The following is a 58,984-nucleotide window of genomic DNA, read 5'->3' as shown; positions in this document are numbered from 1 at the left end:
ATATAAGTCATATATGACTCGATAAAATGTGCCATTCCAACAGCCGGAAAAGCACTCGACAATATATTCTCAGAACGCCGAAGTTGCGATCAATTTCTGAATGCCGCAAAATTTGCGAAGGTAAGACCCCAGATCCGTTCTGCTGGGCGTGGCATCGCCAAAGACTGCGCTCTGCTACTTTTATCCGTATCAACAGATACGAAGAAAAATCCTAACGGACGCGTTAGGTACCCGATAAATTTGACGGGACTCGACGGAATGGTAAGACCTTAAGCGGCACCTGTCGACGTTTACACCAGTATCCCGAGATCATGTCCGGGGACGTGATTTTGAAGTAGGTTTTTGCGGATTGCCACTAGAGCAGTTAACTAGTACCTGATCCGTCAGATGAACTAGCCCCAATTACCAGTATCCCTGTACAATATAGAATTTTATGTGAAGAAATATAAAAGGTTAAAGCTTTCGAGTAAAAATAAACAATGGAGATTTTCCCTGACTCTACGATTCAAGCAAAATCTCGGGGGCTACTGACATAGGCATCCCAAATGGGCCTGCCGAAAATGGTACCCGGGGTTTACTGGAAGCCCAATACCCGAAGAATAAGAAGATTCGGGAGCCCAAGATTTACTAAGGAAAGATAGAGTTGTAATAGGAAGTATTGTTTGTGATCTGGCGGGATGAGTTAGAAACCGTCCCGGACTATGTAAACTTGTATAGCACGGATCCCTCGGCTCCACCTCATATATAAGGGGGAGTCGAGGGACAAAGAATCAATCGAATCATTGTCTGCAAACCCTAGTTTTCATAATCGTCGAGTACTTTTCGGCTGAAACCTTCGAGATCTACTTGCCCTCTACTTCTAACTAAACCCTAGCCTACAATCCATAGGCATTGACAAGTTAATCCCTTGTCAGACGGCGCCCTTCATCTTCACCGTCAAGGTTCAGATAAGAAGAGATATCATCTTCTTCTTGTCCGGTCGGCACATATAGAATATCGCCGTTTATGATGCCGAACATATGGTCTTCAGCGTCCGGATCATAGTTGTCCATAATCGGGTCAGCTCTATCGTCCGCCATATGTCAGTCCTGAAAACATGTAGTAAAAACAAATTAATTGTGTATATGCCAGCATTATCATTTTCTTATCTTTCCGTTTCCTCGGTTTGCTACTCATGTCCTTCACATAGAAAACCTGAGCGACATCTTTCGCTAGGACGAATGGTTCGTCAAGGTAACCAAGATTGTTGAAATCCACCATTGTCATTCCGTATTGCTGGTCCACCTTTACCCCACCTCCTGTTAGCTTGAACCATTTGCACCAAAACAAAGGGACCTTAAAGAAGGGTCCATAGTCAAGTTCCCATATCTCCTCTATGTAACCATAATATGTGACCTTTTGCCCATTCTCGGTTGCTGCATCAAAGCGGACACCACTGTTTTGGTTGGTGCTCTTTTTATCTTGGGCGATCGTGTAAAATGTATTCCCATTTATCTCATACCCTTGGAAAGTCGTTATAGTCGAAGATGGTGTCTTGGCCAACATGTACAGCTGATCTACAACATGATCGTCATTCATTAAATGTTTTCTCAACCAACTGCCGAAAGTCTCCATGTGGGCCTTCCTAATCCAGGATTCAGGCTTCCCAGGGTTGTCCGAGCGTAAAATATTCTTGTGTTTCTCAAAGTACGGAGCCACCAAGCTGGAATTGGTCAGAACTGTGTGGTGTGCTTCAGTCAGAGAATGGCCGTCCATACATATCGTTGATTTCCTTCCGATCGTGCCTTTTCCACTTAGTCTCCCCTCGTGCCGCGATCGAGGAAGACCAATCGGCTTAAGGGCAGGAACAAAGTCAACACAAAACTCAATTACCTCCTCATTTCCATAGCCCTTGGCGATGCTTCCTTCTGGCCTAGCACGGTTACGAACATATTTCTTTAATATTCCCATGAACCTCTTGAAGGGGAACATATTGTGTAGAAATACAGGACCGAGAATGGAAATCTCTTCGACTAGGTGAACCAGGAGGTGCGTCATAATATTGAAGAAGGATGGTGGGAACACCAACTCGAAACTGACAAGACATTGGATCACATCGTTCTGTAACCGTGGTAGAACTTACGGATTGATTACCTTACGAGAGATTGCATTGAGGAATGCACATAGCTTCACAATGGCTACTCGAACATTTTCCGGCAGGAGCCCCCTCAAAGCAATCGGAAGCAATTGCGTCATAATCACGTGGCAGTCGTGAGACTTCAGGTTTTGGAACTTTTTCTCCGCCATGTTTATTATTCCCTTTATATTGGACGAGAATCCAGACGGGACCTTCATACTGCTCATGCATTCAAAAAAGATGACCTTCTCTTCTTTGGTCAGAGCGTAGCTGGCACGACCTTGAAACCATTCCGGATGCCGGTCATCAGGGTCTTTCAAACGTTGCTGGTCCTGCCGTGCTTCCTTTGTATCATTTGTCTTCCCATACACGCCCAAGAAGCTTAGGAGGTTCACGCAAATATTCTTCGTAACGTGCATCACGTCGATTGCAGAGCGGACTTCTAGGACTTTCCAATATTCTAGCTCCCAGAATATAGATTTCTTCTTCCACATGGCTGCGTGCCCGTCAGCTCCCTTCGGAACTGATTGTTCGCCAGGACCCTTTCCAAAGATGACTTTCAAATCCTTGACCATATCAAATACCTCAGCACCAGTGTGTTCCGCAGGCTTCGGCCGGTGATCTGCCTTGCCGTTGTAATGTTTGCCTTTCTTTCTTACTGGATGAATTTTCGGAAGAAATCGACGATGCCCAAGGTACACGTTCTTCTTACAATTTGGCAAATGTACACTTTCAGTCTCATGTAAGCAGTGCGTGCATGCATTGTATCCCTTATTTGACAGTCCCGAAAGGTTACTAAGAGCAGGCCAATCGTTGATGGTTACGAAAAGCAACGCTCATAGGTCAAATTCCTCTTCTTTGTGCTCATCCCACACACGGACACCAGGTCTGCCCCACAGCTGTAAAAGTTCATCAACTAATGGCCTTAGGTACACATCGATGTCGTTGCCGGGTTGCTTCGGACCTTGGATGAGCACTTGCATCATAATGAACTTCCGCTTCATGCACAACCAAGGAGGAAGGTTGTAGATGCATAGAGTCACGGGCCAGGTGCTATGGCTGGAGCTCTGCTCGCCAAAAGGATTCATGCCATCTGTACTTAGACCAAATCTTATGTTCCTTGCGTCAGCTGCAAAATCTTTGAACTCTCTGTCGATTCTCCATTGCGTTCCATCTGCGGGGTGTCTCAACTCCCCGTCCGACTTACGGTCCTCTTTGTGCCATCTGTCGTGGTATCGTCACGGCATATGCCATAGGGTGGCTAATCGATGTGGTTCCTGAGGGATCTCACGGCGGTATCCGGATGCGGGTATGGGCACGAGCGACACGGCGACGTACCCAGGTTCGAGGCCCTCCGATGGAGGTAAAACCTCTACTCCTGCTATGAGTGTATATGATGATCACACAATACAATGGTGCTCCTAGAGCTGTGTCTGGCTGCTCCTGAGAGGCTAAGGAAGACTATGGTCTCTCTCACAGGGCAGCTCCGTAGGTGGGTCAAAGCAATCAATGATCGATCCCCTGCACGAGAGGGGGTAGTGCGGCTTATATAGGCACCGGCACTTTACATATAAGACCCTATAGTTTACTGGCCGGCTGGGCCGGCTTCGGCTTCCGCTCCTTCCCGAGGCGGTGACGTCAGGAGTGGTTGAGGCATCGTGGCCTGTCCCATCCGGCTGCCACGGTCAGCGGTATGGAGGAGGTGTCCCTGTCGCCGTCAGCCACTGTAGCCAGTACGGATCGTCGTAAGCCCTGACGGCCTGTCCATCGCGCGGCACTATTGCTCCACAGTGCCCCGCGCTTTACGGAAGATGGAGTCAGCGTGGACTTTAGGAACCCGGATCACCAACCCGGTTCCTTCCAGTGCAAGACTCGCCAGCCTCGAGTCGGTCTGAGGTACAAACCCCAGTCGGATATGGCTTGTAGAAGCCGGCCCAGCTACAGCATTGGTGGCCGTAGCCAGGCCGACTAGGACCTAGAGCCAGCCGGCTTCCGGACCAGCCGGCCACGGCACCAGCCGGCTGCTCCTCAGCCGGCCTTTGCCGCGAGCCGGCCAGCGGCCAGCCGGCTGCTCCGCGTCCATTGCCCTATCCGGGGTCTTCCCCCCGACATTAGCCCCCGAAGCTGGCAAGGTCCTGCGCCCAGAAGGACCTAGGCAGGTTTTCCTGGCTTCTCGAGTATATTTGACGGCACTTGGAGGGGCCGACTAAGAATTTCCATTCAGCCGGCTGCGCCCTCATCCGGCTCGTTCCTGCCGGCTGCTTCTAGCCGGCCGCTTTTTACACTTGTGCAGTTTTTTGCTTTCTCGCAAGATCTGATGGCGCCTCCGCCTTGCTGACGAATTTTGGCTCGGGTGGAACTTTTGGTCCGGCTCCGGCTTGCGGCGCGCCGGAGTCTCCGCCGCCTCGGGCCCTGCGCCCGACTTGACCGGTCTGACGCACGGCACGGCGGTCGGTTCGTCTGGTCACATCAATGTCCCTCCGGATCCGGTGCGGTAGTGGGCGACGTGGTGTGGCCGTTTCCGATAACCGTTGTGGACGTGGGAGGAGTTACGGCGCAGTAAATCCGGGGAGTTACGGCCCACGACCGCCACTTGGAGGCCAACCGCCCGCGGCAGGAGGCTATAAATGCCGCGGGGGAGGCATCGAGGCGGCCACTCGCCATTCTCTTCCTCCTCGCGCTCCTGCTTCCATCGCTCTCTGCGCCCGAGCCCGCTACTGCTCCGGCGAACTCCTTCCGCTGGCGAACTCCGGCGGGCGAATCTCCACCGATCCGCCGCCGCCACTCCGTCAATCCGGCGCCACGGGGCCGCGCATCTCGACGGAGCGTCCTCAGCCGCCGTTGTCGCCGCCGCGGTCGCAAGGTTCTTCCTCGCCGTTCAGCCTCTCCTGGTCATCTTCTTCCTCGTCCTCGTCGATGGCGTCCCCCAGCGGATCGTGGAGGGGCTCCTACATGCGGGAGGACGACGTCGAGCGACTGGTGCGCCTCCGGCGGATCCCGCAGTCGGTGATCACGCGGGTGCCCGGCGAGGAGGTGGAGCCCGAGCCGCGGCCCGGCGAGCGCGTCGTCTTCGGCGCGCATCTGGATCGCGGGCTAGGCCTGCCGGCTTCAATGTTCTTCCGGCAATTCCTCGACCACTTCGGTCTTCAGCCGCATCACTTGCCGGCCAACGCGTGCGTCCTCCTGAGCTGCTTCGTGGCGTTCATGGAGGCTTACGCCGGCTTGTGGCCCGACATCGACTTCTGGAGCCGGCTCTTCTTCTTGAAGGCGCAGACCAACGACGGCCGCCTGCGGGCCTGCGGCGCCGCCTCGATCTACACCCGGCCTGGTACGCCTTTCCCTAAGATCCCCACCGTCGACTCGGTGAAGAACTGGCAAATGTCATTCTTCTACGTGCGCAACGAGGGGGAGCTCGTCGACCGGATCAACCTGCCGGAGTTCAACCCGGCTCCTCCAGTCGGCCGGATCAACTGGAGCCACAATGCCCGCTCGACGGATCAGAACGCCGAGGTGAATCTGCTTTGGGACTTCCTGGCGACCGCCACCGATGGCGGGCTGACTGCCGAAGATCTCCTCTGCACCATCGCCGAGCGCCGGGTGCTGCCGCTCCAGATGCGCACCCACAAGATCGGGCACATGTCCGGCCGGTTCGATCCGAACCGGACGTCCATTGCGCGGCTCTCCAAGGCCCAGGTGGCCAGCCGGGTGAACCACATCACCAAGGTGAACCTGTCGGAGGACTGGAGTTACGGGCTGGTGCCCTGCGACAGGGACCATCCACCGGCGCGGGTAAGCCTCGTGTCTTTGCCATTTTCCGGCTTGCGGCTGCGAGGCCGGCTTCGTTTTTCTTCTGCCGACTTCCGGCTTGTCATATGCTTATGTTTTCTCTGTCTTGCTAGCTTTTTGAGCGCCAGAACGCCGAAGACGGCGACCTGGCGACGAGGAGGTGGACGCCGGATCACGTCGATCCGGCTGACCAAGCCGGCGACCATGCCGGCGACGACGACCTGCCGCAGGCGCCTGATCTAGGCGGCCAGGGGGAGCACAATCCGCCCCCCTCACCAGAGCAGCAGGAGGAGGAGGAGCCGGCGACGTCCGGCACGGGGCCAATCCCCGCCGTGCCTCTGCGTACGAGGCCGCCAAGCACCACGGCGACTTCGGCGCCCAAGGGCACGAAGCGAGCCGGCTCCACCGCCGCCTGGGAGGCGAAGGCGAAGAAGCAGCGCCGGCAGCAGCCGAAGAAGGTCCCGGAGCAGGCCGGGTGAGTTCTCTCTCTCTTTTTCTTGTTTGATTCCTTTTCTTTCCTTACTTTTATGCTTATTATCTTTCTGTTTATCCGGCTAGGGCCCCTATCAAGTTTGCCCAGGGCGGCGGCTCCCGGCAAGCTCCGCGCGTTGTGTCGCCGCTTCCGCGCCAGAGGAGGGAGCAGACGCCGCAGCCTTCTTCGCGCGCACCTACGCCGCCGCCGCCTGCGACAGGGGCTTCTTCCCTTGCCGTGCCGCTGGCCTCCGCGCCAGATCGCGGCACGCGGGTCGAGCCAACGCGGCAGCCGACACTGGACGACATGTTCCCGCGCCGGACACCTCTTACGGACCCAGCCCGGCGGGGCCGGGCGGGGCATGCCGCCTTCCACCGGAGCCGGAGCCGGCGGGGCTGCTCCGCCTTCGACCGGAGTCGGCGGGCCCGCGCCCAACGTCGTGGTGCCGGAGAGGTCTCCGGAAGGAGCGCCTCAAGCGCCGGAGGCAACTGTGCCGGCTGGGCCATCCGCTGCGCCCGGAGCGACGCCGCCGCCGCAGCCGACGACAGAGGAGCCGGCCAGGGAGGAGCCGGCGAGGGACGAGCCGGCGCGCATGGAGGGCGCCGACTCGCGCGCGCTGGTGAGGACAAAGGGCCCAGCGGGCCCGTCTGAAGGCCTTCACGTGGCCAAGGGTGCCCGGTTGGTGGCTGTGCCGTCTGCCTCCGACTCCAGCCGGCTCGGCGGGAACTATGGAGAAGGCATGGCACCAGGCGAACTCCTGCGAGGTACTCAGCCGGGAGGGGCAGCCTGGCACGGCGCCCATGAAGATGCTTTTCTCCGGCTATCGCGCCAGCCTCAAGACCAAGGCCGCCGAGACCCTTGCCCAGCTGGCGACGCTGGAGGATGCCGAGAAGGTGTGTTTTCTTTTCTTTTGCAATTTTCTTGTCCTGGTAGCCCTCCGAGACGTGGGCCGGCTGCCTGAAGCCAGTCCAGGTTTCGTCTAAGCAACTGATTCTTTCAGACGGTTGAGGAGCGGCGCACCTTCTTGTACAACCAGGTGGTGACCAGCTACCACAAGGCTAAGATCGAGCGAGCCGGCTTGGCTCGCGAGCTGGAGGCTGTCAAGGGTAAGCTCTATGCTTCTTTCGACTTGATGTCTTGTTTCTTTTTTAATCTTGGTTGGCTGACATTTCTTTCCGGCCGCCTCGCAGTTGAGGCCGCCAAGGTCCCGCAGCTGGAGTCGGATCTCCGAGCCGCTCGCGCGCAGTGCGCCGAGAGCGAGGAGGCGGGCCGATCTGCCGCAGGCAAGCTCAAGCTGGCTGAGCAGGAGCTGACGCGGCTGCGCCTGCTGGAGCAGAACCATCTCACCGAGCTCAACTCCCTCAGGACGGCGGAGAAGGCGAAGGTGGACGATCTGAGCCGGCGGCTGACGGAGGTGGAGAAGCAGCGGCTTGCGCTGCAGGAGGAGGTCACCGCCAAGTCCACAGAGCTGACGGCTACCGCCAAACGTTGGACCGACGATTTTAGCGCGCTTGATCGCGGCTTGGCGGGTGAGTACATCTTTATGTTCCTTTCCCTTTGCCGGCTTTCGGCTGTCGACTGCCGGCTTTTGTTGGCAGCCGGCAGCAGAAACTTCTGATTTCTTCGTTATCCTCATCTTTGGGCTGGGGACAGTCGGTTCTTGCCGGCTGCCGCCAGGCTTTTCCTTTTGGCTTAGGACTTCGAAAATTTGCATTTTTCAGCTTATTTCGGCTTTGATGGTTTCTGACTTGCTTCTTCTTTTTGCAGCGGCCTTCCCGGAGACGCAGGAGGCGGCTTTGGCAGCCGTTGGCGTCGCGCGCGACTCCAGGAGGCGGGAGACCGGCGAGGGCAGCTCGGAGTACTTCTCCATGGAGGACCACCTGGCGTCCATGGCTGCCCGCATCGAGCCCGTCACCAAGCTCGGCTGGGAGCTCCGGAAGGCGGCTGAAGAGCTGGTGCCCCTGCCGTGGCTCGAAGAGGCGGCGCCGCAAGATATCTCCGGCCTCATCTCCGCGATGGAGCGGGCGCCGGACCGCTTCTTCGACTGGAAGGAGTCGGCCACGCGCGCCGGTGCCGACATGGCGCTGTCCTTCGTCCTCTCCTGGTACAACGAGGTGGACCTGGGGCAGCTTGAGTTCCGGCGAGCCGGCGTGGAGGACAAGCTCCCGGCTGAGCTCAAGGCCGCCCGCCTTGCTCGAGCCAGCACCATCGCCGGCTTCGTCGACAAGGCCCTCTTCGTCGCGGACCCGAACCCTCCTCCATCCGATGAAGAATACATGGATGATGAGGAGGCGGAAGACGTGCCTGAGGACGACCCGGCAGCCGGCTCCCGGCGATGCCCCTCCGGCTTAGATTTCCTGCTTTTCGGTTGTTCTTTTGCCAAGACAGTTTATTAAATCCCCGGGATGCCGGGTGCAGATGTAAGACAATATTATCGCCTTTTAATTATGTCACACTTTAATGTGTTTGTTAATCAATTGTGTACCGAGTTGCTTTCTTTCGACTCGTTCGCTTTTTCCCATCCACCCCACTCTTTGGCTGTGCCCTTGCCGGTCATACGTCCGACTTGCGATCCGTCGCCGGATCAAGAGCGGGCCGCTGGGTGAGGCCGACAGTATTTCAGTCGAACGAGCTGAATTCGGCAATCCGGCACTTTTATGAAAAGTTGCAAGTCAACTCGCTTTTACTCTTTCCTTTAGTCGTTTTTCGCGTGCCGGCTCCCTAGGCCTTACTCCCGCCAGCCGGACAGCCGGGTTGCGGTCTGTAGCTGGATCGGAAGCCGGCTGTCGGAAACCGGATCACGTTACTGAGCCGGCCGCGCGAGAGGGTTCAAGCCAATTGGCGAAACAAGGTAAAGTACGCGAAAAACTTGTCGGAAACAACGCTCTTGGCGCAAGCTTTTTCATAACTCCCAAAGGGGATACAAGGTATACTTACATTCCTGCTCTCATGTGTAAAATGGGCGGAGTAACTTTGACATTCCAGGGACGTTTAGTCTCCTCGTCAGCCTTGTCCGGCTTGTTTTTCTTAGCCTCTTGGGCATCTATGAGATAGTATGAATCATTGCCTACTGCCTTGCTCACGATGAAGGGACCCTCCCATGGGGATGATAGTTTATGCTGTCCGGCTGTCCTCTGGATCAGCCGGAGCACTAGGTCTCCCTCTCGGAATGCTAAGGGCTGGACCTTCCGGCTGTGATAGCGTCGGAGGCTTTGCTGGTAGATAGTAGATCTAGACTCAGCCAGCAGCCGGGCCTCTTCGACCAGGTCAACTCCATCTTCGCGAGCTTCTTTGGCTTCGGCACGTGTAGAGCTTGATCCTTGGCGCGTCATGCTCGATATCAGTCGGCAAGACGGCTTCGGCCCCGTATACGAGGAAAAATGGTGTGAAGCCGGCGAGCGGTTTGTCGTTGTGCGCAGAGCTCCACGGCACATTGGGCAGTTCTTCAATCCAGCAGCCGGCTGCTCGCTCGAGCGGCTCCACCAGCCGGGGCCGGATGCCGGCTAGGACTAAGCCGTTAGCCTTTTCCACTTGTCCGTTGGACTGCGGGTGTGCCACGAAGATAGGGCCATCCGGATCCCCATTTCCCCGCAATAGCGGGAGAAGATGCCTTGGGAGAAGTTGGTGCCGTTGTCGGTGATGATGGTGTGGGGGTAGCCGAATCTCACAATGATTTCCTTGAGGAATGTGACGGCTGTGGACCCGTCCAGTTTCTTGATTGGCTTGGCTTCGATCCACTTGGTGAATTTGTCAATCATCACCAAGAGGTGTGTCATGCCGCCTCGCGCTGTTCTGAATGGGCCTACCATATCCAAGCCCCATACGGCAAATGGCCATGTGATGGGGATGGTTTTCAAGGCGGAAGCCGGCTGGTGTCTTTGCTTTGCGAAGCGCTGACAGCCGTTGCACTTCTTCACCAAATCTTCTGCGTCTCTGAGCGCAGTCGCCAGTAAAAACCGTGCCGGAAGGCTTTGGCCACTATGGCTCTGGATGAGGCGTGATGTCCGCACTCTCCTTGATGGATTTCCCGTAGGAGTTCAATCCCTTCAGCCGGCTCGACGCACCGCTGGAACACCCCACTTACGCTGCGTTTGTACAGCTGGTGGTTGATGATGGTATAGGCCTTGGCCCTTCTCTCAATCTGCCTGGCCTGGACTCTATCATCAGGCAGCACACCGTCGGTGAGGTAGGAGAGGAATTCTTGTGCCCATGAAGGTACGCATCTTATCTCGAATACGCTGACCAACAGGGCCTCCTGCGTGGGAGCTTCCGGATTCGACTGCATGGTCGCCGGGTTCGGCTTGCTAGCCGGCGGGTTCGGCTTGCTAGCCCCCGAGTTTGGCGATGAAGCCCCCGCGTTGGACCGAGAAGTCCCGGGTTCGGCATGCTAGCCGGCGGGTTTGGCTTGTTAGCCCCCGACTTGGGCGATGAAGCCCCCGGGTTGGACTGAGAAGTCCCCGGGTTCGGCATGCTAGCCGGCGGGTTTGGCTTGTTAGCCCCCGGGTCAGCCGGCACGAATATTGAATCCGAGTCCGGTGACGGTATGATGGACGGCTTCTTGAGAACCGCCAAGGCGACACCCGGCGGAATGGCTTGCCGGGTTGAGCCAATCTTGGATAAGGCATCGGCCGCTTCGTTGTTTGCTCGTGGCACATGGTGGAATTCGCAGCCGTCGAAGAAGCCGGATAGCTGCTGGACATGGAAGCGGTATGAGGCCATGTTGGCGTCCTTCGCGTCCCAGTCGCCAGATGCTTGCTGTATGACCAAGTCGGAGTCGCCGAAGCAGAGTATGCGACGCACGCCAATCTCCTTGGCCAGCTTCAGCCCATGAATGAGCGCTTCATATTCCGCCACATTGTTGGATGCGGCGAAGTGGATCTGCAGGACGTAGTCCAGCCGGTCCCCCTTGGGAGAGGTGATGACGATGCCGGCTCCTAAGCCATTGCGCATCTTCGAGCCGTCGAAGTGCATCTTCCAATGCGTGGAATCCGGCACAGGCGGCAAGTACTGCATCTCAGCCCAGTCGACGAAGAAGTCCGCGAGGATCTGCGACTTGATGGCTGTGCGTGGCTCGTAGAGGATGGTGTGGGCGGCTAGCTCCAGGGCCCACTTGGCAACCCGGCCGTTGGCATCCTTGCTGCCTATGATTTCCGCCAAGGGTGCTGTGGCAACCACCCTGATGGGGTGCTCTTGGAAGTAGTGCTTCAGCTTCTTGGCCGCCATGTAGACGCCGTAGGTGACCTTACAGTAGTGGGGGTAATTTTGCTTCGACTGGGAGAGCACTTCGCTAAGGTAATAGACTGGGCGCTGAACCAGCTGCTCCCTGTTGCCGGCTTCTCTGCGCTCCACCACCAGGACAACGCTAACCACCCGGTTGGTGGCTGCGATGTACAACAGCATCGGCTCCATTGAAGCCGGCGTTGCAAGGATTGGCGCGGTTGATAGCACGCGCTTCAAGTCACGGAAGGCCTCATCCGCCTGCGGTGACCAGACGAACTTGTCCGCCTTCTTCATTAGTTGATACAGGGGCAGTGCCTTCTCCCCCAGCCGGCTGACGAAGCGGCTCAAGGAGGCCAGGCAGCCAGCAAACTTCTGGACGTCCTTGAGGCACTGCGGCAGTTCCATCTTCTCCAGGGCACCGATCTTGTCCGGGTTGGCTTCGATCCCTCGGCGAGAGACGAGGTAGCCAAGGAGCTGGCCAGACGGCACGCCGAATGTGCACTTGGCCGGGTTGAGCTTCATCCGGAATCTTCTCAAATTGGTGAAGGTTTCTCTCAGGTCATCAAGGAGGGTAGTCGTCTCCTTGGTCTTGACAACGACATCATCCACGTACGCGTGAACGTTTCTGCCGATTTGATCCTGCAAGCATTTCTGCATGCACCTTTGGTAGGTGGCGCCTGCATTTTTCAAGCCGAACGGCATAGTCGTGTAATAAGCCCCGTACGGGGTAATGAACGAAGTCTTTATTTGATCGGCCGGATTCAAAGGAATCTGGTGGTAGCCTGAATAGGCGTCTAAGAAAGACAACAGTTCACAACCGGCAGTCGAGTCTATGACTTGATCTATGCGCGGCAGGGGGAAGGGGTCCTTCGGGCACGCCTTGTTCAGGCTGGTGTAGTCGATACACATGCGCCAGGAGCCGTTCTTCTTCAAAACCAGGACCGGGTTCGCCAACCAGTCCGGGTGCAGCACTTCCATGATGAAGCCGGCAGCTAGGAGCCGGGCGATTTCTTCACCGATGGCCTTCCTTCGTTCTTTGGCGAAGCGCCTGAGAGGCTGCTTCACCGGCTTGGCTTCAGGCCGGACGTGGAGGTGGTGCTCAGCCAACTCCCTCGGGACACCCGGCATGTCTCTTGGAGTCCATGCGAAGATGTCCCGATTCTCACGGAGGAAGCTGGTGAGCTCGCTTTCCTATTTCTTGTTCAAGCCGGCACCGATGGTGACGAACTGTCCCGGCTGCGCCGGGTCCAGCAGGATCTTCTTGGTGTTGTCGGCCGGCTGGAAGTGAGTCGTCCCAGCCGGGTTGCCCGCAGCCGGCATGTCTGTCTGCGCGGCTTTGGCGAGGGCGACGGCGTCGTGGATGAGCTGTTTCTCGGTGGCGATGACCAGCGTCTGGGCCATCTTGGAGCTCTGCGTGGCGCAGTCCATGGAGCGACGATAATCGCCGGCTACGGTAATGACCCCCTTGGGGCCAGGCAGCTTCATCTTCAGGTACCCATAGTGGGGCACCGCCATGAACTTGGTCAGGGCCGGCCTGCCCAGGAGCGCGTGGTAGGGACTCACGAGGTCCACCACCTCGAACTCGACTCTCTCGGTGCGGAAGTGGTCCGGCTTCCCGAACATCACCTCCAGCGTGATCCGGCCGATCGGCTGGCAGCAATGGCCTGGCACGATGCCATGGAAGACGGTGGGGGTGGGGCGCAACTCGGCCTCTTGGATGCCCAGCTTGCGGGCGGTGTCGCGGTAGAGGATGTTGATGCTGCTGCCGCCGTCGATGAGGACGCGCGAGAAACGCACGCTGCGCCGGGTTGTGCCAATGGTGGGGTCGAGGACCATGGCGTAGCTGCCCGGCTTCGGCAGGACAGCCGGTGTGTCGCGGCGATCAAAAGTGATGGCCTGCTCTGACCAGTTTAGGTACTGGGGGACCGGCGGTATGACCGCGTTGACCTCGAGGGAACGGCGCTCTTGGCTCGTCCTGTCCTCGGGCTCGGAGGTGAAGATGATGTAGGTGGCATCTTCGGCCAAATATCGGCCGGCATGGTGCACTTGGTTAGCCTCGTGGTGCTCGAGGTTGGCGTTCTCTGCGCCGGGTTGGCCACCCGGCCCGCCGGCTGGTGGAGGCGGGGGGGGAGGCGGGAGGGGTTCACCGCTTGTCAGCCGCTTCATGAAGTGGCAGACGCGGGTGGTGTGGTTGGAGGGGTTCTTGCCGCTGTGGTATTTGCACGGCGAGTCGAGCATCTGCTCGAAGGTGTACTTCGGCTTCCACTGCCGGTCTTGCTTCTGGCGGCGGCTGCCGCCTGCCGCGTTATCTGCCACGGCGGCCACGTGGGCGGAGCCGTACCGGCGGTCCGGCTGGTCGCTGTGACGCTTGCCGCGGTAGTTGTCCCGCCGGCTGCCGTGCGAGGCGCCCTCGGTCGGCTTGTTGTTGTCCCTTCTGGTGGGGGCCGGCGAAACGTCAGCCGACGCCTTGCCGGCTTCCTCGGCCAGCGCGTACTTGTCGGCGATGGCCATCAAGGCGGCCATCGACTTGGGGTCACTGCGGCGCAGCTTGTGCCACAGCATGGTGTTGGGCCGACAGCCTCCCATGAAGAAGCCGATGGCCTGGATCTCGTGCACGCCCTCACAGGAGTTGCGCATCTCGCACCAACGCGTCAGGTACGCGCGATCCGTCTCGTTGGGGCCCTGCTTGCACATCTCGAGCTGCTGGGGGCGACCCGGCCGGCGATAGGTGCCGGTGAAGTTGCTGATGAAGGCCGCTTCGAAGTCAAGCCAGCCGTTTATGCTGCCAGCTGGCAGGTTGTTGAGCCATGTGCGGGCGGAGCCGACCAGCATCAGGGGGGAGTAGCGCACGGCCCAGCGCTTGTTGCCTTTGGCGATGCCGACTGCGGTGGAGTAGTCCTGCAGCCAGTCCTCCGGCTTGGCGGTGCCGTCGTACTTGGGGGTGTCACGGGGGAGCGTGAAGCCTTCGAGTGTGGGCTCGTTGGCGATGCGGGGCCCGAAGCACTTTGGGCCGGCTGGAGCTTCTTCTTCCGCAATGCGGGATTCGACCAGCCGGTCGAGGCGATCTCGGGCGTCGGCGGGCTCGATGCGCGGGCCCAGCCGGGAGTGTGCCGGCTGGCGCGCGCCGCTTGCTTCTGGAGCCGCTCGGTGATGACGGCGGGGCTCGGAGTCTTGCTCCTGGTTCCGGCTTGGAGGGGGCCGGCTGCGGCTGCTGCCGCTCGGCTGCTGGCTTGGCCGGCCCGAGCTGTGCGTTGCCCGGGAATCATGGCGCCGGCTTGGTGCTGGGGAGGAGGACTCGGCCGTGTCCCTGGCGCCTTCCCTGTCGTTGCCTGCAGCTCCACGAGCGTGAGAAGCTGCGGGGGCATTGACATACCCGGGGTCGGCGATCTGCTGTTGGCTGCGTTGAGCAGCTCGGTCACCCGCCCGGTGCGGCGGCGTAACTCTTCGCCTTCAAGGCGGCTCAGCTCTTCTGCGGCGGCTTCTGCCGCGCGCATGTTCTTGTCGGGGGTGTTGTAGACGGGTAGCTCCGCGGACGGAGCCGGCGAAGGAGCGCCGTCGCGGGCGATCTCAGCGCCAAGGTCGCGGCCCTGCGGCGGATGTGGCCAGCTCGGCTTGGCCTGCCGCCGCACGGGTGAGGCCGTGGGCGCGGTTGTACTCGCGCTGGGTGATCTCCATCCGGCGCCAGCAGCAGCCAGTTCTTCGGTTTGCTTGAGGAGGAGCTGGCGGTGCGCCTCCAAGTCCGCCTCGATGGCGGTGGGGTCTGCACCAGGCGTGAGCGGGGTGCTCAGTTTTGCCCGGACTGTATCCAGCCGGGACGGTGGTGGTGGCGCTGTCGGGCCTGAGCCGGAGGCGTTGGGGTCGATGTTGCGCTCCAAGTGGGGGCCGCGCATGCGCGGGTTCTTGGTGGGGAGCTCATCGCCAGCCATCATGACTTGCACGACGGCGGGGCCGGCGGGAGCGCTGCTGCCGGCTCGCGGAGGAGGGCTAGCGCAGCGCAGCACCTGCCGCGGGTAGCGCGGCGGTGCGACGGTGGCGACGTAGACGTCGAAGCCACCGAAGGAGATGACGCTGCCGCCGGCTGGGAAAGGCCGGTCAGCGAAGCAGCCAGCGTTGTCGCCGGCGCAGCTTGAGGGAGCCGAATCTCCGGATCAAGCACGAAGCGACTCGCTCGCCGGTGGTGATGGTGAGGCCCGTCCGGATGAAGACACCGGCCGAGGATGCTGAAGGCCCCACGGTGGGCGCCAAATGTCGTGGTATCGTCACGGCATATGCCATAGGGTGGCTAATCGATGTGGTTCCTGAGGGATCTCACGGCGGTATCCGGATGCGGGTATGGGCACGAGCGACACGGCGACGTACCCAGGTTCGAGGCCCTCCGATGGAGGTAAAACCTCTACTCCTGCTATGAGTGTATATGATGATCACACAATACAATGGTGCTCCTAGAGCTGTGTCTGGCTGCTCCTGAGAGGCTAAGGAAGACTATGGTCTCTCTCACAGGGCAGCTCCGTAGGTGGGTCAAAGCAATCAATGATCGATCCCCTGCACGAGAGGGGGTAGTGCGGCTTATATAGGCACCGGCACTTTACATATAAGACCCTATAGTTTACTGGCCGGCTGGGCCGGCTTCGGCTTCCGCTCCTTCCCGAGGCGGTGACGTCAGGAGTGGTTGAGGCATCGTGGCCTGTCCCATCCGGCTGCCACGGTCAGCGGTATGGAGGAGGTGTCCCTGTCGCCGTCAGCCACTGTAGCCGCACGGATCGTCGTAAGCCACGACGGCCTGTCCATCGCGCTTTGACACTATTGCTCCACGGTGCCCCGCGCTTTACGGAAGATGGAGTCAGCGTGGACTTTAGGAACCCGGATCACCAACCCGGTTCCTTCCAGTGCAAGACTCGCCAGCCTCGAGTCGGTCTGAGGTACAAACCCCAGTCGGATATGGCTTGTAGAAGCCGGCCCAGCTACAGCATTGGTGGCCGTAGCCAGGCCGACTAGGACCTAGAGCCAGCCGGCTTCCGGACCAGCCGGCCACGGCACCAGCCGGCTGCTCCTCAGCCGGCCTTTGCCGCGAGCCGGCCAGCGGCCAGCCGGCTGCTCCGCGTCCATTGCCCTATCCGGGGTCTTCCCCCCGACACCATCGCAACAACTTGGCATGCTCTTTGTTCCTGAACAGACGTTTCAACCGTGGTATTATAGGAGCATACCACATCACCTTGGCGGGAACCCTCTTCCTGGGTTTCTGGCCCTCAACATCGTCACCAGGATCATCGCCTCTGATCTTATAACGCAATGCAGTGCATACCGGGCATTCATTCAAATTCTCGTATTCACCACGGTAGAGGATGCAGTCGTTGATGCATGCATGTATCTTCAGAACCTCTAAACCTAGAGGGCAGACAACCTTCTTTGCTTAAATGCGTCTGGCGGGCAACTCGTTATTCTTTGGAAACATATTCTTCAACATTTTCAGCAAGTTTTCAAATGCCGAGTCAGCTACACCTGCCTGTGCCTTCCATTTCAGCAAATCCAGTGTGCAGCCCAGCTTTTTCAGACCATCATCGCATCCGGGGTACAGCGCCTTTCTGTGATCCTCTAACATGCGATCCAAATTCTCCCTCTCCTTTTCAGTTTCGCAGCGTCTCCGTGCATCAGCAATGGTCCGACCAAGATCATCAACGGGATCATCACGTGCCTCTTCTTCACCTTCCCCTTCACCTCCCCCTTCACCTTCAGCATCCTCCATGAAAGTATCACCGAAATGAGCAAGATAGCTTTCATCGATGAAATCATCCCCTTCTTCATCTTCTTCCATTATAACCCCTCTTTCTCCATGCTTGGTCCAACAATTATAGCTTGGCATGAAACCGTGCCGAAGCAGGTGCATGTGAACATCTCTTGAGGAAGAGTAACCCTTCTGATTCTTACAGTTAACACATGGACAGATAACAAAACCCCCCTGCTTGTTCGCATTAGCCACTACGAGGAAATCTTTCAAACCCGTAGTGAACTCGTCGGAGAGTCGGTTACCGTACATCCATTGCCGATTCATCTACATTATTATAACATAAAATATATAATTAACCATCATGCATTTGTTAAACTAACTAGCTACAAACAATATAAATTAAACAATGAACTACACACATGCATATTTTATCAATGACACATGAAAGGTTCAAGTTGCTAACCGCGATCGAGGAGGAAAAAATAAATAAGGAAGCTCAAGTGTGGCTCCAACACTTCATATCATGTTTGTTTCATGCTCTTGGGGCATTTTATCAAACACCTTGTGTGCATAAGAGGAACCAAAAGCAAACCTACACCCCCTTGTGAAGCTTGTGAAGAGAAGTGGCACCAAATGGCTAAGTGCTGTGAGCTGAGGCCCTTTTATAGGGATGGGTCTTTAGTAGTGGTTGGCCAGGCCAACCGCGACTAAAGGCCTTCGGGCCAGGCCTGAGGACCTTTAGTCGCGGTTGGCCTGGCCAACCGCGACTAAAGCCCCTCCCGTCCACCAGCTGGCCAGCGAGCGCGCTAGGCCCAGCTCTTTAGTCGCGGTTAAAGACCATTAGTCGCGGTTCCTATATTTTGGCGACTAATGGGGCTGGACGGAAGGCCATTTTTCTACCAGTGTGTATGGTTGGTACTAAGAACAACTTGCTATACAACCCAGAAAAATATAGAGAAATTCGGACACTATGTCGTGAACATGATGTTGTTCTGCTGACGTGTTTTGCCCCTGTATCACGTTGGAACCTACCATAGCATATCATTAGTCTCATTTCACCTCTTGTATTATTTTAAATGTAAGGAATGATTGGACGAAATAATTTCTGTGAGGGTTGATAAACACCGACGTGTTTATTAGGACGAACCGTTATCTAGTGAAAAGGGGAAGAAGAGACCATGAACATGGAGCGCATGGTGTTGTCCCCAGGGGATACGTTAGCTAATGAAGGGTGTTGTCCCCGAGGCTCAAACGCTGACTTCAACGGCATGAGAAGAGGAGTTGCGGTGTGCTGCGCGTGGTTGACGTATGTCTTTTCCGTTCAACACGCGTCCGTTGGGAACCCCAAGAGGAAGGTGTGATGCGTACAGCAGTAAGTTTTCCCTCAGTAAGAAACCAAGGTTTATCGAACCAGTAGGAGCCAAGAAGCACGTTGAAGGTTGATGGCGGCGAGATGTAGTGCGGCGCAACACCAGGGATTCCGGCGCCAACGTGGAACCTGCACAACACAACCAAAGTACTTTGCCCCAACGAAACAGCGAGGTTGTCAATCTCACCGGCTTGCTGTAACAAAGGATTAGATGTATAGTGTGGATGATGATTGTTTGTAGAAAACAGTAGAACAAGTATTGCAGTAGATTGTATTCGATTAAAAGAATGGACCGGGGTCCACAGTTCACTAGAGGTGTCTCTCCCATAAGATAAATAGCATGTTGGGTGAACAAATTACAGTTGGGCAATTGACAAATAGAGAGGGCATGACAATGCACATACATGATATGATGAGTATTGTGAGATTTAATTGGGTATTACGATAAAGTACATAGACCGCTATCCAGCATGCATCTATGCCTAAAAAGTCCACCTTCAGGTTATCATCCGAACCCCTTCCAGTATTAAGTTGAAAAATAACAGACAATTGCATTAAGTATGGTGCGTAATGTAATCAATAACTACATCCTCGGACATAGCATCGATGTTTTATCCCTAGTGGCAACAGCACATCCACAACCTTAGAACTTTCTGTCACTGTCCCAGATTTAATGGAGGCATGAACCCACTATCGAGCATACATACTCCCTCTTGGAGTTAAGAGTAAAAACTTGGCCAGAGCCTCTACTAATAACGAAGAGCATGCAAGATCATAAACAACACATAGGTAATAGATTGATAATCAACATAACATAGTATTCTCTATCCATCGGATCCCAACAAACACAACATATAGCATTACAGATAGATGATCTTGATCATGTTAGGCAGCTCACAAGACCCGACAATGAAGCACATAAGGAGAAGACAACCATCTAGCTACTGCTATGGACCCATAGTCCAGGAGTGAACTACTCACTCATCACTCCGGAGGCGACCATGGCAGTGAAGAGTCCTCCGGGAGATGATTCCCCTCTCCGGCAGGGTGCCGGAGGCGATCTCCTGAATCCCCCGAGATGGGATTGGCGGCGGCGGCGTCTCTGGAAGGTTTTCCGTATCGTGGCTCTCGGTACTGGGGGTTTCGCGACGAAGACTATATGTAGGCGGAAGGGCAGGTCAGGGGGCCACACGGGGGCCCCACACGCTAGGGCCGCGCGGGCCCCCCCTGGGCCGCGCTGCCCTAGTGTGGCGGCGCCCCGTGGCCCCACTTCGTCTTCCCTTCGGTCTTCTGGAAGCTACGTGGCAAAATAGGCCCCTGGGCGTTGATTTCGTCCAATTCCGAGAATATTTCCTTACTAGGATTTCTGAAACCAAAAACAGCAGAAAACAGCAACTGGCTCTTCGGCATCTTGTTAATAGGTTAGTGCCGGAAAATGCATAAATATGACATAAAGTATGCATAAAACATGTAGATATCATCAATAATATGGCATGGAACATAAGAAATTATCGATACGTCGGAGACGTATCACGGTGGGACGATGACTGACTTCTATTTTCATAACGGTGCAGGAGTGCCGTACTGCAGGGGTCCATGTTGGTCGATAGCAAACAATCACTACATAGAAGTGGGAGACACTATTCTACTATTCTTCTATTTATGAAGCTAGCTCATGTTGATCTTGGATGAGCGGGACAGCATAATTAGATTAATTATTGTCACTTACTTTTTTTTTTGACAATCAATACCACATATATTCATAGTAACAAATAGTACATGGTAGAGATACATGAACTGACTCCAACGATTACAAAATAAAGTCTAAAAGATAGTAACAAATCTTCGAGGTCTTCAATTTCTTTCTTCTTCCAGAACACAATCTTGTACTCTTGTGAAGGCAGCCAAAGATACATAACGAACCATAGACCTGTAGATACCGACGAAAGTTCTCCCATAATTTTTTGAGCCGCAATGCCAAGACTGCGTGCACGCACGCAACCATTACAGCAGTCATACACCATCGGCAAGAGTACCAACACCAGTATATCAGGGAATAATAACCAACTAGCTTTGTCGTCGTCGATGGAGAGCCGAGAGTACGAATCACCATTGTCGAGGACGTAGCAGCCGGGACAAAAACTGCGAGGATAATCCTCCTCGCGGCAACAACGACAAAAGATCCAAAATCGATCTGGCGAAGCAAGATCCGAAGACCCATACCTAGAAAATTGTGATTGTTCAACACCACCATTGACGCCGGGAAGAAGATCTCGTCGCCGAACGAAAGTCCGAAGATCACTTATTGCACACGATGCCATCTCCATTGAGGGGAAACCAACAAGAAGGCGGCTACCAAAATCCTAACATAATCTAATGAAAACAATATTTTTATTCAAAACTCCACGCATAGATCGGGTTCCCCACTCCTCCTGACGCCGGCGAAGCCGACCGGAGGAGGGGGAACCAATCTATGGAGGAGGATGAACTGGAGGCGGCTAGGGTTAGGGCGGCGGCTGAGAGGAGAGACCACGGGAGGAAAAGAATTCGAGAGGCAGAGCTATTGTCACTTACTTAACCCAATGTGCAGCCACACACGAGTTGGAAAAACAAACGATGGGGTACTGAAAAAAACCATCTACGTTTACACGCAGTCGGACCACACGTGTTAATCTTGTAGAGAGAAACTTAGAAGTACACTTAAGTGGCAGTTTATACGAGATCATGTACTCAACATCCAAGGGAGCCTATTAGATTTTTATTTTATATATTTAAGCCCTTTGGAATTTAACATCCGAGTTTGAGATATGCCTCGCAGGTAGTCACATACAATTTGGTCTAGAGAATGTAGCTCCGGAACAAGAAGAATGAGTTCTCAAACATTTTGTTTGTCTTTCACTCGTTCTCGGTCATTCGTGCCAGTCAGCCCCGGCCCTATGTTTTTCGGTGCCCTTGGGCGAAGTCGATAAAAGGGCCCCTTGAGGCAAATATGTGTACATATATTTACGATAAAAACAGCAATAAAATAGTAGAAAATATAATAAGTATTTCTTACTAATTTAATTAACTCAATAAAAATCAAATTACAATGACTACGTCACCAATTATATTTCAATGCTTCACAAAAAATCTTCTTCGTGCATTTCTAGATGCAAAATCATCAAGAACAATTTCAAGATCAATGGTGTCTAGGATATCCTTCTCAATACAACATGTAGCCAAGCAATTCAATATGTCTTGTAACATAGTTGACCTCAAACAATTTTTCAGTAACCTCAAAAAATATGGTTACTTACTTACATTTGCAAAATATGATGCTAGTTAGTTACTTACTGTTATTCGAGGATTGTTCGTTGAACTCAAGATCTCTGCCTATATTATCCTCATGATCTTGTCCCGAACCAGATATTGGCCTTTGATTATTGTTGTTGACGTCAACACTATTTTTAGCTGGAAAATACCTGTTTAAAGCACCTCTTTTCAATTCAATAAACTGATTATCTAGCTTTCTCTTTTTCTTTTTTGCAGCACCAGACAATTGTTTTGGCATTATAACACCTACAATGATGAAGTAATTTACATCAAATTAGACCCTAACTAAAATAATAAGTCAAGAATTAGATGAAAATTAGACAAGAGATTTAACCATGGACTTACATAGAGGGGAAAAACTCTGACCAGCGAGAAGCGATCGGCTAGACAGATGAGAAAGACACATCCACACATAAACTAGCGATCGCCTATTCCTTTATATACGAATTGATTGAGGCAGCCAGGCAGGTAGTCGGTAGTCGGACCGATCGGAGAAGCAGCGGCGTCATGCATTTGCGCGAACTGGTGGCGATGGGAGCCTGGACCGAAAGATCAGGCATTGAATTTTTTACATTGTTTGCCTTTCTCACTTCCATACGAAACATTTTTCCAGCCCACAGTAGTATAGAAAAGGTCCGGTCCTGGGCCCCTCCTGGCCTGGGCCCTAGGCGGCCGCCCATGCCTGCCATGGGTCAGGGCCGGCCCTGGTGCCAATCAACCACACATATGCTAGCACGCATGAATGCAGACAATCACCTTCATAGATTCACCTACTAGCTAGATATTTCCTGATACCTACCAATCCAACAAATTGTCGACATCCTACAACATCTCGTTCATACATCCGACTCGGTACTCGCCGTCTACCACTTGCTCCATGCATCTATGTCTAGTAGTCATTTTTCTACAACACACGCGTAATAGAGTGAACGTTTGTAAGCTAATAGAGTGGAGGTGCCTTGTATATATTGAAGGATATAGATACAAGGATACATTGTTGGAAATGCTAGTGATCGTGTAAGATATGGTGGGTGATGTTTGATGAATGCTCTGCATGTTACAGTTCTGTAATGAAGCTATAAGTAGTACTATGTGTCTATGTGTGCGGGTATTTGTCCTTGTACAGGTTATTGTGGATATATCATATATCTCACGCACCTCACATGTCCATGGATCCATCAATCAAAACCCATAGAGCTTTGTAGTTTCCCTTTACTAAATTCATTTCTTGCTTTCGTATTGAGGCACTCCACACGTCTAGACATGCCATCTCTTACTAACTATTGTGTTCCTCATCTAAAAAAAAAAAAAAAAAAACTATTGTGTTCCTCAGCAGTGAGATTAAATTTATAGAATCTGCGACAGTAACTTGGACGAGACAGTACATTTTTTTAGCAACCATTGTCCATTGGGAGCTCTATCTTTCAGTTAAGTTGGCAGCCGATCGATCGATTAACAAGGCCTACAACTGATTCGTGTAATAATGCGACACAAACATATACCAGCCCGGATGCTGGACACTAGGCGAGCCGATCGATAGCTCTTCAGCCCAACAAGTGACCAAATTAGCAAGCCTCTGCAACTGAAGAATGACTTTTTGGAGGCGCTCTGCTCCGGCCCCCACACCATTGCCGTGTCGCCCCAGGCGCCGTGGGAGGTCGGTAGCTAGCTGTCTCTAACTCCAAGCATGAGCGGGCTCTAGCCGTCTCTGTCCGGCCGGGATGGTTGACACCCTCGCCTGTGCTCGCGAGGTGATGTACCGCCGCAGTGTCGCCGCGCCGGGACGCGCAGTACGTGCAGAGCGTAGAACCCGCCACCGCCGGCCGGTCGGCCAGCACGCCCTTCTCCAGGGCGAGCTGGAGCATGGCCTGCTCGAAGAGGTCCATCGTATTACTCCTGACCGCGTCGTAGGGCTCAGCACGACCGGCCCCGACGCGTCCCAACTCCCAAGACCTGGCATCCTGTATTCCTGGCCCGCTGCTCGTGTGTGCGAGCCTCGGCGGTCACCTCCGCCTGTGGGCCATCGCGCACGACGTGGCTGTCTGACCTGCCGGAGCCGGACGCGTTCAGGCCGGAGAGGTTCCCGGCCGAGGAGCACGAGAGCCGGCCTCTAGAGAAGCTGCACCGCTTCGAGTGGGCGCCAGCCGGCTGCTGCAGCATGCATCGACCTGTCAGAGCGCCTGAACATGTCGCCGGAGATGTGCAACAGTGCAAGAATAGGCTGTGGCTGCCTGCGCGCGAGATGGATGTCCTCATCCGTGCGAAAAACACAAGAGCCTTGCATTGCATGCCAACGATTCTAGCTGTATCTGTCCCAAGGAAGATATCAAACAGACTCGACACATGCACCTCGCCGGCCGCACTTACGAGGGCGAGCATGTGGTATCCACGCTCCCAGACGATCTGAACCCAATGTTATGTCGAGCTTCTGGAACAACTTACTCACAAAAGTCACAAGTAAGCCTCTGTTCTGGACTCTGAACGATTGTCCTTTGGGTTTGCAGACTAGGTCCCAAGCAAGATCACTTTGTACTCAATGAATTCACTTCTGACAAGGAACTTGGCCTGGAGGAAAAGGCCACCCAACGCGGCGGCCAGATCCCTACCCTGACGAGGTGATGCCTCTCTCAAGACTTTGATGGTCAAAGCAGTCCATCGGCATTGGGCATTTGAGCATGACCCAATCTCAATGGCTTCCAGCTCCCGATCTGCGCGCGCTCAATGGCCTCCTTGTTTTGCTTCCTTCTTCAGCTGGACTTTCCATTCAGCAAGCTCGGTGAAAGCATCTTTGGAAAGATCTCCCCACTTTTGAGTATGCGGACCATCAACCATCCTAAGACACGACCACCCTATGTTAACCAAAAAAAAAATGAAAAGTGATGGGCGTCCCCCGGGGATCTGATTACCCAGCCCCCAGGTCCCTGGCCGTCGGATCGACATCATTTATGGTCAGATTTATCTGTAGCAAAAGCACACCTCCGCAGCAAAATAAACGCTCCCAGCAGCAACTGCATGTAGCAAAAACCGGTTCGCCCATAAAATAAAAGAAAAAGTCTGAGCTCGCCGGAATCTTGCCGGAGACCTCGCCGAAGATCCCGTCGCAAAATAAAAAAGCTATTGTAGCAAAAATGGATATCGTTGGAAACATCGACGAAGAACTCGCTGGAGACCCCAGTAGCAAACACATTTTGCAATTGTAGCAATACCGTAAATATGTTGTAGCAAAAAAATTATTCATATGTTGCAAGTCCACAAAAAATGAAGAAATATTCAGAGACATCAACGGCCTACCCAAGGCAGCAACCTCCAGAACCGTCGGTAGCAATGGCCAACATCTAAGGTAGCAAAGCATGCCTCTGTAGGTAGAAAAAAGGCACGCTCCACCGGTAGCAACGCTGGAGGCCTACATAAGCAAAACCAGCCTCCACAAATAGTAACGCCGAAGGCCCGATGTAGCTAACTCTTGGATAAGAGCATTTCCAACAGAGACTCTAAAATAGCGCTGCGCTAAAATAACCGTCAATATACAGCGTCAGATGCATTTTTCGTCCTCCAGCAGATGCTGTAAAATAGACCACGCTGCAAATCTTTTAGTGCATGCAGTACTTTGCGCTATCGAAAGCGGTATATCTAGTGCGCCGGCTACCGCGCCCTGTAAGCTGGGACCGCTCGCGCGAAAAAGAAATTGCCCTGCTCTGCCGGCCGCCGTGCTGCGAGCTTCGCCGGCCGCCTCCCTGCGAGCTCCGTCGGCCGCCTCCCTGCGAGCTCCGTCGGCCGCCCTGCGAGCTTCGCCGGCCGCCTCCCTGCGAGCTCCACCGGGTCATCGGGTGTGACCAACCATGACTGGTGGGATCCTTCTCATTTTGGATCATCGACTAGAGATGATCTCTAGAAAAATAACTATGAAACAACCCCATTTTTCTATTAGAGGATCATAGAATTTTACCATCCATCAATGGGTGAGAAAAGGGCTCATCGTTTGAAAACATACAATTTGAGTATTTTATCGGAACATAATATATTTTATCGCCAATGTAGCCATATGCCTAGGGACAAAATAGGGGTGGATCTAGCGGCTAGGAACACCAGCGGTAGCTTCGATCCATGTGGCTTGTACTCCATGAGTTTAGAGGATGCAATTCATGCCGATGGATGCCGGTGCTATTCACGAGCATGCAAGCTGGCAAGCAACTAAATGTGTGTATGTTTGGTCATTTGCTAACTTTATGTGAGTGCCTACAATTCTAGCAAATAATATGACATCCTACACGCCCCTCATCCATGGCACATGTTTTATATACATCTCTTGTAGCTAGTGACTTCTCAACATAATGCATTATATATTAGATGTGTATATGCGGCTGCAACATATAGTTGGTATGTGCCTGGTTTATATTTAAGGTCGACATGTGAACATGTTGCTCTAAATGTTAGAGATGATGTAAGATGTGGTGGTTGGTATCTAAATCAACTATGGCGTTTATCATAGTAAAAAATCCTATAAAGATGATGAAGTTATGTACATGTTTCATTAGGTTTTGAACAAGTAAATGCAGATATAAATCATGGATCACATATTTCATAGATGCATCAAAATCCTATAGATAACTTTATAATTTTCACTATTTTGTGTTTCTGTGGCATTCAGTCATGTCAAATTACAATATCCTAATAAACACATTTGATCACGCCACCTCTTAATAATTAGTTCATTGCCATCATATCACTTGGAAAATGTGGGAGTTTATCTCTCTCCACTGTCCTTTTACTTGCCTCCGGAACATGGCACTTGGGTAATATTCTCCAAGCATATTTGTGGTTTACATCCCATGAAATTTCTATATTTGTGTTTTCTTCCAGAATTAACTACTTATATTTGTGGTGTATAGTTGGTACGAAGAACAACTTGATATGCCACCTAGAAAATAGGGAAATTCCACAATACTATGTCGTGAACACGATGTTGTCCTACGGAAGCTTTTTGCGCCTGTATCACGATGGGACCTACCATCGCATATCATTAGCATGGAAAAAAATAGTGCATTATTTCGACGCTAGTAACTTGCAATAGCATATCTGCAGAGCCCACACTAGATTAATCAGTGTACAATATGCCTCACTAATAGCATGATGTAGCGTGATATAGCAAGCTAATAGCATATTTAAGGTCGATGCTATTTTGTTATAGCACGCTATTTATTTCCTTGATCAACTCTTGTCTTCTTTGAAATGTAAGGAATGATTCGACGAAATAATTTATGCCACGGTTGATCAAACACCGACATGCTTATTAGGACCAACCACTATCTAGCTAACGAAGTGTGTTGTCCCCGAGGCTGAAGCGCCGACTTCAACTGAGAGAGAGAAGAGGAGTTGCGGTGGGATGATGACGGGCCTCTGTTTTTATAACGGTGCAGGAGTACCACGGTCCGTGTGGCTTGATATCAGACAATCACTACATAGAAGTGGGAGACAATGTTCTTCTATTTATGAAGCTAGCTCATGTTGCACTTGGATGAGCGGGAGAACATAATAAAATTAATTACTTCCACTTAGTTAACCCAGCGTGCAGCCACACACAGATGTGTTTATTAGGACCAACCATACTCTAGTGAAAGAGGGAAAGAAGAGACCATGACTGTGGAGTGCCGAGTGCGCCGTGTTGTCTCTCGGGGATCCGTTAGTAAATGAAGTGTGTTGTCCCACAGGCCGAAAACGCGGACTTCAACGGCATGAGAAAACGAGTTGGGGCGGGACTATGACGGGCTTCTATTTTCATAACGGTGCAGGAGTACAGCGGTCCGTGTGGCTTGATAGCAAAGAATCACTGCATAGAAGTGGGAGACACTATTCTTCTGCTTATGAAGCTAGATCATGTTGCCCTTGGATGAGCGGGAGAACATAACTAAATTATTTATTTTCACTTACTTAACCAACGGGCAGCCACACACGAGTTGGAAAAACAAACGATGGGATACTGAAACAAAATCATCTATGTTTACTCGCGGTCGGATCACACATGTTAATTTTGTAGAGCGAAATGTAGGTGTACACTTAAGGTGCATTTTATACGACACCATGAACTCAACATCTAAGGGAGCCTTTTGGATAATTATTTTTATATATAAACCCTTTGGATTTTAACATCTAAGGGTGAGGAATCAGCCGCATGACACATACAATTTGGTCTAGAGAATTTAGTTCGGGAGCAAGACGAATGACTGCTCCAACCTTTTGATTTTATTGCACTCGTTCCCTGAACATTATCGCCACTCAACCGCACATATGGTAGCATGCCTGAATAAAAACAATCACCTTCATGGATTTACAAGCTAGTTAGATATTTCCCTATACCTACCATTCCAACAAAGCGTTAACATCCTACACCTCGATCGTTCATGTGACATGCATCCGACTTGGTACACACTGTCTACCACTTACTCCATGCATCTATATCTAGTAGCCATTTTTCGAAAGCACACACGAGCCATAGAGTGAATGCTTGTGAGACAAATAGAGTGGACGTGCCTTGTATATATATATTGAAGGATAGGTACATGGATATATTGCTCTAAATGTTAGTGATGGTGTAAGATATGGTGGGTGATGTTGATGAATGCTCTGATGTTTATCACGTTACAGTTCTGAAACGAAGTTACAAGCCTATAAGTAGTATGTGTGCGGGTATTTATCCTTGTACAAGTTATTGTGGATATATCTCACGCACCTCATATGACCATGGATCCATCAAAAACCTCGCAGCCTTGTAGTTTTCGTTTGTTAAATTCATGTATTGCATTCGCATTGAGGCACAAACCTCTTATACCTAACTCCACACGTCAGATATGTCATCTCTTGCTAACTATTGTCTTGGTCAGCTGTGGGACACACCATCAAGAAAATGAACTAATGTTATATACTAGATCACCGATACTTATTATGAATCTGAGGGGATACTTTTTCTTTGTAGCAACCTTTACTTAACTTTGAAAGCTAAATGATCGATTAACGAGGAAACCTATGGGATGTCGAGCTTATGGAACAACGAATGTCAGAAGTAAACCTGTGTTCTGGACTCTGAGGTTGATTGATGGCCCCTTAATTTGTCCTTGGGTTTGCAGACTAGGTCCCAAGCAGGATCACTTTGTACTCGATGAATTCACTTCTGACAAGGAAGTTGGCCCGGAGGAAAAGGCCACCCAACGCGGCGGCCACATCCTACTCTGACGAGGTGATGGCTCTCTCAAGAATTTGACAGTCAAAGCAGTCGATCCTCCTGCCGCCTGATTAGATAGAGTAGCCATGGCTACGACCTTCACTATCCCTCGTGACTGCACCCCAGCATCCCCTTCCCGTTTCAGCAACGAGCGCTAGCTCCATCGCGGCATTGGGCATGACCTCCTTGTTTTGGTTCCTTCTTCAGGCAATCACCCTAAGACACGACCACCCTAGGTTAACCACCCCAAAAAGAAAAAAAGAAAAAAAAAACTGTGCTGGAGGGTCATTAGACCTTCCACTATACTCCCCATCGGGAGCTCCAGATATCTGAATCGCATTCCTCCAACATTTGCACCTTGATTCACCGCGCGCCTTGCCCAGGATAACTTGGGATTTGTGAAAATCGATTTTCAAACATGTACTCTCAGCATAGGCTTGTTACTTGTCCAAGTGGTCAAAAATCATTTTATGCCTAGTTAGTTACACCTGGCAGAAATAATTGTACTAGCTAAGTTTCTGCTAAACTACTAAATTAATTTAGCAAAGCTTGCATGGCACAACCCGTGCACGTACGCCGTGGACCGTATAACAGAAATATAGTGGGAAAACTAAGGCATGACAAGTGATGATGAACCAGAGACAGTAGGAAGTTGTTGCAGGACAGACTATATGCAGAACAGTAATACTCTTTGTATATGGTGTTTCATTCTGCGAATGTCTGTAGGTCTGTTAAATTGCAACGAACATAATTCGATGTGTGTACATGTAACCTTTTAACTTGAGTATGGCTCCCTACTACATGTTGTGCTGTCAAACAGCCTCTTCGGTCAAAAGTCAAAACTGAGCTTATCTTCTACGCCTCGATCCTTTTCTCGCCTCCGCCATGTGCCTCTCCATGTTGGCCTTCTCCCAGAGACGCTTCATCACAAGATCCTCCTTCGTAAACTCATCTGAAACACATGATATATGATCATCTGTCAATGCTAGTGAATTCAAGTCTCTTTACCTAAGTTGGCGATGCACTTGCTCAGTGACAAGGCAAAGAGCATGCAAGTAGGGAAATAACATCGACAGCAATAAAAAAACAGCTCTCATGCATTACCACAGCACGGTTCAACCAGCAACTCCCTAGTTCACCCAGTGGGACATTGGCAGTAAACATAGCCGTGCATTGAAGTTATTTTCAGATTCTACTGTACTGCTAGAACTGAACTTGACAGACTACAGTGAAAGGATACTCCTTCAATCATCTGTTTTCGTGATGAACATCGGATTGGACTGAAAGGCGTAGTATTGGAATACAGGTGCCAGCTTGTTCTATTCTGCCATAGGGACAAAAGGCTTACTATTTTTGAAGTCTAAATTTGGAATAGGGGGCATGATCATAACCAGCCTACTCGTGGTTCTAAGTAACTTTTTCTTTCTATCAATATAACACAACATTTATACATTTTCTCGGAAAAAATATATAACTAAATTATGAAAAAGAAGTAGTCCCTCCGATCCAATTTAATTGTCGCAAGTTTATGCAAGGTTTGGAAAAACCTTGCATAACCTGCGACAATTAAATCGGATCGGAGGAAGTAAATATTTTTCATAATTCAACCATTTTGAGTACTTGGTGTACATATTGCTTGGGTTAGTTGGTATCACAACAAATAATCTTATATAATACCGATGATGATTGGAAAGGAGAGAGTAAAGTATTGCAGAGAGAGCTGGCCAAAAAGTACTACGGTATGACAGCGATACTACAGCCGAACATATCAAATAATGAAAGGAGAGAGTACAGTATTTCAGAACCCCAAGAGAGAGTTGGCCAAAAAGTACTATGGTATGACAACGATACTGCAGACGAACACATCAAAGAATGAGTACATGTCCTTATATAGGACTCAGGAACCGTCTATCCTAGGAACCGTCTATCCTAGAGATGGAGTTCAAATTTGATTTGAACTCTACTACCTTAGCTACTACTACTCTACTAGCAACATGATTAAAACAACAATTCTCCCCCTAATCTAGTTGCGGTAGAGGTTGATGACGCCAATTCTTTCTCGCAGATTTTGAAACTGAACGCGACCAAGTGCCTTGGTCAGAATATCTGCGAGTTGGTCTTCTGTGCCGATGTACTCGACCGTGACAGTTCCATCCTCAATGCAGTCCCTAATGTAGTGGTACCGCGTGTCGATGTGCTTGCTACGGTCATGGTTCACTGGATTCTTGCATAGTTGGATCGCAGACTTATTGTCCACGAGCAGATTAGCGACGAGAGGAGCAGATCCCAGCAAGTCGCCGAGCAAACGGCTGAGCCAAACACCTTGACACGCCGTCGTCGCAGCTGCGATGTACTCAGATTCGCAGGACGACAATGCCACCACCCTTTGCTTAAGCTCGCCGCCATGACACCGGGCAATTTCCGAAGAAGAAGAGTGTACCCGTAGTACTCTTCCCGTCATCGATATCACCGGCATGATCTCGCATCGTCGTAGCCGATCAGGTGTGCACCTTCTGGCGCGGAGGAGAACGAACAGCCGGTGTCGATCGTCCCCGCAATGTAGCGGAGCAGGTGCTTCACAGCACTCAGGTGCTCCGTGGTGGGCGCTTCCATGAAGCGGCTCACCATGCCAACGGCGAAGCTGATGTCCGGCCTCGTGTGCACGAGGTAACGCAGACTGCCGACAATGCTGCGGTACAGCGTGACGTCGATCGGAGGATTCGTGCTCCTCTTTGAGAGCTTCAGCCTTGGTTCCATCGGCACATGAGCTGCGTTGCAGTCAGCCATGCCCGCCTTTTCGAGCACCTTCGCTGCGAAGGCGCTCTGCTTCGACGTGATGTGGCCGGGAGCACGACATACCTCGATTCCCAGTGCAGGGGTGAGCAAGCCCGGGTCGCTCATCTTGAACTTGTCGCACATCCGGCCGCTTGAAGCTTGAGATTGCGGTGGTGCTCCACCTCTGTGACGACGAGATCGTCGACGTGACGCCGAGCGGGAGTCGTGAGTCACCCTCTCCACGAGTGTACACGGCATGCTCAGAAGCACTCCGCACGAAACCGAGTGACAGCAGCACGGCATGGAGCTTGGTGTTCCATGCGCGCGGGGCCTGACGGAGACCGTAGAGTGCCTTGTGGAGGCGCATCACCTTGCTCGAGTTGTTGCCGTCGACGAATCCTGGTGGCTGAGTCACATACACTTCCTCCCCCAAATCACCGTTGAGGAATGCCGTCTTCACGTCCATGTGGTGGACCTCCCACTTGAATTGGGCAGCGACGGCGATCGGAGCTGACAGAGTCCGATCGCGCAACGGGGCAAAGACTTCATCGAAGTCAATCCTAGCCGGCGGACGTATCCCTTCGCGACGAGCCTGGCCTTGTGCTTGAGGACGTGACCGTCGGCGTCACGCTTGAGCTTGAAGATCCACTTCAATCCGATGGGCTTGTGACCGGCGGCAGATCAGCAAGTGACCATGTACGGGTTCTCCTCGATTGACTGACTCATCGACCATGGCGAGCCGCCAATCTTCGTCTCCTTCGGCCTCGGCGAGCGTTGCTGGCTCGCCTGTGGGAGTGAGGAGGAGACGAAGATTGGCGGCTCGCCATGGTCGATGAGCTGCAGTCAATCGAGGAGAACCAGACATGGTCACTTGCTGATCTGCCGCCGGGTCACAAGCCCATCGGATTGAAGTGGATCTTCAAGCTCAAGCGTGACGCCGACGGTCCACGTCCTCAAGCACAAGGCCAGGCTCGTCGCGAAGGGATACGTCCCAGGCTAGGGATTGACTTCGATGAAGTCTTTGCCCCGTTGCGCGATCGGACTCTGTAAGGCTCCTGATTGCCGTCGCTGCCCAATTCAAGTGGGAGGTCCACCACATGGACGTGAAGACGGCATTCCTCAACGGTGATTTGGGGGAGGAAGTGTATGTGACTCAGCCACCAGGATTCGTCGACGGCAACAACTCGAGCAAGGTGATGCGCCTCCACAAGGCACTCTACGGTCTCCGTCAGGCCCCGCGCGCATGGAACACCAAGCTCCATGCCGTGCTGGTGTCACTCGGTTTCGTGCGGAGTGCTTCGGAGCATGCCCTGTACACTCGTGGAGAGGGTGACTCACGACTCTGCTCGGCGTCTACGTCGGCGATCTCGTCGTCACAGAGGGAGCACCACCGCAATCTCAAGCTTCAAGCGGCAGATGTGCGGCAAGTTCAAGATGAGCGACCCGGGCTTGCTCACCCCTGCACTGGAATCGAGGTATGTCGAGCTCAAGGCGAAATCCGTCCCGGCTAAGTTACGGGAGAAGCGGCGGCAACGGCGGTGTTCGTCCTAAACGAGATCCTTGACAAGGAGCACGGAAGGGAAGACACCATTTGAAGCCTGGTATGGCAGAAAACCTAGCGTTCACTTTCTTCGCGTATTCGGCTGCAAGGCATACGCGAAGGAGACGAAACCAGGCTTGAAGAAGCTTGAGGACCGCAGCCGCCCGATGGTGATGCTTGGGTATGAGGAAGGAAGCAAGGCGTATCGCCTATATGACCCGGAGAAGAAGTGCCTCCATGTCTCCCGCGACGTCATCTTCGACGAGGCCGCGAGCTGGGATTGGGGAGAGCACAATGACGGCGCCGCCACTCTCGCTGTGGAGAGTTGGACGATGTCGCAACCAACGGCAACACCGTCGGAGAAACCAGCTGAAGCGGCACCTGCATCAAGCTCTCCTTCGCCGTCACCACAGGTAGCATCGGCTCCGACTGGGCCACCATTGGTGGGTCGGCCCATCTCTGCGGCATCAGACCAGCCCGTGCGTTTCGTCTCTCCACCAGCACATGGAGGCATCGAGAATCTGGATGCTGGAGTTGACCCAAGTCTCGCTCGCTACCGCAACATTCGAGACTTCCTCAACCCAAATGAGGACATTCGAGACTTCCTCAACCCAAATGAGGAGAATCCAGGGCGGGCGGAGCGCCTCCTCCTCACTCCCACAGGCGAGCCAGCAACGCTCGCCGAGGCCGAAGGAGACGAAGATTGGCGGCTCGCCATGGTCGATGAGCTGCAGTCAATCGAGGAGAACCAGACATGGTCACTTGCTGACCTGCCGCCGGGTCACAAGCCCATCGGATTGAAGTGGATCTTCAAGCTCAAGCGTGACGCCGACGGTCACGTCCTCAAGCACAAGGCCAGGCTCGTCGCGAAGGGATACGTCCAGCGGCTAGGGATTGACTTCGATGAAGTCTTTGCCCCCGTTGCGCGACTGGACTCTGTCAGGCTCCTGATCGCCGTCGCTGCCCAATTCAAGTGGGAGGTCCACCACATGGACGTGAAGACGGCATTCCTCAACGGTGATTTGGGGGAGGAAGTGTATGTGACTCAGCCACCAGGATTCGTCGACGGCAACAACTCGAGCAAGGTGATGCGCCTCCACAAGGCACTCTACGGTCTCCGTCAGGCCCCGCGCGCATGGAACACCAAGCTCCATGCCGTGCTGGTGTCACTCGGTTTCGTGCGGAGTGCTTCGGAGCATGCCGTGTACACTCGTGGAGAGGGTGACTCACGACTCCTGCTCGGCGTCTACGTCGACGATCTCGTCGTCACGGAGGGAGCACCACCGCAATCTCAAGCTTCAAGCGACGGATGTGCGGCAAGTTCAAGATGAGCGACTGGGCTTGCTCACCTGTGCACAGGGAATCGAGGTATGTCGGGCTCCCGGCCACATCACGGCGACGAGAGCGCCTTCGCGGCGAAGGTGCTCGAAAGGCGGGCATGGCCGGCATCGCGCGGCTCATGTGCCGATGGAACCAAGGCGAAGCTCTCAAAGAGGAGCACGAATCCTCCGATCGACGTCCGCAGCTGTACCGCAGCATTGTCGGCGTCTGCGTTACCTCGTGCACACGAGGCCGGACATCGCCTTCGCGGGTTGGCATGATGAGCCGCTTCATGGAAGCGCCCACCACGGAGCACTGAGTCTTGTGAAGCTTTGCTCGCTACATTGCGGAGGACGATCGACACCGGTGTTCGTTCTCCTCAGCGCCGGAAGGTGCACACCGATCGGCTACGACGATGCGAGATCATCTTTGGTGATATCGATGACGGGAAGAGTACTACGGGTACACTCTTCTTCTTCGGAAATTGCCAGTGTCATGGCGAGCCGAAGCAAAGGGTGGTGGCATTGTCGTCTGCGACCGAGTACATCGCGGCTGCGACGACGGCGTGTCAAGGTGTTTGGCTCGGTAGTTTGCTCGGCGACTTGCCGGGATCTGCTCCTCTCGTCGCTAACCGCTTCGTGGACAATAAGTCTGCGATCCAACTATGCAAGAATCCAGTGAACCATGACCGTAGCAAGCACATCGACACGCGGTACCACTACATCAGGGACTGCATTGAGGATGGAACTGTCACGGTCGAGTACATCGGCACAGAAGACCAACTCGCAGATATTCTGACCAAGGCACTGTCACGGTCCTGTTTCGCAGGACGACAATGCCACCACCCTTTGCTTCTGGCTCTGCCATGACACTGGGCAATTTCCGAAGAAGAAGAGTGTACCTGTAGTACTCTTCCTGTCATCGATATCACCAGCATGATCTGCATCGCTGTAGCCGATCAGTGTGTGCACCTTACGCGCGGAGGAGAACGAACGGCCGTGTCGATCGTCCCCGCAATGTAGCGAGCAGGTGCTTCACAAAGACTCGTGTGCTCCGTGGTGGGTGCTTCCATGAAGCGGCTCATCATGCCAACGGCGGCGATGTCGGCCTCGTGTGCACGAGGTAACGCAGACCGCGACAATGCTGCGGTATAGCGTGATGTCGATCGGAGGATTCGTGCTCCTCTTCGAGAGCTTCACCTTGGTTCCATCGGCACATGAGTTGCGTTGCGGCCACCATGCCCGCCTTTCGAGCACCTTCGCCGCGAAGGCGCTCGTCAGCCGTGATGTGGCTGTGGAGCCCGACATACCTCGATTCCCTGTGCACAGGTGAGCAAGCCCGTGTCGCTCATCTTGAACTTGCCGCACATCCGTCGCTTGAAGCTTGAGATTGCGGTGGTGCTCCTCCCGTGACGACGAGATCGTCGACGTAGACGCCGAGCAGAGTCGTGAGTCACCCTCTCCACGAGTGTACACGGCATGCTCCGAAGCACTCCGCACGAAACCGAGTGACACCAAAGACGGCATGGAGCTTGGTGTTCCATGCGCGCGGGCCTCGACGGAGACCGTAGAGTGCCTTGTGGAGGCGCATCACCTTGCTCGAGTTGTTGCCGTCGACGAATCCCGGTGGCCGAGTCACATACACTTCCTCCCCAAATCACCGTTGAGGAATGCCGTCTTCACGTCCATGTGGTGGACCTCCCACTTGAATTGGGCAGCGACGGCGATCAGAGCTCCGACAGAGTCCGATCGCGCAACGGGGGCAAAGACTTCATCGAAGTCAATCCCTAGCCGGACGTATCCCTTCGCGACGAGCACTGGCCTTGTGCTTGAGGACGTGACCGTCGGCGTCACGCTTGAGCTTGAAGATCCACTTCAATCCGATGGGCTTGTGACCGGCGGCAGATCGACAAGTGACCATGTCCGGTTCTCCTCGATTGATCGCAGCTCATCGACCATGGCGAGTCGCCAATCTTCGTCTCCTTCGGCCTCGGCGAGCGTTCTTTGGCTCGCTGTGGGAGCGAGGAGGAGGCGCTCCGCCCGCCTGGATTCTCCTCATTTGGGTTGAGGAAGTCTCGAATGTTGCGGTAGCGAGCGAGACTTGGGTCAACTCCGGCATCCAGATTCTCGATGCCTCCATCTGGCTCTGGGTGGAGAGACGAAACGCACGGGGCTGGTCCGATGTCGCAGAGATGGGCCGACCCACCAATGGTGGCCCGGTCGGAGCCGATGCTACTGTGGTGACGGCGAAGGAGAGCTTGATGCGGTGCCGCTCACCGGTTTCTCCGACGGTGTTGCCGTTGGTTGCGACATCGTCCAACTCTCCACGAGAGTGGCGGCGCCGTCATTGTGCTCTCCCCAATCCCGGCTCGCGGCCTCGTCGAAGATGACGTCGCGGAGACATGGAGGCACTTCTTCTCCGGGTCATATAGGCGATACGCCTTGCTTCCTTCCTCATACCCAAGCATCACCATCGGGCGGCATGCGGTCCTCAAGCTTTTCAAGCGGTTTCGTCTCCTTCGCGTATGCCTTGCGGCCGAATACGCGAAGAAAGTGAACGCTAGGTTTTCTCGCCATACCAGGCTTCAAATGGTGTCTTCCCTTCCGGGCTCCTTGTCAAGGATCTGTTTAGGACGAACACCGCCGTTGTCGCCGCTTCTCCCCGTAACTTAGCTGGGACGGATTTCGCCTTGAGCATGCTCGGACGGCGCCAACGATCGTCCTGGTTCCGCCGTTCCACTACCCCATTCTCGTTGTGGAGAATAGGGCAAGCGGTGAGGTGACGTTGGACGCCATGCTCTGCGCACCACTCGGCGAACTCGTTCGCCGTGAACTCGCCGCCCGATCAGTGCGGAGCACGCGCAGAGTACGCCGCGTCTCCTTCTCCGTCTCGGCCCGGAAACGCCGAATTGCCGCAGCCGCCTCATCCTTCGACTCGAGCGGTACGGCCACATGTACCGCTCATTTGTCGTCGATGAGCAAGAGGAAGTACTTCTTCCCTCCCGGTGTAGTGGCGAGATTGGACCGCAGAGGTCACCGTGCACAAGCTCAAGAGGCTTCGTGGCGCGGTACTTGGTTCTTGCGGGAAATGGGGAGCGCGGTGCTTCCCCGCGATGCGAGCTTCGCAAGGCGCTCGGCGTGGGCGATGGTGGGGAGACCGCGCACCACTCCCTTCCTCGACATCTTCTCGAGGCTATCGAAGCTACGATGGACGAAGCGTGAGTGCCGGCGCCACGCGTCGTCATTGGCGTGCGCCGCCGGACACACACCGGCCGCACGATTTGGAGGCTGCGCCACGTAGAGTTTGTTCGTCGTCCTTGGCACCTTGGCGATAAGGACCTTGGCACGATCGCGGACCTCCATGTAGCCGTGCTCGACGTGGGTGGGGTACCCGAGCTCGTCTAGGCGCCCAATGCGACGATGTTCGACTTGAGCCGTGGGATCCAAGACACGCCGGCCAGCTCGTGATGTCGCTCGTTGTTGATGACGAAGAGGACGGTTCCGCGGCCACGTATGTCGACAACCGATCCGTCGCCGAAGCGCACCTTGCCGAGAGATCTGTCAGCCCGGCTCGGCGAAGACGCTGTCGTCGCCGGTCATGTGGTTCGACGCTCCGTGTCGAGGTACCATCTCGCGTCGGTGTCGTGCGACGTGCGCTCGAACACGACGCGGCGCGCTCCTCATTGAGATACACCCGCTCCCCGTGGCGGTGCGAGGTGGATCGATCGATGTCGAGAGGCTCGCACCGGCGGTGCGGGAGATGCGGCTCGACGATGGTGGCCATGTGCGGCTCCGGGTCTGCTTTTCCGCCATTCTCGTCTGGATCGGGTGCGCCGCGCAGCAGCCTTCGTCCCGCGCTTCTTGCGGCGATCACGCTTCCGGTGCCCCTTCTTGCCACAATAGTGGCGATTTACTGTGATCGAGCGTTCTGCTGGAGCCTTGCGATAGCGAGGACTTGGGCGGTGGCTTGCCATCCTTTTGTCCACCGCCACCGTTCTCGCGAGTCGCCTCCCCGCCGCATGCTCCTTCGTCCTCCCACCGCTTCTCTGTCAGCAAGTTGCCACCGAAGGCGGTGGTGTCCCGCTCGTGGTTCAGGCGATCCTCGACGGCCCGAAGGTGTCCGACAACCTCCTCCACGGTGAGTGTGGCCGGGTTCATCATCGTCTCCATCGAGAAAGCGATCTGCACAAACTGTTTTGGGACGACAGAGAGGAATTTCCTTACTATCTTCTCATCATCGCAGGTATCCCCGAGGGAGCGCATGGTGGCGGCGAGGTTCGTGATGCGCAACCCGAACTCGTCGATGCGCTCGCCATCCTTGAAGGCGATCGTCTCGAATTCAGTACGGAGCCGCCGCATGCGTGAATCGCGGACACGATCGTTGCCCTGGTGCTGCACCTTGATCGCCTCCCACGCCGCCTTGGCGCTCCCCTTCCCGATCAGCATTGGATGCATCTCGGGTGGAGTGGAGCGGAGCGATGCCGCCAAGGCACGCTTGTCCTCTCGCCGAGAAGGCTGCGGCGTCCTCGATCGCGTCCCGGAGCGATGCCGCTTGCGGGTTCACCTCCATCACCATGGCCCGATTGGTGTAGTCTCCGCGCTTGAGCATCGGGAAGACGAGGCTCGTGCGCCGCCTCCGCCGCTAGTCATCTCGCGGATCACCTCCCGGCCGTACCACGACCTCGCCCCGCCGTGTCGCACCTGCTCCGTCCCCGACTTGGCGATCGCCGTCGCTCGTTTGCCGGAGGAGGGGTTGCGGACGCACGCCGCTGCTGGAGAGGTGGTGGTGCCGACATCTCCCAACTTGGCTCTGATACCAATTGTTAGGTTTCACGGTGTATGCACACACACGAGTGATGCTGAAGCTCTCGAAGAGGAGCACGAATCCTCCGATCGACATCACGCTGTACCGCAGCATTGTCGGCAGTCTGCGTTACCTCGTGCACACGAGGCCGGACATCAGCTTCGCCGTTGGCATGATGAGCCGCTTCATGGAAGCACCCACCACGGAGCACCTGAGTGCTGTGAAGCACCTGCTCCGCTACATTGCGGGGACGATCGACACCCATTTGTTCGTTCTCCTCCGCGCCGAAAGGTGCACACACGATCGGCTACGACGATGCAGATCATCTTTGGTGATATCGATGACAGGAAGAGTACTACGGGTACACTCTTCTTCTTGAAATTGCCAGTGTCATGGCGAGCCGAAGCAAAGGGTGGTGGCATTGTCGTCTGCGAATGCGAGTACATCGCAAGCTGCGACGACGGCGTGTCAAGGTGTTTGGCTCGGCCATTTGCTCGGCGACTTCTTTGGGATCTGCTCCTCTCGTCGCTAATGCGCTCGTGGACAATAAGTCTGCGATCCAACTATGCAAGAATCCAGTTGTACCATGACCGTAGCAAGCACATCGACACGCGGTACCACTACATCGGGGACTGCATTGAGGATGGAACATCACGGTCGAGTACATCGGCACAGAAGACCAACTCGCGAGATATTCGACCAAGGCACTTGGTCGCGTTCGATTTCAAAATCATGCGAAAGAATTGGCGTCATCAACCTCTACCGCAACTAGATTAGGGGGAGAATTGTTGTTTTAATCATGTTGCTAGTAGAGTAGTAGTAGCTAAGGTAGTAGAGTTCAAAACAAACTTGAACTCAGCCGTTGCTTAGTAGCTAAGGTAGTAGAGTTCAAAACAAACTTGAACTCAGCCGTTGCTTAGTAGCTAAGGTAGTAGAGTTCAAATCAAATTTGAACTCCATCTCTAGGATAGACGGTTCCTAGGATAGACGGTTCCTGAGTCCTATATAAGGACATGTACTCATCACTTGTAAGATAAGCTATTACGTAGAGAAATAAATCAAGAGCTTCAGCATCACTCGTGTGTGTGCATACACCGTGAAACCTAACAAGTGGTAATTACCTATATTTTGCCATGTGTTATCAGGTATCCTAAGAGATGTCCTGGTCAAATAGCATGCATCCTCCCACGCATATGGCAATTTCTTTACCCGGTATCTCCAAAACCAACAAATTTGCCAAGTAAGCAGCTGCCAAAAATATATATACAATTAATTCAACATTCTTCCAGTAAATTTTCAAACCCCATGCAGATATTTACAACGAGTTGATATATACAATCTTAGAAGAGATAAACTGACCTTGCCAATGAAGTAAGGCAGAAGTATAAGTTGGACTCCATAGAGACTCCACGCAGAAGGTTTCTTAACTCCCTGAATTTGCAAGTCAACTTCACCTCTAAGCTCATTTTCCAAATTTCTACATGAGAAACAACGGAATTATAGCCAGTCATAGTAAACCAATGCAACTATGCAAGTAATATGTGAAAGACTGATTCACAAGGCAACGGAATTTATCAAGGTTCATCAACTGTTTTCAACAGCATGTGACAATACACGTCCTTAAACTTTAAGCTCTCAGTTCGATATAAAGAACAGATGCAACTTTGAAGAAAAAAAGAAAGCAGGCTTCAAATTCTCAGACAGGAAAATTCAGCCCAAAAATCGAACTTATTAGATGTCATTCTTACTTATCGATCTGCTTGGTACCCTTTTTTTTGCTTGAAATTCCTCCTGTTCGCTCAAACTCCAATGCTTTCAACCTATTTCTGTAAGCAGGAGTTTGCTTCACACTTTCAATGGCCTGTAACAAGAGCATTACACTCAGTGAGTGGCGCTATAACAAAAACACGTAGTTGTCTTTCTATCACTCAAATGGAGAAAAAGAACACAGGATCTTATATTTATGTTGACCATTTGGTTCATAAACATCGAGTCAGAACAGCAGACTATAATCTCACAACCTTACTTTTGCCTTTCTGTTCAATATCCATACCTGACTATATGCTGTCAACTGGTGTATGTATTGGAATGCTGACATGATTAAAAGAAGGCCAATCAACACAGCACGAGGATCCTATCACAAACAGGAGGAGATATTAGCTTCATTAATACAGAAATGATGCAGAACGTTGCTATTAAACATCTCATTCATCCATAGAAAAAACTAACCGTTTTATATCCGTAGTAGGCCCTGTAGTATTGAGCAGTGTTGTAGAAGAACTGAAACGAGGTAAATAAATAGCACCCGCAGTAAGAATCAGTATTTAGCAGTGCTCAGTGGAAAGGAGAAGCTCATAAGGTGAGAGTTGACTAGGAGGCCAAAAGTATGGAATTTAACCTTAGCAAACACTATAATATAGAAAACTTATCCACATTTATCAAGTGAGCTACTACGAATATACATTATATGCCCTCTGACCGAGTAATAGAGCATATGTGTATCAATGTGTTTTTTGCAATATTATTCTATACTACCATCATGCTCACATATACAACTTCTGCTACATGTGCACTGCATATTCCCATCTAATCTCTGCATAGCCAAACAAGTGGATTTTCTCACAGTAAACAAGAAGGCAGAGGGTAAATTTTGCAGCCACGCACCATTAAGAATGTAAGCATATATCTGTCAGCTCACGAAATGTACTCTTTACAGCTGTTTCTCATGTGTAAAGTACTAATGTTCATTCTTTGTGCACATTCCAAACTGAAGGTAGGATGTCAACCATGTATTTAGTTTCATTTCATATATTTATTCTTGGGTTTCAGGAGATCCCCAATTCGATGAATCAAAAGTACAAAGCCATGTAGGGGAATAAAATTCTGGGCTGGTCCAAAAATCAAATCGGAACGCACTCACTAGGTACCTTATCTTCGAATAATTTTGTGCTTAGCCTCCCCTGTGTACAGACAGATTATACATACCTAATGACTAATGGCTGTGAAGCCAAACCTAACAAAAGTAATAGATAAACAGAAACAATTTGGCTCTGGCACATGATTTATGCAAAAAAAATTGCAATATCAAAAGGCAGATAGACTTCCACAAGTCAAAATGTAATACAGTAATATATTTATACAAAAGCAGAAACGCATGCTGAAGCCATAGAATTGGCATTTTGTTTGATACGAAGGATTGAGGGAATGAAGTTTTACCTCTTCTGGATGCGCAACAGCATAGTCATACTGCTCCCTAGTTGTCTCATCTTTTAGTATCTGATAAATAAAAATGTAGACTGAGTCAAAAAAAACCAACAGCAACCGGAAGTGGCATATAAGGAAAACCATGCCGAACGGAAGATGAAAATAGTATTCAACACAAACATCAATGTACTTCCGTAGCCTAATGATGAAATGCGTCAATTTCGTTACGCAAGACCAATAATTCAATGCATTCCATATGAGGACAGGAAGCTTCAAAGTGGAACTACCAATTAGAGAGCACACTTAGTTACGAAAACGTTGCATAGCCTAAGTGATAGAATAGCATATATCAAAATGTTTCTTCCAAAAAAAGGTGGCAGTCACTGCACTTAATTGTGCAGCATTAATCACTGATAACTGTAAATATACTGGTGGAGTGGTCAAGGTACCAAAAGATCATGCACAATACGCGCCAGTACATGGAGCTTAACAGCAGATAGCCATGTCGAAATAGCTTCAGAAAGAAGCTTTTTATACATTCCAGCCTAAATGGTGGAACAGCTCAATTTTCTGCCATGCAAGACAATAATTCAATGCATACTGCAAATTTCATATGAGAATTACAAAGTGCGGAACTAATTGCAAACTGTGGAGGGCACGATTAAATAAGAAAAATGTTCGCGCCAAAAACTTGAGTGAGCTCCAGCTACATGTTCAATGGTCTAACTAGTGTATACGACTGCGCTGCCACGTGCCAGACAGCTCTTGGAGCAGCTAGTTTTACAGCAGGAAGTACTGTATCAATGTTTCCCCCAAACATGTTTGATAGCCTAACTAGTGTACACCACCGCAATGCCGCGTGTCAGACAGAGATTCGAGCCGCTAGTTTCATATATCAAACAAAGAGATCGTGCAGCATTAATGGATGATGAAATTCGTAAATATACTGGCAGGCATACAAAGAGATCGTGCACAATACATGGAATTCGACAAGAGGCCTTGGGGAAACGTAAGCAGCTAAGCCATTAGAATCACGAGATGCAAAACTTGGAAGCAACAAGAGAAGGTCCAGGCAGGCCAAACCTCGTAGGCGGTGGCGACCTTGACGAAGAGCTTCTTCGACTCCGGATCGGGGTTCTTGTCCGGGTGGCTGCACAGCACAACGTATTCAGAGAAATGGTTGAGTAATGTGGGGGCAAGAACCGAGAGAGGGCGGGGAGGGACGGGGAGGAACTCACTGTTTGAGGGAGAGCTTGTAGTAGGCCTTCTTGATCTCGGACGCGTTAGCATCCTGCTTGACCCTGCGGAATTCGCGAGTTCGTGAGAAGGCGAGCGGGAAGAGAAGAGAGCGTACGGAGGGGAAGACGGCGGCGGGTTACCCGAGGAGGTCGTAGCAGTCGTCCTCGTCGCAGTAGATGGCGTTGGATGCCGGGAGGAGGAGGGCGGCGACGAGGAGGAGGAGGCAGACGGGGAGGGGAGAAACAGCAGCCATGGAGGCGGATCTGCCTTGCTGTTGTTGTTCTCGCCTGAGCGGCGCTGCTGCCGGCGAGCTGCTCCTGACGCCTGAGAGTGAGTGGGAGGAGCAGGAGCTGGGGAGTAGGTGTGGAGTGAGGAGCAGGAGGCAGGAGCCCGCCGCCGGCTCGCCGCCTCCGCCGTCTAGATCAAGGGACGACGGGGGCTGCGGAGAGAGAGGGATCCGGCGGCTCTTCTGACCAGACCAGTGGACGCTTAACGAATGGGCCAGCAAAAGACCCGAAGCCCATGTAGCCACCCGGGCTTGGATCGAATCAAGAGTTTGTGCCGTTTGGGTACAGGAATGACTCTGAAGATTGAGGTGAACTAAGAGGTTATTGCACCACAAGTACAAGAACTTGCACTCTATGTGCATTTTCATACAAAATCTTGCAAAACGTGTTTCACTCATACAACAACTTGTTCTAGACGTGCACAACTCATACAATTCAATGTGGTGTCGACACGTGGCAGTTTCCAGACATGGGAGGAAGATTTTCATTGCAACGTTGAAAAAATATGATAATTGCGAACAGGTCCTCGCCCCTAACACCATTTCCTTTTTTTTCCGCATTGACAAAAATTCCATGCATCTCCTGCGTTTCGAACCTGCAACCTCTAGGACGTGGGCCGGCAGTTTTCAGCTGACCAGCTCGGCTATTGAGGAGACTTGCTAAAAGTGGAGGCGTACTTCTTTTGGCCTGTATAATGTATCTGGTGAAAAGGAAAAAACCTTGTTCTTTTCTTTCGCTTAACAGAACGTAAATTTGGTATACACTAGGACAATACCCGCGCGTTGCTGCGGATGAACGAAATATATTCACTTCAAAAATAGAAAACAAAAGAGAATCATTTATCAATATGCCAGAATAAACTAAACTGCATCACTTCTGAGCCACGGGAGATGCGGTGCACTTCAGTGGATGCATTGACTAAAATAGTCCCACCCCGCTCCTTTGTACTGCATCTTACCTATTCATATACGTTCCACAGTTCCGTAGAAACAAGCAGCAATACAATGGGAAGGAGCCACGTCTAGATCCTCTACATACAAGGTAGACCTGCACGCTGCCGGTTATGAAATTAAAAGGAAAGAAGGATTAAGGTTGCATGTCCTGCACATTGAGAAGGGATGGATTTTTGGCCTTGCATGATGCACAATTGAAAGGGAAGGAGACGATGACGGGATGGCAGGTGCTCACGCAGTGAAGCCAGCAAAGACGCCCGGCGTGTATATTGCCTGCCGACCGTGATCAAAAGCCTGCGCCTACGACCATCTTAGAAGGAGTCCCTCTCAATACCCGCCTCCACCTCGGTTCAGGCTCCCCTATTCATGATTTTTTTTGTTGTACAAGTTCTTTTGCCTTGTATTTGTAATACCGGTGGATGGTATGAGGAAAAATCAATTTTCTGAGTTTTGTCGCCTACGAATTTTTTCTTATAGATGGGGTAAGAGGAGTTGCGGTGAATATATGTGGGAAAATCAATTTTCGGAGTTATGCAGCCTAAGAAATTTTCATCAAGAGTGGATAAGAGGAGTTGCGGCCAAAGGTCGGTGGAACTGGGTCCGTACGATCCAACTAATATTTGTGATTGGAGCTTCATCTAAAGTAATCATGGTCCAGCTTATGGGTCTGACTTATATCTTTAGGTTTGTTCTTCTATATATGCGGTCATCTTACATACTTTATAATTTACGCAGAAGTGATGCAGTTTAGTTTATTCTGGCATATTGATAAATCATTCTTTTTTGTTTTCTATTTTTGAAGTGAATATATTTCGTTCATTCGCAGCAACGCGCGGGAATTGTCTTAGTGTATACCAAATTCACGTTCTGTTAAGCGACAGAAAAGAACAAGGTTTTTTTCCTTTTCACCAGATACATTATACAGGCCAAAAGAAGTACGCCTCCACTTTTAGCACGTCTCCTCAATAGCCGAGCTGGTCAGCTGAAAACTGCTGGCCCGCACCCTAGAGGTTGCAGGTTCGAAACACAGGAGAACCAAGAAATTTTTGTCAGCGCAGAAAAAAAGGGAAATGGTGTTAGGGGCGAGGACCTGTTCGCAATTATCATATTTTTTCAACGTTGCAATGAAAATCTTCCTCTCATGTCTGGAAACTGCCACGTGTCGCCACCACATTGAATTGTATGAGTTGTGCACGTCTAGAACAAGTTGTTGTATGAGTGAAACACGTTTTGCAAGATTTTGTATGAAAATGCACATAGAGTGCAAGTTCTTGTACTTGTGGTGCAATAACCTCGTGAACTAACTTATGTGTTAAGAAATGGATCATCAAGATCTGAAAGTTTGATTTCAAGAGGAAATTTCAAGATAGGGATTTAAGTGAGTGTCATGACAGACTTATGAGTTGATCTATGGTTGATCTATGCCTTGATGGGCAGGTGGTACCGGAGACCGACACTTTTCGATATTTGGGGTCCATGTTGCAGAAGGATGGCGATATCGATGAAGATGTGGGCACCGAATCAAGGCTGGTTGGATGAAGTGGCGCCAAGCTTCTGGCGTACTCTGTGATAAAATGGTGCCACAAAAGCTAAAAGGCAGGTTTTATAGGACAGCTATCCGACCTGCGATGTTGTATGGTGCAGAGTGTTGGCCAACGAAGAGACGACATATCCAACAGTTAAGTGTAGCAGAGATGCGCATGTTGAGATGGATATATGGCCACACAAGAAAGGATCGGGTACGGAATGACGATATACGGGAGAGAGTTGGGGTAGCACTGATTGAAGAGAAGCTGGTCCAATATCGTCTCAGATGGTTTGGACATATCCAACGGAGGCCTCCGGAAGCGCCAGTGCATAGCGGACGGATAAAGCGTGCTGAGAATGTTAAGAGGGGTCGTGGTAGACCAAACTTGACATCGGAGGAGTCCGTTAAGAGAGACCTGAAGGTTTGGAATATCGACAAAGATTGAGCCATGGACAGGGGTGCGTGGAAGTTAGCTATCCACGTTCCAGAACCATGACTTGGCTTCGAGATCTTATGGGTTTCAACTCTAGCCTACCCTAACTTGTTTGGGACTGAAAGCCTTGGTTGTTGTTGGTTGTTGTAATCAAATTAAGAGTACTTTATGCACCTCAGCATGAGGAGATACAATGTTGGCCAAGACAAAAAGTGAAAATTGGATTCATGACACATAAATAATGTACCACTTGAGATCATGGGACATTGTGGTATGGTAAGCTATGTCAATTGTGCTTTATAAACTAACCCATTATATATGTGGCTTTGTGTTATCTATGTGGGCTAGGTATCTTTATGTGGGCATGTATCAAAAGGAAGATCTCATATAGCCCTTGAAAGAATGACATCAAGTGGTGATCTGTGATCGTCATCAAGGTTGAGAAGGAAAAGTTCGAGATAAGCATGTCAAGAAGATCATGTGCTTGAAGCTTTCTGTCCCCTTTGGTGATAATGAACATGTGAAGATGTTCCTTAATGAAGCTATCTCATAGTGGTGTATGGGGGAGAAAATTATGAGCCTTCAAGAAGCAACAAAGATTAAGTGAATCGTTCCGACTTGAATGAAACATGAAGAGGCATCATCAAGATAAAATGACATGCGCAAGGAAAAGTTATGGCATTGCTAGGTTTTCCTTTTACCAGTGTCAGGGTGTTTGTTGGCAGACCAGATTACAGGATAGATATTTGCACTATCAAAAGGGCTTTCGGTTAGGTAACTTAATCATGTCCTCTCAAGGAGTTTATTCCTTTGAATGCTTTGCATATTCTTATTCTTGTTTATTCTTGGTATTTCCCTGTGTGAGGTTCTTGAGCTTGTTTTGATCTATATTTTCAACAAGCTCAAGTTCATTGCAAACGGAATTTGTAGGCATCTTCTATTGCGCTTATGAGTATGGAGGTTTTGTCGTTCTTCATTTTTGGTGGTTTCATGTATCCCCACATTTGGTATTTAATATCTTACTATTTCTTGGGTTTTATTGTCTCTGTTAGATAGAGCTTGTTCTTATCTTTTCAAAACGCTCAATTTTATTGTTCACGGCGACATGATTTAGGAGTTACAGTTGTCATGTTGCTTGTGAATGCTTGTGTGCGCTTTTGATGATTGTGGCATGCACATTGCATTGTCAGAGATCTGTTGCCGTGCACCATTAGGATGGCAAGGCTTAGAAGGGTTGCGTGCGCCGACTTTTTTACATGATGTAATCAGCGGCTAGTTTTGCTGATGTGTAATATTTACACCCACCTTCCCATTTTATCTTGTTCACATGATGGCCTGTGGAGAGTTGGGAGTATGTGATTATATGTGATTTGGACTCTGGAAATGTATTCTTGCATCATGAAACTAGAAGGGCGGCATAACATGGTTATTAGGTTTTTTGTTGAATGTTACATAGTTAAATTGTTGGACATGTAGTCGGAGCTCATTGAAGTTTTTAGCACGAGCATTTTTCTTATGTAATCATGCCCTCTGATTGGTAACTCCACACTTTGCAATTCTTCATATGGAATTTGTACTATGCATTGAATTGTTGGTCTTGCATGAAGAAGTCAAGCAATTTCATTATTGGTCATTACCATATTTATTTTGCGTTGACTACTAATTTGATGTTTGGGGTTGCCTTTTGATGTTTGTGGACAGTAGGCACTTCATTGTCAGAGATCTGTTGCCGTGCAACATTGAGATGGTAGGAGTTAGAAGTGTTGCGTGCGTCGACGTGTTTACATGATGTAATCGACTGCTAGTTTTACTGATATGTGATATTTGCACTCATATTTCCATTTTATCTTGGTTCACATGATGGCCTGTGGAGACTTGGGAGTATGTTACTGTCGCTATTGATTGTGATGTGATTTAGACTCTATAAATCTGTGCTTGCATCATGAAACTAGAAGGGCAGCGTAACATGGTTGTTAGGTTTGTGTTGAATGATTGGGGTCTCTTTGGATGTACTCATGGAAGCATAGCATACATGAACTTCTAGTCTGAAAATTTTCTACCAGTGCCACATATGAGAAATTTGCTGTCCATGGTGACCAGATTTGGGAGTTACCGGCGTCATGTGGCTTGTCAAGGTTTAGTTGGTTGGCAGTTTGATTGGAAATTCTGAGGTCTCTTTTGTGATGTTACTGTAGTTGATCTTACAGTAACAAGCGACATCGTAGACACACTGTACTGGTGGAAGTATAGCATACATGAGCATTCCGGTATGAGAAAGTGATTTATAAAACCACATGCATCTCACTGTGTCCTTCCTGTCTGTCAATGGCGCCAAGCTATTCTCTGAGTGTCGATTGCACTACCTGCAGACCTGCTTCAATTTTAAGTTACTAACTAACAGATAACTTAAATTTTAGTGTTGCAACGGAGATTCAGTCAATGGTACATGACACCAAGATCAAGTTTGATAAGGAAAGGTGAGCAGCTGAACCATTTTGTTTGCCCTTAGCTTTCTGTTGTGCTTTTCGTAGGGTGAAGATTTGATATGTTCTTCTCTCATCATTGTGACCGAAGCCAATTCTTGACAAAAAAATGATGTGAATATTAATTGAATGTACCTTGAATGCTGACAAATGTTTATTGTTTTCATCAGCATACATACTTCTCTTGAAGCTCTAACAGAGACATCCACCGAGGTTTTAAAATTGCATCAACGCAATTGTTTAGATATGGTCATATGAATATATGTTGTAGTTTGGTTAACAACTGACTGTATGCAATGCAGTGTGAAGGTTCAATGAAAACCAAGTTTGAAGGCATCAATGAAAAGTTTTGTAAAGAAGTGGGCAGAAAATTTACCAATTTCAAAGGTAAGCCAAAGGAGTGCCTGCCACCATGGTATTTTAAATCTTTGGCGTATATTTTTGTTGCTAGCGGTGTACTTATCCACAAGTCATGTTGTGCAGATCTCTTCTCAAAGTTTGAAGTTGAAAAGGAGAAATTGGCTGTTGAGTGTGAACTGCAAAGTAAGTGCAATAGTGCATGCTTATACAGTAGCTGCGTGCGAAAGATCCTTTCTCCACACCCTTAAATATGATTTAAACAGTACTTGTTTGGAAGATATTTGCTGTACTTGACTCAACTATCGTTTATAAACAGGGAAGGAGGAGAAGGGAACTCTGTCTGACCTTGAGAAGACCGTTGCAAAGAAGTTTGCTGATGACAAGAAGATGAAGCACGTACGGTTGACAACTTGACACCCTGCTATGTCTACCAAAATTATGTTTTGCCTTTGTCACCATATCGATTCAGAGCAGTTGGGTTTGTTTGTACTAACACCTAATTTTCTTAGGCAAATAGCAGTGTAACTCTGTGTTTATGTTTCACTTTCACATGCAGGGTGACAAATCCATCAGCATGCTTAGGAAGTCCTTTGCCTCGTTTGCCCTGACCATAAGGACCGATACTTTACCATGTGCTCCCGTCTTTAGGATCGACTATTGAAGAATATGAAGCAGGTACAGTCGACCAGAACTGGCTTTCGCTCTTCTCACCATATCGCTTCAGCAAAGTTCAGTTTATTTCGACATATCATGTACTACTTCTCTTAGACAAGTACGAGTAGTAACTCTGTGTTTGTGTTGTCTATGTGGGTTAGATATCTTTCTGTGGGCACGCATGAAAATTAAGATCTCATATGGCCCTTGAGAGAATGACATTAAGTGGTGATCCGTGATCGTCATCAAGGTTGAGAAGGAAAAGTTCAAGATAAACATGTCAAGAAGATCATGTGCTTGAAGCTTTCCATCCCCTTTGGTGATAATGGACATGTAAAGATGTTCCCTAATGAAGCTATCTCATAGTGGTGTATGGGGGAGCAAATTATGAGTCTTCAAAAAGCAACAAAGTTTAAGTGAAGCGTTCCGACTTGAATGAAGCATGAAGATTCATCATCAAGATCAAGCGACATGCGCAAGGAAAAGTTATGGCATTGCTAGGTTTTCCTTTTACCAGTGTCAGGGTGTTTGTTGGCAGACCAGATTACAGGATAGATATCTGCACTATCAAAAGGGCTTTCGGTTAGGTAACTTAATCACGTCCTCTCAAGGAGTTTATTCCTTTGAATGCTTTGCATATTCTTATTCTTGTTTATTCTTGGTATTTCCCTGTGTGAGGTTCTTGAGCTTGTTTTGATCTATATTTTCAACAAGCTCAAGTTCATTGCAAACGGAATTTGTAGGCATCTTCTATTGCGTTTATGAGTATGGAGGTTTTGTCGTTCTTCATTTTTGGTGGTTTCGTGTCTCCCCACATTTGGTATTTAATATCTTACTATTTCTTGGGTTTTATTGTCTCTGTTAGATAGAGCTTGTTCTTATCTTTTCAAAACGCTCAATTTTATTGTCCACGGCAACATGATGTAGGAGTTACAGTTGTCATGTTGCTTGTGAATGTTTGTGTGCGCTTTTGACGATTGTGGCATGCACATTGCATCGTCAGAGATCTGTTGCCGTGCACCATTAGGATGGCAAGGCTTAGAAGGGTTGCGTGCGCCGTCTTTTTTACATGATGTAATCGGCGGCTAGTTTTGATGATGTGTAATATTTACACCCACCTTCCCATTTTATCTTGGTTCACATGATGGCCCGTGGAGAGTTGGGAGTATGTGATTATATGTGATTTGGACTCTGGAAATGTGTTCTTGCATCATGAAACTAGAAGGGCGGCATAACATGGTTATTAGGTTTTTTGTTGAATGTTACATAGTTAAACTGTTGGACATGTAGTCGGAGCTCATTGAAGTTTTTAGCACGAGCATTTTTCTTATGTAATCATGCCCTCTGATTGGTAACTCCACACTTCGCAATTCTTCATATGGAATTTGTACTATGCATTGAATTGTTGGTCTTGCATGAAGAAGTCAAGCAATTTCATTATTGGTCATTACCACATTTATTTTGCGTTGACTACTATTTTGATGTTTGGGGTTGCCTTTTGATGTTTGTGGACAGTAGGCACTTCATTGTCACACGGCAACATTGCGATGGTAGGACTTAGAAGTGTTGTGTGCGCCGACTTGTTTACATGATGTAATCGACTGCTAGTTTTACTAATGTCTGATATTTGCACTCACATTTCCATTTTAGCTTGGTTCACATGATGGCCTGTGGAGACTTGGGAGTATGTTACTGTCGCTATTGATTGTGCTGTGATTTAGACTCTATAAATCTGTGCTTGCATCATGAAACTAGAAGTGCAGCGTAACATGGTTGTTAGGTTTGTGTTGAATGATTGGGGTCTCTTTGGATGTACTCATGGAAGCATAGCATACATGAACTTCTAGTCTCAAAATTTTCTACCAGCGCCACATATGAGAAATTTGCTGTCCAAGGTGAACAGATTTGGGAGTTACCGGCGTCATGTGGCTTGTCAAGGTTTAGTTGGTTGGCAGTTTGATTGGAAATTCTGAGGTCTCTTTTGTGATGTTACCGTAGTTGATCTTACAGTAACAAGCGACATTGTAGACACACTGTACTGGTGGAAGTATAGCATACATGAGCATTCCGGTACGAGAAAGTGATTTATAAAACCACATGCATCTCACTTTGTCCTTCCTGTCTGTCAATGGCGCCAAGCTATTCTCTGAGTGTCGATTGCACTATCTGCAGACCTGCTTCAATTTTAAGTTACTAACTAACAGATAACTTAAATTTCAGTGTTGCAACAGAGATTCAGTCAATGGTACATGACACCAAGATCAAGTTTGATAAGGAAAGGTGAGCAGCTGAGCCATTTTGTTTGCCCTTAGCTTTCTGTTGTGCTTTTCGTAGGGTGAAGATTTGATATGTTCTTTTCTCATCATTGTGACCGAAGCCAATTCTTGACAAAAAAATGATGTGAATATTAATTGAATGTACCTTGAATGCTGACAAATGTTTATTGTTTTCATCAGCATACATACTTCTCTTGAAGCTCTAACAGAGACATCCACAGAGGTTTTAAAATTGCATCAACACAATTGTTTAGATGTGGTCATATGAATATATGTTGTAGTTTGGTTAACAACTGATTGTATGCAATGCAGTGTGAAGGTTCAATGAAAACCAAGTTTGAAGGCATCAATGAAAAGTTTTGTAAAGAAGTGGGCGGAAAATTTACCAATTTCAAAGGTAAGCCAAAGGAGTGCCTGCCACCATGGTATTTTAAATCTATGGCGTATATTTTTGTTGCTAGCGGTGTACTTATCCACAAGTCATGTTGTGCAGATCTCTTCTCAAAGTTTGAAGTTGAAAAGGAGAAATTGGCTGTTGAGTGTGAACTGCAAAGTAAGTGCAATAGTGCATGCTTATATAGTAGCTACGTGCGAAAGATCCTTCCTCCACACCCTTAAATATGATTTAAACAGTACTTGTTTGGAAGATATTTGCTGTACTTGACTCAACTATCGTTTATAAACAGGGAAGGAGGAGAAGGGAACTCTGTCTGACCTTGAGAAGACCGTTGCAAAGAAGTTTGCTGATGACAAGAAGATGAAGCACGTACGGTTGACAACTTGACATCCTGCTATGTCTACCAAAATTATGTTTTGCCTTTGTCACCATATCGATTCAGAGCAGTTGGGTTTGTTTGTACTAACACCTAATTTTCTTAGGCAAATAGCAGTGTAACTCTGTGTTTATGTTTCACTTTCACATGCAGGGTGACAAATCCATCAGCATGCTTAGGAAGTCCTTTGCCTCATTTGCCCTGACCATAAGGACCGATACTTTACCATGTGCTCCCGTCTTTAGGATCGACTATTGAAGAATATGAAGCAGGTACAGTCGACCAGAACTGGCTTTCGCTCTTCTCACCATATCGCTTCAGCAAAGTTCAGTTTATTTCGACATATCATGTACTACTTCTCTTAGATAAGTACGAGTAGTAACTCTGTGTTTGTGTTGTCTATTGATACGTCTTAAACGTATCTATAATTTCTTATGTTCCATGCTACTTTTATGATGATACTCACATGTTTTATACACATTATATGTCATTATTATGCATTTTCCGGCACTAACCTATTAACGAGATGCCGAAGAGCCAGTTGTTGTTTTCTGCTGTTTTTGGTTTCAGAAATCCTAGTAAGGAAATATTCTCGGAATTGGACGAAATCAACGCCCAGGGTCCTATTTTTCCACGAAGCTTCCGGAAGACCGAGGGAGAGACGAAGTGGGGCCACGGGGTGGCCACACACCAGGGCGGCGCGGCCCTGGCCCTGGCCGCGCCGGCCTGTGGTGTGGGGCCCCCGTGAGGCCCCCTGACCTACCCTTCCGCCTACTTAAGCCTTCGTCGATAATAGCCCTAGTACCGAGAGCCACGATACGGAAAACCTTCCAGAGACGCCGCCGCCGCCAATCCCATCTCGGGGGATTCAGGAGATCGCCTCCGGCACCCTGCCGGAGAGGGGAATCATCTCCCGGAGGACTCTACACCGCCATGGTCGCCTCCGGATTGATGTGTGAGTAGTTCACCCCTGGACTATGGGTCCGTAGCAGTAGCTAGATGGTCGTCTTCTCCTCATTGTGCTATCATTGTCTGATCTTGTGAGCTGCCTAACATGATCAAGATCATCTATCTGTAAAGCTACATGTGCGTTTGTTGGGATCTGATGAATATGGAATACTATGCTATGTTGATTATCAATCTATCTATGTGTTGTTTATGATCTTGCATGCTCTCCGTTGCTAGTAGAGGCTCTGGCTAAGTCATTGCTTGTAACTCCAAGAGGGAGTACTTATGCTCGATAGTGGGTTCATGCCTCCATTAAATCTGGGGGAGTGACAGCAACCTCTAAGGTTGTGGATGTGTTGTTGCCACTAGGGATAAAACATCAATTCTATATCTAAGGATGTATTTGTTGATTACATTATGCACCATACTTAATGCAATTGTCTGTTGTTTGCAACTTAATACTGGAGGGGGTTCGGATGATAACCTGAAGGTGGACTTTTTAGGCATAGATGCATGCTGGATAGCGGTCTATGTACTTTGTCGTAATGCTCAATTAAATCTCACACTACTCATCATAACATGTATGTGCATTGTTATGCTCTCTTTATTTGTCAATTGCCCAACTGTAATTTGTTCACCCAATATGCTATTTCTTATGGGAGAGACACCTCTAGTGAACCGTGGACCCCGGTCCATTCTTTTACATCGAATACAATCTACTCCAATACTCGTTTTACTGTTTTCTGCAAACAATCATCTTCCACACTATACATCTAATCCTTTGTTACAGCAAGCCAGTGAGATTGACAACCTCACTGTTACGTAGGGGCAAAGTAATTTGGTTGTGTTGTGCAGGTTCCACGTTGACGCCGGAATCCCTGGTGTTGCGCCGCACTACACTCCGCCGCCATCAACCTTCAACGTGCTTCTTGGCTCCTACTAGTTCGATAACCTTGGTTTCTTACTGAGGGAAAACTTGCTTCTATACGCATCACACCTTCCTCTTGGGGTTCCCAACGGACGTGTGTATACACACTATCAAGCACTTTTTCTGGCGCCGTTGCCGGGGAACGAAGAAAAGTTACACCACAAAGATTTTCAACTCCCACGTCAACTACGCGCCAGCAACTCTTTTTCTGGCGCCGTTGCCGGGGAGATCAAGACACGCTGCAAGGGGAGTCTCCACCTCCAATCTCTTTACTTTGTTTTTGTCTTGCTTTACTTTTGTTTACTTCTTTGTTTGCTGCACTAAAACAAAACACAAAAAAATTAGTTGCTAGTTTTACTTTACTTACTGTCTTGTTTGCAATCTCCATATTAAAAACACAAAAAAATTAGTTACTTGTATTTACTTTATCTAGTTTACTTTATTTACTATTGCTAAGATGAATACTCCTGAAAATACTAAGTTGTGTGACTTCACAAACACAAATAATAATGATTTCTTATGCACACCTATTGCTCCACCTGCTACTACAGCAGAATTCTTTGAGATTAAACCTGCTTTACTAAATCTTGTTATGAGAGAGCAATTTTCTGGTCTTAGTTCTGATGATGCTGCTGCCCATCTTAATAATTTTGTTGAACTATGTGAAATGCAAAAGTATAAGGATGTAGATGGTGACAATATAAAGTTAAAATTGTTTCCTTTCTCATTAAGAGGAAGAGCTAAAGATTGGTTGCTATCTCTGCCTAAGAATAGTATTGATTCATGGACTAAATGTAAGGATGCTTTCATTGGTAGATATTATCCTCCTGCTAAAATTATCTCTTTGAGAAGTAGCATAATGAATTTTAAGCAATTAGATACTGAGCATGTTGCACAAGCATGGGAAAGAATGAAGTCTTTGGTTAAAAATTGCCCAACCCATGGACTGACTACTTGGATGATCATCCAAACCTTTTATGCAGGATAGAATTTTTCTTCACGGAACCTATTGGATTCAGTTGCTGGAGGTACCTTTATGTCCATCACTTTGGGGGCAGCAACAAAGCTTCTTGATGATATGATGATTAATTACTCTGAATGGCACACGGAAAGAGCTCCACAAGGTAAGAAGGTAAATTCTGTCGAAGAAACCTCCTCCTTGAGTGATAAGATTGATGCTATTATGTCTATGCTTGTGAGTGGTAGGACTAATGTTGATCCTAATAATGTTCCGTTAGCTTCATTGGTTGCCCAAGAAGAACATGTTGATGTGAACTTCATTAAAAATAATAATTTCAACAACAATGCTTATCGGAACAATTCTAGTAACAACTATAGGTCATATCCTTATAATAATGGTAACGGTTATGGTAATTCTTATGGGAATTCTTACAACAATAATAGGAATACACCCCCTGGACTTGAAGCCATGCTTAAAGAATTTATTGGTACACAAACTGCTTTTAACAAATCTGTTGAAGAAAAGCTTGGGAAAATTGATATACTTGCTTCTAAAGTTGATAGTCTTGCTGCTGATGTTGATCTTTTGAAATTGAAAGTTATGCATAATAGGGATAATGAAAATAAAATTGTTACTACAGCAAATTCCATTCAAGTTAGAATTAATGAGAATATAAGATTAATGGCTGAATTGCATGCTAGGTGGGAAAGAGAAGAAAATGAAAAACTAGCTAAAGAGAATAATATAGCTAAAGTTTGGACTATTACCACCACTAGTAATTCTAATGCTCCACATGTTGCTGCACCTCCTACTATCAATGGTAAAATAATTGGTGTTAGCAATGTTTCTACTCCTAATGCAAAGCGAGCAAAACTGCCTGAAACTGCTAAAACTGCTGAAACTGCCTGTGATAAAACTGCTGAATTTTTTTTTCCAACATTGGGGATAATGATCCCATTGCTTTAGATCATAATGGTTTAGATTTTGATGATTGCCACATCTCTGAAGTTATAAAGTTCTTACAAAAACTTGCTAAGAGTCCTAATGCTAGTGCTATAAATTTGGCCTTTACAAAACATATTACAAATGCTCTCATAAAAGCTAGAGAAGAGAAACTAAAACTTGAAACTTCTATTCCTAGGAAGTTATAAGATGGTTGGGAGCCCATCATTAAGATGAGGGTCAATGATTTTAATTGTAATGCTTTATGTGATCTTGGTGCAAGTATTTCTGTTATGCCTAAGAAAATTTATGATATGCTTGACTTGCCACCATTGAAAAATTGTTATTTGGATGTTAATCTTGCTGATAATGCTATAAAGAAATCTTTGGGGAGGATTGATAATGTTCGTATTATGGTTAACAATAACCTTGTCCCCGTTGATTTTGTTGTCTTGGATATTGAATGCAATGCATCTTGTCCCATCATATTGGGAAGACCTTTTCTTCGAACTGTTGGTGCTACCATTGATATGAAGGAAGGTAATATTAAATATCAATTTCCTCTCAAGAAAGGTATGGAACACTTCCCTAGAAAGAGAATGAAGTTACCTTTTGATTCTATCATTAGAGCAAATTATGATGTTGATGCTTCGTCTCTTGATAACACTTGATATACACTTTCTGCGCCTAGCTGAAAGGCGTTAAAGAAAAGCGCTTATGGGAGACAACCCATTATTTTACTACAGTACTTTTGTTTTATATTTGAGTCTTGGAAGTTGTTACTACTGTAGCAACCTCTCCTTATCTTAGTTTTATTGCATTGTTGTGCCAAGTAAAGTCTCTAATCGAAGGATGATACTAGATTTGGATTACTGCACAGAAACAGATTTCTTGCTGTCACGAATTTGGGTAAAATTCTCTGTAGGTAACTCAGAAAATTATGCCAATTTACGTGCGTGATCCTCAGATATGAACGCAACTTTCATTAGTTTTGCGTTTTCTTATTTGAGCAAGTCTGGTGCCCCAGAAAAATACGTCTTTACGGACTGTTCTGTTTTGACAGATTCTGCCTTTTATTTCGCATTGCCTGTTTTGCTATGTTTGATGGATTTCTTTGTTCCATTAACTTTCAGTAGCTTTGTGAAATGTCCAGAAGTGTTAAGAATGATTGTGTCACCTCTGAACATGTGAAATTTTTGGTTATGCACTAACCCTCTAATGAGTTTGTTTCGAGTTTGGTGTGGAGGAAGTTTTCAAGGATCAAGAGAGGAGGATGATACAATATGATCAAGGAGAGTGAAAGCTCTAAGCTTGGGGATACCCCGGTGGTTCATCCCTGCATATTTCAAGAAGACTCAAGC

The 58,984-nt window shown here is 49.8% G+C and overlaps 3 protein-coding genes across 3 annotated transcripts in view; 1 reads left to right on the top strand and 2 right to left on the bottom strand.

The window, feature by feature from the left end:
- LOC139838864 (uncharacterized) overlaps nucleotides 1-6,737 on the bottom strand; it is a 10,304-nt gene extending 3,567 nt beyond the window's left edge. Inside the window, exon 1 of the mRNA XM_071828881.1 lies at nucleotides 6,707-6,737. Within this exon, the coding sequence (XP_071684982.1) occupies nucleotides 6,707-6,737 (31 nt within the window). The remainder of the gene's footprint in view (nucleotides 1-6,706) is intronic.
- A 365-nt stretch (nucleotides 6,738-7,102) lies between these two features.
- LOC139838863 (uncharacterized) lies at nucleotides 7,103-7,992 on the top strand. Its single transcript, XM_071828880.1, has 3 exons — nucleotides 7,103-7,267; nucleotides 7,375-7,480; nucleotides 7,565-7,992. Exons 1-3 carry the CDS (start codon nucleotides 7,103-7,105, stop codon nucleotides 7,990-7,992), a joined length of 699 nt encoding a protein of 232 aa, XP_071684981.1.
- A 21,896-nt stretch (nucleotides 7,993-29,888) lies between these two features.
- LOC127291883 (dnaJ protein ERDJ7) lies at nucleotides 29,889-44,587 on the bottom strand. Its single transcript, XM_051321201.2, has 10 exons — nucleotides 44,238-44,587; nucleotides 44,097-44,159; nucleotides 43,942-44,008; nucleotides 42,871-42,930; nucleotides 41,884-41,934; nucleotides 41,708-41,788; nucleotides 41,403-41,515; nucleotides 41,014-41,131; nucleotides 40,776-40,902; nucleotides 29,889-30,168 (listed from the first exon to the last, which is right to left on the bottom strand). The coding sequence occupies exons 1-10, from the start codon at nucleotides 44,348-44,350 to the stop codon at nucleotides 30,065-30,067; spliced, it is 897 nt and encodes a 298-aa protein (XP_051177161.1). The 5' UTR covers nucleotides 44,351-44,587; the 3' UTR covers nucleotides 29,889-30,064.
- Between the last annotated feature and the right edge of the window lie 14,397 nt (nucleotides 44,588-58,984).

This window comes from Lolium perenne, chromosome 4 (assembly GCF_019359855.2).
Source record: "Lolium perenne isolate Kyuss_39 chromosome 4, Kyuss_2.0, whole genome shotgun sequence".
NCBI classification, from domain to species: domain Eukaryota; kingdom Viridiplantae; phylum Streptophyta; class Magnoliopsida; order Poales; family Poaceae; genus Lolium; species Lolium perenne.
This window is presented reverse-complemented; position numbering and strand designations above follow the sequence as displayed.

Bases quoted from the DNA above. Each gene is read 5' to 3' on its own strand.
- LOC127291883 (XM_051321201.2), bottom strand. From the start codon at position 44,350: ATGGCTGCTGTTTCTCCCCTCCCCGTCTGCCTCCTCCTCCTCGTCGCC. The intron at 41,789-41,883 runs GTTAGTTTTTTC...TGTTTGTGATAG, and splicing joins CCTACTACGGATATAAAACG to GATCCTCGTGCTGTGTTGAT. The intron at 41,516-41,707 runs GTATGGATATTG...CTCTTGTTACAG, and splicing joins AGTTGACAGCATATAGTCAG to GCCATTGAAAGTGTGAAGCA.
- LOC139838863 (XM_071828880.1), top strand. From the start codon at position 7,103: ATGGAGAAGGCATGGCACCAGGCGAACTCCTGCGAGGTACTCAGCCGG. The intron at 7,268-7,374 runs GTGTGTTTTCTT...TGATTCTTTCAG, and splicing joins CGCTGGAGGATGCCGAGAAG to ACGGTTGAGGAGCGGCGCAC. The intron at 7,481-7,564 runs GTAAGCTCTATG...GCCGCCTCGCAG, and splicing joins CGAGCTGGAGGCTGTCAAGG to TTGAGGCCGCCAAGGTCCCG.